We start from the raw sequence: 72,089 nt of genomic DNA, 5'->3' as shown, positions 1-72,089 counted from the left end.
CTCTTCTTAATGCAAAATTTTGCATTAATTGAAAATCAGCAAAGCACTGATGAAAACATATTAAGCTTGAAACCATAGTCCACAAAATTATGTAAAGTGATCTCTGGCTTCCAGATTAAAACGAGAAATGTGTTTCATAGTTCATAGAGATGCCGTATACATACAGCATATGCTCTTAAAGAGATTTCAACAGACAAAAACAAGGTACAGAAGGAAAATAAATTGCCTTCAGGACTAGCAAAGTTAGAAGAGTTAGTCTTTGAGCTGAATTCTAGTAATGAGTGTTGAATAAGTAGAAATGGTGAATTTGGGTATTTTTAGAAATGAGGAACTATAGACAAGTCTACAAAAAGTGAAAAAGTGAATAGCAACTGGTGTAATCTAGTTTAATTCGAGAATCTAGGAATTCTTAGTAGATAACAAAAAGAAAAATGGAGGCTTGATCTTTAATTTGCGTTTTAATTAAAGGTTTTGAGCTTTATTTCAGAGGAAATGAGAAGTTATTGAATGCTTTTAAAATGGAAATGTTTTAACCAGATTTGTGTTTTAAAGAGGTGATCAAAAGAACTGTGCTGTAAAGGAAAACAGGCTCATTCCCACATAATTTCATTGGTCTTAATATACTCTATCATTGAAAAGTAGTTGACATTGGTGAAATGGCCAAATAATAGTTAATTAAAAAAAAAAAAGAAACAACTGCACAACCAAGTTAATATGGTATACTCTCCCACTTAATATGGTACACTTCTTAAAGCAAAGGTTTCTTCATGCTGACATCTATGTCGTTTACAGAATGTATAGAAATGAAGGAAAGGAGATGGGAGTGGCCCATCAATCTATTAAAACTATCAATTGACTAGAGGAAATTTTCTTTTGCCCCTATAATCTTGATGGGTTGGGAGGTCCTAATGCCCGAAGGATGAATGCTTCTCTGAGAGAAAGAAGTCACATTTCTGATAAAATGGAAGCTGAGACTGTCTTCTAAAGACTTTGGGGTCCTCATCCACTGAGCCTACAGGCAAGGAGAAGGTTGTATATTAACTGTTCTCAGAAAATTTGGGTCATTATTTCACAATAGGGACAAAGCAGTTTTTATTTTTTATTTTTATTTTTTCCTACCTAGTGTGAGTTACTGTGGTGCTTTTTCATTCCTCCTGCCCAATAGTCCCAATAGAATACAACTCCATAAAGGTAAAGTCCCCAAGGACTCAGATGACACAGGAGTGAGGGTTGTTCCACTAGGCAAAGACCTTGTCCGTATGAAGCAAAAGGAAACATAGGGGAGGAAGAAGGTGATGACAATGTCAGGCTTTATAATTAAATATAAAAGAGAAGACTATAGTATATTCTTTATGCTAATAAATTATTTCATTTTATCATCCCCCTCCCACTATCTTATATGAAGAACACTGGTAAGCTAATATTTTTGGTTTTAGGTAGGCGTAGGATCAAATTAACATCACCTATGATTGTACAGTAGAGGATGAGAAACTGCACTGTGTATACAACATTTCACCTAAACAAAGTAGTTGAAGCTGAGGGTAAAGAGGGTTGAGGATGGAGGATATCATTCACTCTCCTGTTCCAATCCACTGCCCATCCTTCTATACATATTGCTCAGTGATCCAAGGTTTGAGACTGTTTAGTGTATTTAATTTGGCTTCGATTGGTTTAGGCCAACATGTAACACTGGAAGTCAAGCAGGAGATAAAAGTGTGGGAAGCGTGGGAGGTTGTTAGTATTTTCTCTAGTTTCCTTTCTTTGGGTTCACTTGTACCAGCAGGACCTCTCAATCAAAGGCCATAGCTACTGTCAGATGACCTTCACCAGCTTTCTCTTTCTTGATTTCATCCCTTTGCCCCTTTGGACTTTGTCATGTTAACAGCTCTTCTCCCTTTCTGCATCTCTCCTCACTTTTACTGTCCTGTGGGATTTCCTATACTTGTCTGTAAATTTTGTGTGCTCTGTGAGTTTGTGCAAGGCACTAATCTGGCTGGATTTTGTTTTGTTTCTTTATAAAATGATAAAAGTGATCATTGTGATCTCTAAGTTGAGGGTCAAAGTTAGTGTCACTAGATATTATTCAGTCTATTTTTGTGTTGCCAGCAATTAATTAAAGGACACACAATAAATAGGACCTCAATATATATGATATGAATAATTTTTAGAAAGTTATACAATTCTGATGCAGCCTTCTTTAAAATTTCAAAGTATGACAAATGCATCTGTGAGTTTTATCCTATAATTCACTGAGTACCAGAAAAATGTAGTTTATTTACATATATAAGTTATTTTTATATTTATTGTAATGCTCTGAATTTAAGCTGACAGTTTTGTAATACATTGTTCACAGACTTCATGATTTGTCAGTATTTCATTGTATCTGAGTTTTCAATTTACTTTCAACCTTACGTTATACTAATGTCCCAGAACTTACTGCATGTGTTACTTTATCAAAGACAATTAAAGACAATTCTTAAGAGAGATTAATACAAAATAGAAGAAAATATAATAATTTGTGCGATCAACAAAATTTTTTAAAACAAAACCCGTTTAATATCAGAATTTTTAAATTGTAAATAGTATTTATATTTGAGTTGCCTCAATCTACTAAGTATTTATTTGTTGTGTTGGGTGAATTAAGTATATTTCTAAAGAGAAACAGAGAAATAAAAAGATGCTGATACATGCTGAACGTATATTTCAAATATTTTAAAGTATAGTATAAAGATATTTTAAAGTATAGATTTGTTTTGCCTTTAGTTGCAGCAGAGCTGTTTTGTTGAAAAGTAAGTTCTCCGATCACAAATTCTCTCATTTCATCTTAAATTTATTTTAACATTATTCTTTGGAAGTTAATATTTTATTTAAAACAATTAATTATTAGTGTGTACTCATTATACCATTTTATATGTACTCATAAGTATTCTAAATTCAATATATGTAAATTATGCAATCTTAACACAATAGCTATAATTTCTCATAAATGAGTGTTACCATTTATATTCATATATACATATTCTGGCATTTTCATTAATTTTTTTTATCTGTGCCAAGTTTCATGATATCCTTCAGTATCTATGACTGAATATATTTTATAGGCTAAAAATGCATAAATTGTCCAAAAATTTACCTGTTCCTTCTGAGAAGTATATGGGGAAACCAGTTTGTCGAGGCACTATTAACTAGAATGATCACAAATGTATAAATAATAATTTTTCACTTTTATCTATTATTTCCCCAGTGGGTAGTGTATGAAATAGACTGATCTCAGTTGAGAAATAGGAAAATCTGGAATGATACAATAAAGACATCTACTGAAAATATAAATTATTTTATTATTAGGTAGGGATATAAAATATACATAAAGCATTTTATTATCTGATTTGAAAATAACTTTTTATTGGTGTATATTGTGTATTTCTTTATCATCTCAAAGGCATTTACTTAAAAATAAATTCCAAGAATGTCATTCTAACACCTGCAACTCTGAAAACTAATTTCCAGAACAACAGTCTAGCAAAATCAAAATCCCCTTCAGAAATATCTCTGAATAAAAGCAAATTGATGGCTAAACACTTTCCATGCCATTCAAAATCAAATGAATTTGTCACAGAGAATTGAAGGAACTTGGCTGCAGTCATTTTTTTCTGTTTATATTATTCTACATCAATAATTTTCTTTTTTTCTTTTTTTCCTCTTTCCTGTCAGTTTCTTAGCAAATTGTAGAATAGGTGCTCTTGTTTTTCCATTATGCACATTATGTGAAAGTGAAGTTACGCAACCTTTTTTGTCTGTCATTCATTTTTATTTTCAACCATTTCATTCAACTTTTAGTTTATACCAAATGGGCTATATTTCTTATTTTTACCTGTGTGCTTATTGGCTTAGCAATGCACCCTTTCAATTTCAACAGTGTCTGTTACACAGTAAACCATCAATACATTTAATGCATGAAGAAATGATATAGTTATACATAAAGCTAATTGTCAAATTGCTTATATTACAAACTGACTTTTCTCTCTATCAAAAATCTTGAAGTCCTAGTTTCAACACTCTGATAGTCTAAAAACATATGTTCAAGCACTCATAAAATTTATATTATATATCAGAAGATCATTTTTAATAATTTAGTTTCTCTGGTGTAGTTACTTTGAATTCCTTAAAAATTTTTCTTGCATATGTGGGAGATACTAAAAAAAAAAAAAAAAAGTCATGTTTTATGTATAAATCAATCTGCAACTTATATGCTTTGAGATTTAACTTTATTTTAAAATAATGCTAGCAACATATTATCAAATCAAGAAATCTCTTAAATGTGATTGTTATAATATTTTTTTTGCAAATGAGGAATGCAACACTAAGTTATTCATTTCAAACCACGTTTTCTAAGTGTCCCATATGACTCATCCAAATTTGAACCTAATTTTAAATCAATAGAAAATATATATGGATTGAATTTAGAGGCATAAACAAAAACATAGGTGCATAGCAAATGTGACCTTTTATTCTTCAAGGTTAAAATATAAGAACAAAGATGACAGACAAAGTGATGATTTTTTTTTCTTTTTTCTAAACTTCAAAGTTATCTAAGTTCATAGACATAGAAATAGAAATCTCCTCAAGACAAAAAGACTAAAAGACTAAATTCTGAACAAAACATGCAAAATTGTGTAGCATTTTTGTCTTTAAAAGAATGTTGTGCATTATCAGAAAAACAGTGAAGACCTAAAACAGGTCTTTAAAACGTGTACAAATGAACAAAACAGTATATCAGTTTTTATGCTAACCGTAAAGCACAGAAAGATTAGTACTGAGTCTGAAGAGCTGAGTTAGGAAGTTTCCATTTCTTAAACGTTTTTTTCTTTTTTTCAATTGCTTGTTAGAAAAACAATCCTTACCCTGTCACAAGTCCAGCTTTATAACCACAAGTCTGCTTTGGCCACTTTTCTGGTGTCCGAGACTACCATCTGGAAGGTGGTTGTGTATAGTAAATGAGTTTTAACAGAACCAATTGTGTTGGTTTCCCCCTGAAGGAAGAACTCCTAACTGCAAAGATTCTGAGTACAGCATTGCCTTTCGCAGAGGAGAGTCTGCCCTACCTATGTGCTGTATACACACTTGCCACCAGCTGTTTTATGTACTCTTGGCTCCCCAGCTGAGACAATTAAGGGAACAGGATTTGGCATTCTGTATAAATATGAGATAAGGCTCTAGAGCTGTTTCCAGGATGGCAGAGCATGGGGTAAAAAACAAGGCTTTGCTCCAGAATAAAGGCTGTTTAATCTTATAGGCAATGATCAAGGAATGTAAAAAGCAGATGCTTAGAGGAAAATGGGGGAAATACAGAATCCTTGCTATCAGCAAAATATTGCAAATTAAATTAAGTACAGAAGAGTAGCTGCATCCTGCAAAACAGGCAAGGAAAGAAAATTCTAGGGTGTAGGGTGACCAGATTGAGATATTTTGCTCTGTATTATGCTTTTCCTATGCACTGCATCTAGGTGAGCATTATCCATTGTAGCCTCATTTTACTTCTGCTTCAGTCATCTACTGGGCAGCCTATAGTCCTGTAAAGAAAATAGCATAGGGGACATAGATTTTGGAAATGAATGAGGTAAGGATGTGCTCTAACAGAACTACTGTTTTGAGTTAAGGAAAAAATAACCTCCTAATTAAGCAAAATTTGTTTGATGATATTTTAGCTGCAATGATGCTTTACAGTGAACATTGTCACTGTATAATGAACATTATAATTTCTACCTAGAAATCTAAAAATAAATACACTAAAATACTCATTGTTATGTTCACAAGCATTGAAACAATAGCTTTTTTCTTACTTTGCTTTCAAAGTTCCTAGATCAATGTACTATTTTTAAATGTAAATATATATATATATATATATTTTTTTTTTCATATCATATAAAACCAGTGGTTAAAACTACTTCAACTAGGATTGCATGTTTGTGTCTCAGGGGAAAAAAAATTCCATGTATGCGCAGATGATTCCAAAAGCTGTATTTCCTATCCGAACTTCCAGTTCAAACTCATGATTTGTATCAGTAATTATTTACTACATATCTCAACAAGACAAACTTCTCAAAACTGACCAAAACATCAATTATTCTGCTATCACTTAAATGGCATGTCCACCAGTCTACATATTGTAAAAGGCAATATTAGCATCCAAGTTTTCAAGGAAACACTAAATGTCATCCTTTTGCTCATCCAGTTGGAAAAAAAAAAGTCACTATCATATCACTTACTTTAATTTGCTATACAGCTATTAGTACTGTTTCACCTATGTCACCCACACACACGGACATACAGTTTGTATCTCCCTGTTAGTGTAGCAGCTCTTTTAGATCAAAGGCCTTAATTGTATTGAGCACCACTGAATTCTGGTCATTTAACCAGTTTTCAAGACTAAAATAATTGTGTTCCCCTTGATACTTCTTTTTTCCCCCAACCTGTCTCTGAAATTTATTTCATCAGAAAATCCCACTTATGTTACTTCCGAGAGTATAAGGACTCTGTACATGTCCTTACTTAGTGTCTTAGTACCATCCTAATAAAAGACATTGTCAGCTCTCACTGGAATTTCTGAAAGAAAGAAGGATGAAAAGAAGGAAGGAAGGAAGGAAGGAAGGAAGGAAGGAAGGAAGGAAGGAAGGAAGGAAGGAAGGAAGGAAGGAAGGAAGGAAGGAAGGAAGAGATTGAAACCCCCTCCCCTAGCTTATGTACTCTGGCCCCAGACATATAACTCATCAGTCTTCATCTTACCTTCTATGTTAAACCCACAATTCACTTTTAGTTTTTCAAATATGATAAGCTCTTAGTCACATAAAAGTCTTCGAAATAGGCATTCTGATTTCTAGGATTATTCTTCCTTCTCTTCTTTCAATGGTTGATTCTTAACCTTCATATTTCTTCTTAAATGTCATCCTTTTGCTCATCTAGTTAAGAAAATAAGTCCGTATCACATCACTTACTTTAATTTGCCATACAACTCTCAGTACTATTTCACATATGTCACCCACACACAGGGACATACAGTTTGTTATCTCTCTATTAGTGTAGAAGCTCTTTTCGATCAAAGACCATAATTGCATTGAGCACCACTGAATCCTGGTTATTTAACCAGTGACTAGCAAATAACATTAATTTGATAAATATTTGTTGGTTAAATGACTAAGATTGGAAATAATTATTCTAATACCTAAAAAATTTATATTGTTTTGATAACCAGACTAATCTCGTATTTATTCTAAGTTTCAACTCAAGACAATCATATCTGGAATAAGTATTTTTCATGGCAGAATTGGAAAAATGTATTCATTTTAACAAAATATACAACTTTTATATTTTTATATTGATGGGTTATTCTTTAAAATAGCTTATTACAATTATATAAAGTAAGGTAACCATATCATATGCTCATTAATATAGTAGATAAAAATACCTTAATATTTGCTTGAATATTCTTATTATTAGCATCTTAAAACCATAGTGAATTTCAAAATACCTATTGCTTTAATAGTTTTCTTAGCTAACATTCATCAAACGTTTTTATACATTATATTACACTAGTGCATAGCTTGCATTTATCAGAGTTTGACACTTTCTCCTAAAAAGATTTGCTCAGCTAGAAACAGGCATACAATAGATGGTAACAACAAGCTATTGTAAAATAAAATGAAAAGTGGCAATCTCAAGCAGAATCAATACATTTAAATAGTGACACAAATGCAAATTACTAGGAAATATCAAAATAACCTAGTGTATTAAACTAAGGTATTGATCAAAATATTTTCTTTTAGAAGAAATTTGGTAAACAATAGGTGTTATTTTCATATGATTAACTGTGCTTATCATTAGTCCGTTCTACAGATTATCAGCAACTGAAGTGCAATTAAATGGAATGTTCCCACTATTTTAAATAAAGCCTTTCTGGCAATTAGCACAAAGAAATGATTTGTTAAGACATGATGACAGTACTACAAGACCAGTCCCTAATGCCGTGAGAAAACAACAGTGTGCATATAGTAATTTAAAAAAAACTGACATTAATACTTTTAGTCATTTTGACCTATCTTCATAGATCTTCCTAGCTATACTATCCAAAATTGTTATCGTCCAATTGTTATACAAGATAAATTTTACTGCTGTGAATTGCTCAAAAAGTAAGCTAGATGGTGCTAAAGAACATAACTCTATGTATTATGTGATCATATTTACAGCATAATTTCTGTTGGTAAGAATGAATGAACATGTTGCAACATATTATGTTGACCTGCAATTTAATATTGTGCTTTGAATTAAACACAGAAGTTTACAAAGAAGTCAGACTCAGAAATAGCATGAGATTAAGGGGCAGTGCTTTATCCTGTAAGCTTGTATTGAAGTATAACACACACTACAATCATAAAATTTTAATTGTCATTATATAGCAAACAAATGTATGCCAGATTTCTAATGCAGACATGTTGCTGTTCTCATAAATCTGGGGTAAATGGATATTTTTGGGATATCCACTTTTGGGATAATTTTTTTCTTTTCTTGCACATAATTGAAATCAGAGAAGTGGGCTTAAATTGATAAACTACAATAGAGGTATGCCAAATGTGTATGTGGATATTACCTATAGCTCATCCTAATATTGTTGACAACCCGTCTATACTTATGTCTGAAGGAAAAATGCTGTTCAAATTAAAAATAACATTTCTCCTCAAGTTAAAGGATTCCCTTTGGATTCCATTAGCCTGAGGCTGCCTCAGAGATACTACTTGTTGGTCTGAATGACTCTGATCCAGTCTCAGAAGGGTTCTGATGGACAGCTGGCTTCATGGGCTTTGACTTTAGCTTTCTGGGGTCAGAATCTTTAAGCCCCCAAAATAATTGTGTGATAACACACTTTTTTTTTTTAGTTATTTGGTAGGTATATAGTGAAATCTCATTGTGGTTTTAACTTTCATTTCCGTAATGGCTGATGGTGCTAAATACATTTCCATTGAACATTTTTTTTACCTAAGATGCTTGCACAGTGTCTTACCCATTGTACATGTTTCACACCTATTTATTATAATGAGTGATAAATCTTCCAATCTATGAATAAGATATAGTGTCTTATACTCACAAGATCATCCATGGTTATGTTATATACACATTTGAAGCTGACCTTGCTTCAGAGAAATGTGAAATATTTTTAATGCGTGCCATAAAAGTAACAGTTGATCGTCTCCTTCAAGACTTATAAGTCTATGTGCCGTTTTTCAAGTTAGTGATAAGTTTTTATGTGCTTTTTGTAAGGATATAGGTTGTGATAATGGAGAAAATGAAATGGAATAAAGATTGCTAAGGGAGTCACTTAACATAGAGTCAGGAGGCTATTAAGGAAGTGGGCCCATGCAGGCTCTGCACATCTTGTGTCTGGGTTCCCAGAGCTGCAGTTAAGTTGCTAAACCTGTTGCTAAACTCAGCTCAAAACATCCTGGAGCCATAAACAACCTGGAACAACTGCTACGTGGACACATGGACTTCACTTCCTTCTCTGTAGTTTTGCCTTCCCCTTGAGCGTACTGGAACTAAACAATCCCCATTAACATAGCCAGCAGTCCTTTATTTGCATGAAATAATTACATTTTGTGGTTTTTGCCTTTACAAACCCTGCCTTTCTTTGTTTTCTCCAGAGCACAGTTTGGGTTGCTACCTGAATCTGGTTCTCTCAAATTGCAATCCTTTGTGCAAATGATTTTTTAAAATTCTTTATTAAAGTAAGTTAGCCTTTTAAAATTCCTTTTCTTTTTTTCTTTTTTGGTGGTTAAGAGTTGAATAGAGTATGCCATATTCTCAAACCCCCAACTGGGTTTGGAAGGGAGGGGCTGATACAGGGAATTGAGGAAATAAAATATTTCTTTAAGAATAGCCCAAGTTTTAGCATCAGAAATGTGGACCCTATTCTCTCATGATTTTTGCAGGGAAAGATATTAGAAATTAAATGAAAACTCTGGTTACATAGGATTATTCTTGCTTAAAAATCGCATAGAACATTTTGGCAACAGGAACAAAACAATAGTGTACCATACTTGAAAAACTAGATAAAGAATACATTCAAGGGCAAGCAGATGTTTGATCTACATGGAAATTTTAACCTACTATAAAACAAACTCTAATGTAACATGTGCATGGTCATTAAATTCCCCACCCCCAAACACCACACTCAAAGCTGTTTTTATGCTTATTTCATTCAATATAATTGTAGGAAGTTTTCAGAAATAGAAATTTGTTGTTACTTTCTCCAGTCTCTTTTTCAATCCTGTATGTGAAGGAACAGATGAATAAACTGACAGCACTTCTTATTGTATTTGAAAGGTAACCAAAGCATTTTGCAGAAGCCAAACTGTGAATGAAACACACACACACACAGACACACACACACACACACACACACACACACACATACAAGTGAATTGTAAAGGGCAAGAAATTGAGAGCAGATGGATCAGTTCTGCTAGTCAAACCATAACAAAATCATCTTCTCAGAGTTGAGGCAGTTGTTTGTTCATTCAAAGCATGCATCCTCGACCATCCCAGAAGTTTAAAATCAAATATACAGATTAAGCTGGGTGAAATGTTAATCATGTAAAGCTAAACTGAAGGATTTAAGTTTCGCACGGCAGTATGCACCACATGCATGTTAAATATTAAAATACAAAATTCCATCTAGCTAATTGAAAAATAGATGCCGAATATATTTAACATTAAGGAGCATATAGAGTGATGTACCCCAAATGCTTGATTTACTTAATGAGAAGCTGTTTAGCAAGATGGACTCTTACAAAGGAGTGAATATGATTAGAGGTCAGTTCCATATTATAATTTTCTTTTTGTATCTTCCACCTATCAAGACATCTTTAAGAAAACTAACAACAATGGCAGACTTGATCTCCATTATTCCTTCTAAAAATTTTAAGGACGTTGTTCTTGATTCTGGCAAACACCTACATTTGTCATATAAATTGTTTAAATGATATAAGTCCTTCTAAGATGCTGAATGCTATAATGAGAAACATAACCATGTTCTAAAGAGCCATCTACCAGATTGAAGTATACTTAAGCAATGAAAACCTAATTTGGTAATGGCAATAATAAATCAGAAAACTATAGAGCGCATCCGTTACTTGTTATTTAGTTTAGGACCAAGTAGTGAAAAGCAAAAATTGATAGAGCTCCTTACATATTGTTTAGACAGGCTGAGACTAGTAGGTGTGCTTCATGAACCAGAAAAGTTAATTCAGGACTCCTCTTCCACCTTTAAGTCATTTTCTTACGTGATAATAAAAGATAATTTGGTAATATTATAAATACAAACTCATCTAATTGTATGTAATTCCAACTGCAAATGGAACTAAATTGCATTTAATTTGAACTCATGTGCAATCTTTAAAAAATCCTTAGCAATTTGTTAATAGATTGCATCATGTGAGAAAGAAGGGTTGTATTTCATTTTGTTTCCCCTTCTTAAACCTGCAATTTATTTACCTGTGGGAGGGACTCTGTATCATTTTCAAATGAAAAATATTAAAGGTTTAATTGATCACTGGATTCCAGAAACACACAGTATGTTGTTTATAAAATGAACACTTTGGTTTGCACACTTACCTTCCTGAAACAATTAAATTAAACATACTGTTTTTGAAATGTCTTTTAAACTCACATAGTAGGTAGAATTTTAAACTGACCCCAAGATTTCTGCACCCCCCATGAACATGCCCTCCACGATTCCCTCCTGTTGAGTGTAGGTGGGACCTGTTATTGATTAGCAGACATTTGGTCCTGTCTGAAATGTCTGCATTGATATTTAGTCCACACCAACCCGTCTGCTAAACCCCATGTGCCATTACCAGCTAGGCTACTGAGGTGAAAAGGGTTATTATTGGCAGTACAGCCACACCATAATAACTGGACCAATAAATCATGACAGTATTTTTATATATTAATTCTGAAGTATGAATAAAATATGGACTATCCGAACCCAGGGAAATTTTGAAAGTGTGGAAAATTTGGACAGGACCAAATTTCAAGGACTTTTTAGTGTGAACTAAATGTCTCCATGAATGTTTTCGACAGGATCAAATATCCTGCAAGGCCTATGAATATAATGGCATATCACTCCGTTGTTAAATTACCTCACATGGCAAAGGTAAATGGATTTTGCAGATGTAACTAAGATGTCTGGTCAACTGACTCTGAGTTAACCAACAGAAAGACTGTTCCTGGCTTTAGTTGTGATATAATCAGGTGAGCCTTGTAAAAAAGACACAGGAAGTAAACGGCAGGGAGCAGAAATACACAATCCTCTTGACCTTGTAGCAGAAAACTGCCATGTTGTGCAGAGAGCCATGTAGTGGAGAAAAATTGGTGATCTCCAAAAGCTGGGGGGCCTTCGTCATATAACTTCAAGGGGTTTACAATAATCAGTAAACTTAGAAGAGTACCCTGAGCCGTAGAGGAGCTGGCAGCCCTGGCTGCCCTCTTGACTGAAGCCTTGTGGACACCCTGATTGGAGGATCCAGCCAAGCAATATCCAGTCTTCTGCCTTACAGAATCTGGATCTTGTTTAAAGCCACATAATTTGAGGTATTTTATTTAATGGCAAAAATAACTAATACAATGCTTGCATTAAAAATAAGATATTAGTAGACCAAATGATTCATAACTGAGGCACTTTAATGGGACATTCTAGAAATAAATCAAAATGAAATATAAAGCCTCTGGGGCATTTCGAGAACACTGAATAAAATAGAAATAGATATCTACAAGTAGTGTTTTTTTTGTTTGTTTGTTTTTTCTGGAATTCAAACTTCATATGCATTTGTACTCTTACAAAGAATAAGGGTCAAAAATCTGGAACACAAGTCAACATGATTTTTCAGTTTGGTGGTCTATGTAGGTTTACTTTAAATTTCTTCTGGAGTATGTGAAAATCCTTAAATATATACCGAAAATATATCTTTTGAGTAGGTACACAAAGCATGAAATACACAGAAGCAAATTCTACTCTCAGAATCAGAAAAAGAGAAAGCATTCAGCCAGTCATGCGTTTATAAATCACCTTTAACTAAATACTTATATGTTTCACTGAATAAGGGTAAAAAGGGATTTCAAAAACCAATGGAAAGGAACTTGCAATATAAAAACAGTGAACTGCTGCTTGGCAAAGTAGTGCTTTTCTAATCAGTTAAATAGTTATTCTTATTTTAGTTTTATGTTCCACTTCCTATCCTCTACTTACCTCAGAAATGAATGCATTCAGACACATTGATGAAACATTGCCAGGTGATATTTGATTTTATGTGATTAAAATAGCATGAGTATTTCTAATTTATTATTAAAACATTATTTTTACTGTTTATTACATATTCTCAGATCTGAATTTGAGCATGATTATTTACAGGGACTAGAAGAGAAAGCCAAAAGGAAGAGACACAAGTATATATATGTAATATATGTGTATATATATATATATATATATATATATATATATATATATATATATATATAATGCTCCTTTATCGCATTTATTCTGCTTACAGTAAAAAATGATAAATTCTGAGGGGGGAAAAATTCAAAATAAACAGAAGGTACAGGGCAGAAGCAGGCAGAAATTGGGAGACACCCCACCTTTAAATGAAAAGAATACTATTAGGTTGGTGCAAAAATTATTGTGTGTTTTTACAATTATTTTTAACCTTTAAACTGCAATTACTTTTGCACCAACCTCATAGAGAACAGGATGCCCAGGATGGCCCTATGACTAGAGCACCAGCAGAAGGGGCAAGCCTTACTTGGCTGAGGAATCAGTTCAACACAACTGCATTAGAATGGAGTACGAAGTATTCCCCTCCCCACTAGACCATGAAGAATTCCTTGGGTCTGTTTCATGGTTAATGCAAACTTAGAGTCACCTGAGAAGTAAAAATGCTTCCTAAACTACACTGCCAGAGAGTAAACACACTAATGCCTAGTAGTTTGAATGACTTATGTAAAAATCTCAAATTATCATAATCACATTGTGATAAATGTCTAAAAAGAATCTATTATTTTGATCATTGAATATTCATAATGAAGTATACTTTTTAAACATAAGCATTTTTTAACATCAGAATAGGTTAGAAAATGTTAAGAAATGCCAAGTTTATGAGCATTCTTAATTTTTTTTTAACATGAGCTAGAAATTTCAAATATCAAAAATTCCTAACCAAGATCTTCAAAGGGAAAAAAAAAACACATTCTATTTAGTTTATTGCATGGCCTCCACCTATGTAAACAAACAAACACACAAACAAATAAAAACAGCAGTTCAAAATATTTTTATTTATCGAAAGAAGTCTTAACCTGATAGTCACAATTAACAGATGCTGGTGATGAGAACATATGGTTTATTCATAGTACCTAAAACTAAACTTCAAAATGCTACCACTGTTTCAATTTTTTTTCTATGAAAATCCATTTCTAGCTTTTATACTTCAATGTTACATTTTTCTGTTTCATTGTCCACATAGAGAAAAGATATTTTCAATGTCTTCATCTCTCTTACCTGGAAAAATCACAGAGAAAAATGGTAGACTTAAAGTTAATAGTCAACAAATAGAAATTATCCTTTTTAATCCTGGCTGCTTATTTAATTTTAATGTCATTACATTACATTAATGTACTAAAAATCAATCATTCTATATTATGGCTGTGTTATAGAATATGATAGAAACTTAAGAAAATCAATTTAGCTTTTGTGCCATTTGATATGTTACTTGTTGTTTGTGACAGCTAAGCAAATAAAGGTCTTTGGTGACCTGTGTTATAATCTCATCTTTTGTTGTTTGAAAAGAAAACCCCTTGGTATTATTTAAATCACTTAATTTAACATGCTAAAGATGCATTTTTTAAAACTATAGTTGAATAATCATTCAAGAATATTGTTTTAATTTTTATTTAAAACAAATATATTGGTTTTATTGGTAATTAAGTACCTAGAGAAAGATAAAATAATTGGAAATTCTGATAATCGCCTGGCTTTTAATTTAGTTTGTCGAGTGATATTTCAATGGAATCATAAATTAGGAAGTGATTTAAAGAATTTATTGTGTCTATTATCTTCTCTTCAGATGGAAAAATAGCTAAATATGTTTTCAGCATAACTATGATTCTGAATCATAGTTATGAATAATAACTATAATGTTTTAACTAAGTGCTTTACATGTAATGTTAGCAATTCTAAATATGCAAGTAGCATAAACTTTGTTACATATATTTATAAATAATATTTTATATTTACATATAATACATTTAACAAAGTATATTCTCAATTCTTTATATTTTCCTCTTGGAATATACACATAAAGATTTGTGTTAGAATATACAGGTAATTTCTCAGAAACATCATGGTTTAGTAGTTCAAAAGAAAGGAAGAATGAAAGAAAGAGATGGAGAAGGAGGTAGGGAAGGAAAGAAAGAAGGAAGAAAGGGAGGGAGGGAGGGAAGCAGGAAATCAGGGAGACAGAGAGAGAGAGAAACAGAGAGAAGGAAAGCATGGAAAAATATGCTTTTAGTTTTAAAACTTTTAAAATCAATACTGCTAAGTAATAATTTACTGCTGCATTTGCTTAATTTAACATTTATATTAATTTCAATACAGTCACTACTGCTCTTCTGAGAAACATGTTTTCTATCCATTAATATATCTATTTTAGTTTTTTTTCAATTTTCATTATTAAAAGAATGCCTTCTAAATTCTTAATCCAAAACTTTCTTTGACCTCTTCCTATTAAATTCTTTGTCTTAATCTATAGTAAACATCATTTCAAATTAGCAATAATGTTAATTTAACACATCATCCTCTGCTAATGTTATTTGCTATTGAGCTTTATCTCCCAGTCATTAATTAACTACTAAAGGGTTTAGATGTAACACAGGCAAAGGTTTCACAGGTTACTAAAGGCATTATTTTCTATGACAGAGTGTGGCATCCATATGTGTCATTCTCATCACAAAGCATCATAAAACATTAAATCAGTAACTGAAATAAGTATTAATTGACTATATCATATGCTGATCTGAAAGCTAGCCATCATAGGTAAAGGAGTTACAAAACATAGATAATGAAAGAAAAATAGGGAATAGAAAAAAATCATATGAAGGAGCATACACACAAAAACAATCACCTACACAAATGAGGCTATGGAGAGATGAACTAGAGCAAACCATTTATTTTTTTCACTGTACTCTTTTTTTGTTTTGTTTTTTTTAATTGTTTTTAGAGCAGTTTTAGGTTCATAGAGAAGTCGTGCAAAAGCTACAGAGATGTCCCATATATATCCTCTGCCCCCACACATGCATAGCCTCCCCCATTACCAACAATTCTTATGAGAGCAGTTCATTGTTTTCTTATAATTGATAAACATATGGACACATAATTATCACTCCGAGTCCATAGTTTACAGTACGGTTCACTCTTGTGGTCTGTGGTTTTGGATGAGTGTATAATGACACATCTTCACAATCAGAGGATCATATAGAGTAGTCTCACTACCAAAAAATACTCTGTGTTCCACTGATTCATTCTTTCCTCTTCCCTAACCCCTGGCAACCACTAACCTTTGAACCGACTCCATAGTTTTGGCTTTTCCAAAGCATCATATAGTTGGAATCATATCGGATATGGATTTTTCAGATTGGTTTATTTTACTTAGTAATGTGCTTTTATGTTTATCCACGTCTTGTCATGGCTTGATAGCTCATTTTGTTTTAGTGCTGAATAATATTCTATTGTCTGTCTATTTATCCACTATTTATTTATCCATTTACCTATGAAGAACATCTTGGTTGCTTCCAAGTTTGGGCAATTATGAATAAAGCTGTTATGAAGAGCCATCTGAAAGTATTTGTGTAGAAGTAGTTTTCAACTCCTTTGTGTAAAATCAGTAGAGCGATTGCCGGATTGTATGGCGAGAAAATGTTTAGTTTTGTAGGAAACAGTTAGACTGTTTTCCTAAGTGGTTATTTTGCATCCCCACTAACAATGAATAAAAGCTCCTGGTTCTTTGTGTCCTTGCCAGTATTCGGTTTTGCCAGTGACCTGAATATTGGCCATTCCAATATATATATATTGTGGGGGCTATCATTGTTGGTTTAATTTTCATTCCCATGGTAACATGATATGGAGGATCTTTTCATATGTTTAATTACAATGATTGGTGTGCAGCAAAAGCACATTTCCTCACACAATAGTTTAAATTAAAAATACTCAAAGTTTAATATTTAAGTAAATTAATAAGAAATGTGTATTCAACATAGAGATTTTAAAATATTTGTTTCTGCTTCAAAAACATTCTTAAATTATGTATATTATACACACACAACACACACACATATATATGTACACACATGCATATATATGTGCATATATGTATGTGTATATATATACATATGTGTACATATATATATATACATATATATATATGTGTGTATATATACATATATATATATATATATTAAGCCACCACAAAGATACTCACTATTGCTTTTGCATATCCAATAAAAATATCAACACAATTAAAAAGGCAAGTGATTCTTAGTATCATTATTTTAATAGGTTTGACTTATAACCACCTAGTAGAGAGTCTCAGGGTCCCTGAAGTATATATTTTGAGATCTATAATAAAAGTATAGCTTTGCAATTGTATTCAACTTTAAAGAATTTACTTGCATTTCTTCTGGACAAAAAATTGTTTATAACATATTTATATTTTATATATTAACATAAACTATAGATTTGTTTTCCTAAGCATTAGTAAATTTTAAGTCTAGAAAATGCATATCCATACACAAAAGATAATCAGAGACTATTTTGAACAACGTATGTGATTACATTAATAAATGTATGTAGAATCAACAAATTCATAAGAAAATACAAATAATCAAATCTTAAGTAAAAAATGAAACATAGAAACATTCCTATAAACATTAAAAATTAAATCACTAATTAAAATTGCATTCTTAAAGACGATGCCAATCACTATTATAATGAAGAGTTATTTTAAATAGTGAAAAACTCAATTGTAATATTACATAAACTCTGACAGAAAAAGGAAGAGACAAAAATATTTAAATAAAAATTATGTATTGAATATTAATAGTTAATCAATAGACAATTATAAACATCAATTATTAAAACTTACCTTTCGACTTCCTGAGTAGATTATGTGTAAAATGGACTTACTAAAGAGTACTTTTGTTGAAAAAATCTTTGACACATACTCACCACACACACACACACACACACACACACACACACACGCGCGCGCGCGCACTCTGCAATTCCTTGTGTAGTGAAGAAAAAGAAGTCATCCAGAACCCCCTTCAAGGAAGAGCTTCTTGTGGTGATTGCTGAGAAAACTGTCAGCGGGCTTTTTTAACCATCAGCTCCTTCAGGAATTGCCTCCATAGGAGAGCCATTGTGCCTGCCAACATTGCGTCTCTTTAGGGTTTCCCCCTGCCCAATGAGAGAGGGGCCGTTTTACCTCCCAAGTTTATGTGAGGTCAGCTGAGTTGTTGTGCCTGCACTGCAGCTCTGTGTCTCTTTCTGTCCAATTTGCTGCCTCTTCTCCCTTCCACAGGCGTTGATCTTAGTTAATACTTGGACATTAAACTTTTATCACACAATGGGCTTCCTGAGAATCTAAACCTCAACACTATACTTGACTAAATGGACATAGACATACATAAATATATTCCTATATGACAATGACGGTGAGATTATGAATAGGTTTTTGTAATTCCCCTCACTTCAGAATTACAAAAAAGCCCCTACGAAAAGTTATATATTTGAGACAGATATCAAATGCAAAGTACTTTCTGTTATAAATTAAAGCTTTGATAGAGGAATGTTCTCGTTAGAAGCTGTATTAGAGAGATGAGGTTAGCATGAGGAAAGACTCCTCAATTTGAAGATATGTTACCTATAAGATTTCCTCTGGGGGGGGGGAAAACACTCATTATCTTACAGTATAGAAGGAGTAACATTTTAAGTACTGAGAATATTTTCAAAGACCTTCCCTTTGGTTATATTCAAGAAGTCCCCAACTAGTAGTAGGAAGAGGGAAACTCTAGAAATATTTTTTTTTAAGTTGCACTATTCAGATTAAATGTACAGCCATTTTACAAATTTATTCCACACTATTATTTCCAATACAATCTCTGATCATAAAAATATATTGAACATATTACCTATATTTTACTAATATACATGTTATAAATGGAAGTTATACTTTAAATTATATTTTGTGTTTTGAAATATGTAATATGCCTCTTACAAAAAGAAATACAGGTTCATGCAGAGGCCAGGAATTTTATTCAAAAATTATGACTTATGTAAAAGTAAGTAGCTATTTTAATGTTTGAAATTATATTTCCTTTCTCCAAATATAATACTCTTGACTTTGTCCTATGGCTGAATGAATAGGAAGGTGCTGGAGATCAGTATGGTGAAAAATTGAGAAATCTGGGATTCCCTATCAAATATTGACATATAAATGCTTAAAATAAAATGAAGGCATTGCCCATGAAGATTGTCACTTTTATAGAAGATTTCCATTTTTCTTGTCGATAATGTCAGGATCTAGTGTATTCCCACAAAACCTCTAAATTGTTTTGGCCTATCTACTGAAATTTAAAATTTCCATGGTTAATTTAATAAATTATATGATCAACTTATGTGTTCTCAGATATTTCTAGAAACCGACAATATGCAAATGCAATAAATGTCAGCTGCATGCATATATGTATAGCACCCACTTAATCCGTTACGTTACATCACCCATTTTACATGTGCACCATTGCATGGAGTTTGCCTATTCAATTTTACTTAACTGATTTTTCTGAGTTGCCACAGTTGACAGTAAGTCATGACTCTTTCTTATTCTTTGTGGTGTCAAGAAAATAGTGCAGCTATTTATATCACTAGTAAATATGCAGCTATGTAATTAGAAAGTGATTCTAATTAGCATCTTGCTTGCTAATAACAATAAGCATCGTCATTTGGTGACAATGTATCCCAACACAGTTCTTTTAATAATTGTTAATAGTATACAGATGCAATTAATCATTAGAAACCTGACTTTACGGGTAAAGTCATTGATACACAAATACGTTTTGCCAGAGATGGTGTTTTGTAAAATAAAAATGTGAAATAAATACGACATTTGGGGTTACAGATGTAGAAAATTCACATCCTGGTGATTATTATTTTAATTGGCAAAGTACCATTTTTAGTTATAATATTTACTATTATGAGAAAAATAAGGCGCAGATGCAATTTAGCATACATGAAATTTCTTCACTTGAAAACAGATGTGTACTTCAACTCTAACATCTGTTTGATCTTTTTATCTTTGGTGCTTATTCATGTGTGTGAGTATAAAATTTATATTAATTTATAAAGAGATGCTAAATATTTTAAAGTAAGTGAGACTTTAGAGAAATTGTGTGACAATTTAAATGCATTCTGTATAGTGGAAAAGATTACCTCAGAGAAGTTATCAAGATGTTTATATGTCTTTGAGATTCTAAGAATGTATTGAATATTTGTACAGTCCATTCATGCCTGGAAAGTATTACTAACATTTGTGTCATGATTTGAGTCATGATTTCAGTTTGACAAGAAATTTCAATGCTTTTCGGTACTTACTTCCTGTGAAATCTTTCTAAAAGAGATGTCACAATAAATTTGTAGTCCATTTGAGTTCTAAATAATAAAGTGAATTTTTAATATATTTTTGTTAAAATGGAGATAAATTATTTTAAAAACCTCTCTTACGCCATATCCTGTGGTTAATGAAATATTCTGTAAATTCAACATCAGTCAATAAAAGATAATACTTCAAGCGATATTTTTTTTTAATTTCATTATTTGGAAATGTCTAAAAATAATTATTAAACTCATCGATTGTTAATCTTATTACAATTAGACATTATTGAAGTTTCCTCATTTATTGTCTGTGACCTCAGTAACTTCCCTCCCACACCCACAACAGATACCTTCAACATATGAATTCCTTTATGGTTCCAAGGTATAAGTTACCAATAAGCAAGTTTTGATTCATTTGGAATTTATTTCAGGTCCAGTCATCATTTATTAAGTATTCCAAAACTTCTAGCTTATTACCCTGGTAATTTAGTGAATAAGTCATTGGGTTCATGTAAAAGTAATTGCGGTTTAAAAGGTTAAAAATAATAGCAAAAACTGCAACTACATTTGCACCAACCTAATATTATTTTCTTAAGTGGTAATTGCCCTTATCTAGTTCTCGACTCCTTCATGAACACACAGGACAATTACTCTTGCATTTACGTGGAACCCATGACTTAGGTGTGAATATCTTTCCCATTTTTGAGGGTCTCCTAAAGAGTCACTTCAGCGGTGGCAATTTGCCCTACAATAAATATTTCACTTGCCCATCTCCCCATCACTCCTCACAAACTCAGCCATCCCTGGTTCGTTTATAAATGTTTGAAAGAAACAGCTGGCATGACCCCGTTTGGGGGCCATTGCATTGTTAGTGTCCAGCTGGAGGAAAAAAAACTTCATCTGAGTTCCTGGAGTACTTTATTTCCCTGGCCTTCCTACGCCCCTAGAGTATTTTGCCTCATCGATGTTCTCACTGAACTTATTTTCTGCTAAATTCCTGTTTACTGAAGGAAATAATGAGCTCTGGGTGATTATGATAATTTTGCCTTCATTCTCCAGTTATCCTCCCAGTAGACACACATGCAGGAAAATGCTTAGGAAACTGGTTTCCAGTGCCTTTTGGAGAAAGACCAGCTTTATGAGTAGCTTCTGTTATTAGGATCTTTTATTTTTTTAATTTTTTTCAATTTTTTTTAATGTTATTTTTTGTATGACGATTTTTTGTTTTTAATTAGTTTCCAGTGTACAAAGCAACATAATAGTTGGACATTTACCCCCCCTCACAAAGTAATAACCCCCTCCCACAAGCTACTACCCCTCTGACATCATATGTAACTGTTACAATTAGGATCTTTTAGATTTGTGTATGTATACCTGGAATTTCTGCCTATCTTACCCACCTGCTTCATTCCAAATTAGGAGTAGAAGAAACGTAAGGATGTCTGTCTGATTACTTGCTTTCCCTCATATCTCATTTTCACAGAACCTTTTGTGTGGTCTGAGTAGGCAGGGTTAAGAGCTAAGACATTTCACTTTGCCTTGCCTTGCTTATCAAATCCATTTGAAAAAGTAGGCAATGGTGCATTTTTGTCTGTCTGCTGCTTGGATAATTGTGATATGTATAAATAAATATGGATGAAGATAGAAAACTATAGATGGAGATAGATAAAGAGATACGGATGTAAATCAGGTCCAACTTTATTTTCCTTTCCCCTCCCCCCCAATTTTTAGCAGTGATGAGCAGGGCTTATTTTCTGTGGCTTCACTCTGTCAACATAAGCTATAATTTGGCAGAAAATTTGGATTCACAGAACTTTTAATTAATGGGATTCAAACTTCTTCTTTATTTATAGTATGTCAATTGTTCTTTTAATTGTATGCATCAATACTCAGGGACTCAATTAAGTGTGGATGAGAATCATGATGTAATGGTGAAACATTAGTGAAAACAGCTAAACAAGAGTTTTGACACGAGTGTTTCAACAGTCTTCGGGAGTAGACAGTGTTTTGATGCTATCTTTTGAAGATGAAAAGGTTTAATGTGTATCTGGAGGGTTCTTTCAGAACAATGGATGTATTTGCAACATGTATCTTCCTTGTGGAGAGTCCTCTGAAGTAGCCTAGTATCATATGGATGAAGATAGATAGTGCAATAATAAATTCATGTTAATAGATACTTGAGAACTCTGTTGCTGTAGATGTTTTTGATTGTCATATGCATTGACTTAAAAAAAAAACACATTATGCTTAATCCTCATATTTTCAGTAACTAAATTAATGTATATCCCTAGGATATCCTGTTTAATTGATCTCTTAATGAAAATAATAGAATCATAAAATAAAACTTACAATTCAAAAGGAACTTAATAGTCTTCCTTCCAATGCAAAGAAATGCTCTGACAAACTCAGGACTGTCCAATGTTGGTAAAATAGAAAAATGCTGACAACTAGAAAGCCCCTTCATACAAGTACAGAAGAGAGATGGAAAACAATTTACCATAAAATAAATATTGGACGTGTATGTATGTAAGTTGGCATAAAAGTGACTACAAGTCTATATGGTGTATAACACAAATTTATACAGTACAGTAGGAGAAAGAAAAGTTAACGCCCCCCCTTATATATTTGAAAAATAAATAGATGCACCAGGTGATTGTCTCTTGTACACATTATGAGAAGGTTAATTTCATAGTTATGTATACGTGGTCCTAAGAATCAGAAAATCTGCAACATTGCATTGTAAAATCTAACATTTGGTTCTCTCATTTGGCCTATTCTGCTTTCAAGGAGACATGTTACAGGAGCATGAGTAGGGCTGCAGCTGCTGGCTCAGCCTCAACAAAAACTTTATCACTTTACCCTTATACAATCTTTTGTTTCGATGTTTCATTCCTTTCTTCATTCGTTCGGATTTGACATAATCTTGGCTATTTCCTATAAGATTCTGCACATACAACTATTTACCATTTTTAATCTTGCTTTGTGATTTATGCATGTTTGCCTGCCTCCTTTACCTGGACTCTGAATTCATAAAAGAGGAGCTATATTTACTCTTGGCTCACTACCTAACCTTTAATGTTCCCCATAACAGGTACTTGAAAGATATTTGAGTTATTTATTTTTGATACATGTAAAATTTTATCAACATTTCTATTAACCTGTGGTGTTCAGAACAGAAAGGGGTGCCCCAGTGCAAAGTAGAGACCTTACTTTCTGTAGTGCACACACTTTGCTAAAATTTCCAAGCCTTTGGAAACATTGATTTTCTACTGCTGGAGCATCATGAGTGATTATGCTCTGTTGCAGCCGACCGTGCTTAACCTCGATCTTTTAAACTTCTACTGGGTTGCATTAGCATGGACTAATACATTTTTCATTAGACACTGCATCTAATGATCATTTCCTACTTATTTTTGCTCTATTAATGGTTTTTATGTCTTGAGACCCCAGCAATCTAAGGATCTAGTAATTGTATAAATGGAGGATCGTCAGTGTGATGCACAAATCACTTTTGATCCAATGTTATAAATGTTTAATTTCCACAACTTCTGAAGTGATCTCTCCACTAACACAGCTTAATTGCACTTGGAAGGGCAGTACCATATATCAGCTGGAGCGGAATACAACTGCGTTGTAAATGAGAATGTGCCTCCACATAAGAAAGATGTAGAAGCTGCAAATACCTTCAAATCTTTTTTTAGTTTGGAACTTTGGAGCCTTTTGACTTAGGTTTGATTGAAATGAGTATTTATAGCCTGGTGTGTTCAGCTATTCTGCTGGGTTTCTACAACAGAAAAAGACTAAAATGCATGGAGACACGGCTTTCAATTGGAGCAACTGAAAATTGCAAAATCAAGTGGAAAGAAAATGGAACACAGAGCCAAAACAAGCTAAAAAAGTCTTAATGGTTTAGAGAAGACACATCACTGATAAAATTTACATTTAGAAACAAACCATGATGCTATTCATTTTTCTCATATTCACTTCTGCATTTTTTAAGCATTGAAATGCCACAGAAGTATGAACTATTAATAAAAGTTAATAGATTCTCTAATGCCTTCAACTAAAATTTGAATAAAATATATAGAGGTTACCTGCTGAAAATGAAAATGCCATTATATTAAACAAAATTGTACAACATATCAAAATGGAAAAGTCCAAACACTAAAAAACATGCTAATATACGAAATGCAGAAAACATAAGGATTAAATTTTTTATCCTATTTCTTTTTTTCTGGAAACTATCAAAAAATGATTGCTATTTAAAATATGTAAAGCAGATTAACTTTCATTAAAGCATATTATAAAACTGGACCACCTTCTTACTCCATATATAAAAATAAAGTCAAAATCGATTGAAGTCTTAAATGTAAGGCCCCAAACCATAAAAATCTTAGAAGAAAATGTAGGACGTAAACTCTCAGACATTACCCTTAGTAATATTTTTACTGATACATTTCCTTGGGCACAGCAAAGAAAAGACATAATTAACAAATGGGACCACAAAAACTAAAAAGTTTTTTCACAGCAAAGGAAATCATCAAGAAAACAAAAAGATATCCTAATGAATGGGAGAAGATATATGCCAATGATACATCTGATAAGTAGTTAATATCCAAAATTTATAAAAAAAATTCATACAGCTCAACACCAAAAAACTCCCAAACAATATAATTAAATAATGGGCAGAGGACATGAATAGACATTTCTCCAATGAGGACATACTGATGGCCAATCGGCATATGAAAAAATGCTCAACATCATCAATCATTAGAGGAATGCAAATAAAAACCACAATGAGATACCACCTCACTCTTGCCAGAATGGCTATCATCAATAAATTAATAAACAATAAGTGCTGGCAAGGATATGGAGAAAAGGGAACCCTCATTCACTGTTGGTGGGATTACAAATAGGTGAAGCCACTATGGAAGACAGTATGGACATTCCTCAAAAAATTAAAAATATAACTACCTTATGACCCAGCAGTTTCACTCCTGGGTATTTATCCAGAGAAATCCAAAACACCAATTCAAAAAAATATATGCACCACTGTGTTTAGTGCATCGCCATTCATAATAGCCAAGATATGGACACATCTGAAGTGGTCATCAATAGACAACTGGATAAAGAAATTGTCATATATATATATATATATATATATATATATATATATATATATGACAATTTCATATGAACCAAAGGAATATATATTCCCTTATTACTCAGAGAGAAATCCTGCTCTTTCAAGAAGTGAGAAGACCTTATAGCAATGCTTTGCTGGGTTTTTGGCTGGAAACTGCCAGCAAAGTGCATGGTGTCAGCTCGAAATCTAAGGTAAATGATATATATACATGTATATGTGTATATATACACATATATATGTATATATGTATTCCTATGTGTATATATGAATATATATGAATATATGTATTCATATTTATATATGAATATATATATTCCTTAATATTCCTTTATATGTATATATAAATGTATATATGTATATAAAGATTATATAGATATTATATTATATATATAAAGAGATTATATAAAGGAATATATATTCATATATATAAAGGAATATTACTCTGCTATAAAAAAGAATGGAATCTTACCATTTGCATGAATGGACCTAGAAGATAGGATACAATGCTAAGTGAAATAAGTCAGACAAATACTAAATGCTAAGTGAAATAAGTCAGACAAAATTTGTCTGAGAAAGACAAATACCATAAGATCGCACTTATTCGTGGAATCTAAAGAACAGACTAAAAGAGCAAACAAAACAGAAGCAGACACATAGATACAGAGAAAAACATGATGATCGCTAGATGGGAGGAGGTTAGGGGATGAGTGAAAAAGTGAAAGGATTCGAAGGTACAAATTCATAGTCACAAAAATGTCATAGGGATGTGAAATACCCTATGGGGAATATAATCAATAATGTTGTAAAGACTATGTAGGGTGTCAGATGGGTACTGAACATTTTGGGGTATACTGCATAGATTATATCAGTGCACTGCATTAGATCTACTGCATAGATCTAATCACTGCACTGTACATCTGAAACTGATATAAATTAATATTGAATGCCAACTATAATTAAACATATTTAAGTATAATATTTAACATAAAATATGATGTATTAATATTGAATGTAATATGAGTATATATTTCATTGTAATTACATTTGTGTATATATAGCCACAGGATGTAAAGTACCACATAGAGATTACATTCAGTGGTGCTGTAATAGCTATACCGTGTCAGAGGGCTAGGAGACTTGGGGTGATTATGACTTTGGGAGGAGTATAAATGTCTAATCATTATGTGGTTTTGTACACCTGAAACTAATAATAAAACTAATAATAAAAAAAGGAAAAAAATAAAATGGAGTAAATTTTAAAGAATTTTTTTTCTTCCAAATAAGATTTTAAAGAGAGGTGCATTTTGATCCCTTTGTGTTATTAAAATTTCAGCCATACATTTTACAGAAAGTCAACAATTAATCTGACTGACTAATTTTCAATTTTCAAACGATTACCTATGGCTGCTTCAAATGTATGGATTAATTAAAATAGCCTTTTTCATATTCTGCTTTATCACGATGTGTATACTAATACTATTCTTTGTTATTTTTCATTGTTAAGTAAATTAAATTCAGCACATTTTATTTATGTTGTAAGTGTTTTGTCTCATTCTTTGTTCAACCAATTCAAAATTATTGAGACTAGCAGTGTATAGTGTTTTAGTGGAAACTATAAAGAAAGCTTGAAAATAATTTTGATAAGTGGACAATGAAATTATACAAAGTTATTTTATTCATGAACACATAAACAATAGAGATAATGTCTTATCAATTTCTACTTTTGTTTAGCAACACATTAAATAAGGAAGACATATTCACCAGGAAATTGTAATGTGGAAATGTATGCATATTTAGATTCTATAACAAGTTGATGCAATATCCATGGCAATTCTATTTGCCTAGAGTAAACGTGGTATAGCTAAATTTAGTAAATTTAGAATCAAATATTAAGTGGATATCTTTGGCTTTAAAAAACAGAAATTTGGACAAGAAGGAAAAGTCATTGGAATTGAATTACCTGGGAATATTTTTTTAGCTTCATGATTTGGAACTCAAAGGAAGAGTGAAATATGGTTATACGAGGATAGCATTTCAGATTTACAGTTTGGCATAATCAAAGACACAGATGCTATATTTTATCCAAATGAAATTTTTTTAGATCATTAAATACATATACACTATTATCTTCACTATATGTTTCAAATATACATATGTATTCATGTATGAATACAATCCTTTGCTCATACCTTCTTGCCCCACCATCCTTCTGCCTATACAAACCTTTCATATTGTACAACCCCTCATAGTATCTATTTACTAAATGGTATGCTACCCAATTCAATTCATGAATCACTTAATAAATCCAATTATATCTTTACATTTACTTGATGGAATTTTTTTCTTACAAAATGTAAAGGAACTAAAATAGTAGGATACTGTATTTTGAAGAATGAATATTAAAAAAAGACCAAAAAAGAAAAGAAAAAAAACATACATAGAAAAATGAAAAGAATGTCACCATTGAAATTAAACAAACAAACAGAAACTTACAACTACTGTGTTGATTGGTTTTTCTGGGATGCAGATGTCAGGAGGAGGTTTGATGTATGAAATTTGTTGAGGATAACACATGTAAAAATCAAGGGTAGAGTAAGTGAGTAAAATCCTTGAGGTTTAATGCAGGTCTGTGAAAGGAGAGGGAGAGATATGGAAGGTTTAGAAGAATAACCTCAAACTGCAGAAGAGCCCTTAGACCTCTTAGTTTAATGAGGAGTTCCAGCGCAAATGTTACCCAGAGAGAAATCCTGCTCTTACAAGAAGTGGGAAGCCCTTATAGCAATGCTTTGCTTGGCTTTTGGCTGGACACTGCCAGCAAAGTGCACGGTGTCACCTCAAAATCTAAGGCAAATAATGTGGACAATTCCTGGTGTCTATCAGTTTACTACACTTCTTGTGTCAGTTTCTCTCTTAAAAGATGTAGGAGAGACACAATTCCAAGTCAGCTACAACCATAAACCCATCACAATGCTTACAACTAAACTTAGAAAACCACAAAAACTACTAAAGCTAACTATATTCCTATCTTTTATTCTTGGTTATATATTCCTAAGCATCATTTCCCAAAATAATTGAGAACATTTGCCAGCAAAAAAGATTTGTGCAAAATATTTATAGTAGCTTCAGTCATAAACACCCCAAACGATAAACAATCAGATATTCTTGAGCGATACATAAATCTTTACGTATTCATATGATGGACTATTGCACAGCAAGAACAAAAAATACATGTTTTGCCCAATAATATACATGAATCTTACAATAGATACGTTGAGTGAAAATGTCAGGTGCCAAAGGGTGCATAATGTGTGATTCTATTTGTATGAAATCAAAAACAGGCAAGCAGTCGAGCTTTTGGTGCTCATGTCTCAGTCACTGTGCTGTACCTCCCTCCCTGGAATAATGCACGTTTTTCTGTAATAGCACCCTTTTGTCTATGGTTTTTATGTTTTCTGATCACGTCCTGTATTTCAGATGTGATCGAGCTTTGTCTAGAAGAAATTCCTGAGTTTAACCTTTCTACCACTTTTTGCTTGGTTAAGTTATTCTAATACTTAAAAAAACAAACCCAAAATCATCTTGATTTTAAAATTTGTTTGGCAAAATTTATAAACCCTAAGAAGGATAGTAAGCTCCTTCTATGTGCCCACCTAGCAAAATGTTGTGCTATTCTGTTCTAAGCACTTTACATATAATATCTCAATTAGTCATTGCATGCACATAAACAACTATCAGATACTTATTATTACCAGGTTACATAATAGAAATACCAAAGCATAATAATAACTTATAAAACAACACATTTTTTTAAAATAGTGAATCCTTTGTGTTATTATTCCTTTTGACATTTCCCTGTAACTCTCTGTCTCGCTGTCTCCCTCTGTCTCTCTGTCTCTCTCTCTGTCTCTCTCCCTCTCTCTCTCTCATTCACTGTCACATTCACTCTCTTCTTTTAGCTCTATGATTATACTATAAGATATAAGGTATTAGAGGTTATTTTTTTCATGTTTCATCATAATGAAACTTGCTATCTTCAAGTGCCACACATATATTAGGTCTGCATTATCTATTTAAATGAATCTATTCAATGAATAAAAGCCATTTCTTTATCTTAATATATAGTAATAGATGAAATTATTTAACTACCTCCAATAATTCAAACTAAATACATGAATATCTGTTTTGTATGTCATTATTATGACCTTATTTAAGATTAATCAAGTTAGTTTCTTTTGTCTTTTTTTTAGTAATAGATTACCAACATATTTCTGTCAGAGATGCTTGGTAAAAAAAAGAAAACACTTATGAAATAATATCCAGGCACAAAAGATACAATGGTTAATGTGAAAGATAATTCTAATTACATTCCATTATAGCATTGCTTAGAGAGCTTCTGTGGATTAAAAGTATCATCATTCACTGCGGCTTGTCATTATGGAAATATATTATATGACTTTCTAGCAAGATATGTTACTATAGCAATTTTAAGCAAAAGTTCAAATTGTCTGGTAACTAAAATTACATATATCTAAGGAAATTATTAATTTTTTATATACACATATGCATATACATTTATTCAATCTTTTGTTTTGCATATGCATTTATTTTTTTTAAAGGCACAAGTTGTGCATACCCATTTAAATGTTGTATTCAAAAATATTAGCTAAGGTCTAATTAATCATATCTTAAGTTAGGTTTTTTTAATTATTAATTTTCTAGATATAGTTTTGACTAATTTACTGAAGAACTTTTCTTTACAGATTTGGTGTTATAATTCCAAATCAAAGTAAGCTCAAGGACATCCTGTTTATAGGGAACTCAATATTTACCAATATTTTGTTTAAAGTAAAGAACTAGTATCATTTTCTCTCCAAAGTACTGCTGTGATTTACCATTAAAGCCTCACTTGCCACCCAAATACAAAGATAATGTTGTTTTTTTTAACTCAGATGCGTGGTGAAAATTTTTAAGATAAATTTAATTTTGTAATTTTAGAAAAATTTTCATTAATATTAAAACACTGAAGTTGGCAGATGTAAAAATCTATTAAGTATTAAACTGATATCTCTGGGTGTTCATGTATGCATGTTTCATTAATAAATGACATATCAAGCATTCCAGAAAACAATAACATCCTTAATTAAATGACTTTGCAGATGGATGCTGAGAGCCTAAGCCATTGAAACATAAACTGTTACTTCAAATCTTTTAAGCATTCCATAAACAGACAGGCATTACTGAATCAAGGCTCATTTTGTCAAATTTATCCTATTACTTAACAATTTTATCAGATTGTTGTGAGTAATGAAATTTATCTTTGTAAAGAACATTAGTTTAACACTTGAATAATCCGTGTTTTTCTCTGGAAGTACTATATCAGCATGTTTGGGGAATTATTTCTCCCATATAAATTAATTCAAAGTTTATTATTTTAATAAATATAGATTGTTTATCTTTGGGAGGATTGAATGCACCTAATTCTAGGTATATCTAATACTCATTTTGTGTGGTGAGTGAGAATATGATTAAACTAAAAAAAAAAAAAAAAAAAAAATGAAGCCAGCCACTTCAATTAATTATATTCATGCTTACCAGCAATTGTGAGAGCCAAATTTATATTGTAAGATTCCCATTATTATAGGTTTGGGACTAATATTTAAGTTATCTTATTCCACTTTTGCAAAGTGGTTAATATGTTGCCGATACAAAATTGTTAAGTATATGGGTGGTTCACTTTGAATATACCAAAAAATGAATTAAGACTGTTATAATGGGGCCTTGTCCTTTTCATGACAATAGGTTTATCCACCAAACTTAATAAAATCTAATTACTAGGTCAACATTACTGCTGTGCAACATATGCATTGACTCAATTCAATTGAACTGAATTGATACATCTTAGGAACCTATGTGTAATTATATTATAAAACATATGAAAATACAGAAACAGTCACGCATGCCTTGTATTATTCAACTCCTGTGTTGGTATCAATAATGAATTTAATGATGAAAATGAATTGGGTGTCTTTGATGTAACTGTGTACTGGGCAGAATTATTATATTTTAATGAGTCACTGAGAACACAAGATCCCAGAATGCCTTTTGAACAAAAGACAATGTATCAAATGTTCCCATTCTCAATTACAAAATAAAGATACAGTCATCATCTATCAAGTAACTCTCTCGGAAGGGTAAAGACATCTCAAAGAATCCACACTTCTTTACCAAGGACTTCCTCATCCATAGGTAAATGTGGGCAAATCTTTCTATGGGAATATGTAAGGAAGAAGCTAGAAATCAGCTTCTTTGGAATAACAAAGCTCCTTCAAAAGTGAATTGTTTCTGGGTTTCTAATAAAGATTGACAAAGAAATTGACCTATCATTTCCTGACTTAAAGTATTTTGAACAAGGTAAATGTTTATACATCTTTGATATAAAAAATCCGGTTCAGGAGAAAAATTTTCCAGGTAGCACATGTTAAATACACTAAGAACATCTCTTAAGTGTCTGAAAAATAGCAGGTAACCTGACTTGATTCACTCTTGGTAAAGGCCCAAAACCTGTTTAGAACCTAGTATTTGGCATCACATTGACTTTTGTTTGTTTGTTTTGCATAGAAATATCTAAGTCTTCTGAAATTTAATTTATTAATATAACTGCTTTAGAAAAGATGTTGCATTAAGCAGGACTCTGGAGTCATCCTAGGGCCAAACCACACAGATAGAAAAGGAGAAAGAGATAGACTGTATGTATCCTGAAAGAACAATAATGACAATAATAATAAATTGATGGTAAACCTCAACGAAAACAACAGTAACAACAATAAATTGATGATGAACCTTTGAGAGATAGAAAGTAAATAAGTCCATATTGGGCAAGTTGGGGGGCGAGGGCTTCAGCTAACAACAGGGGTAGCCAAGAAAATCAGTGTGGGGGACATTGATAAAGAAGAAAGATAATCTAAAGCTAAATTGAGAGAGTCATAATAAAAAACAACTGGCCAATGGCTATGACTCTGGAGCCAAAGACGAATGAAACAAGGAATAGAGAATAATTTTATTAACCTGATGAAAGTTACTTATAAAAACCCCACAATGCTATTTAATGTTTGGAACAGAATGAGGATGTTTGTCATCACTACTAGGTTCAGAAATGTATGCTATACATTCATAAATACGATAAATATACTGATCATATCACTAAAATAACAAAACAATGTAATTAGTATACTGTTTGGAAGGGAGAGGTCAAAATTTTATTTGGAAATACTATAATGCTTTAAATAGAAAACTCTAGAGAATAAATGGACCAAATAGTAGATCAACAGAAAGTCTGGCAACTGTGATTGTTTAAAGATCAATACTAAAAAGCCAACAGTGTTGTTACAAAAATAACCAATAAGAATATGTTAAAGAAATAGCATAATTTTTGCAACAGTAACAGCATTAAAATGAATATAAATTTTAAATATGGGTCCTTACAGAGAATATTTTAAAACTATAATGGAATTGATTATGGTGTCTTTGACATATATATATATATATATATATATATATATATATATATATATATATATATATATATATATCACTCCAACTCATGACTCAACAAACACTTCCCCAAGTTAAGCATCCGTTCTGCCTTTCAAATACAGTAACTGATTCAGTATTCATTCATGAACTTCCACATGTTAAAAGAACAATTTTTTCCAAATGTGAATCCGCATAGCATTTGATTCAGAACAACTGGCTTTTGTTACATATCCCAGGTCCTTCTCTCAGACCCATTGAATCACGGTCTCTAAAATGAGGCCCAAGAACCACTATAGTTTCAAAGCATCCTAGGTGACTGGGAAGCAGCCAAAGTTGGACAACAGGTATTTACAAATGTTTACATTAAATATTTCAAACTATGACAAAAAAGAAGGAACTGTTATTTCCATTATGAAAATGATATTTGTTTTAATTATTATCTTGATTTGTATTGAAAGTAAGTGTATCTTAATTAATATTACAAAAATTCGACAGTTGATACTTAAACGTGTATTTAATTTTACTCATATCTAGAATATATATTACATTCTAATTCAAATTATATAGCTATTTTGTATTATCTAAGAATGAAACATTCTTTTTTGAGGAGAGCTGTGTTTAAGGGAAAGAAACACTGGCAATTTTACTAACCGAAGTTGAAATTGCCTCAGGGGGAAGAAAGATTTCTCCTGAAGTTAGGTACGTTTGCTTTTTGTGTCAAATTTTCAAGAATGAATAATTACCCATCATTTTTCTTCTAGTCTTTAGACCAGCTTCATGCAAAACACACATACACACACACACACACACACACACACACACACACACACACCTGTTTCAGAGTAGAGGAGAGATCAAGGTCAAGTGATAATTTTGTCTCTTAGAAAATGCATACTCGTACATGTGTTTCAAAAACTGACCTAAAGTGGTTGCCAATGGGGAAAATTTGACTAGAAATGGAAAATTATGTAATAAAAATATGTCGTCTTAAGTCAAATTTTGAGAAAAGTGTTGCTTGAATAAGTGATTTAAATATACGTTTTAAACGGTATGTCCTTTTGCAATTATTTTGAATTTTTGATAATAGAGAAATTTGCTGAGAGGCATACAACTGTATTAAAAATACAAGGAGTAATTAACAAAGGAAGACAATATGATTAATGTGTATTTTGTAAGTAAATAAATATGAGATATAGATAATTCCAATAAATACAGAACTGTAGTTTAGTTGCCTAAATAATTCATGGAATTGGTTAAATATCTTAATATTACTATATTAGTAAAACAAATATGTGATTTCAGGTAGGCCTTCAGAAAAGTTTCCTTGGGAAAAAAGAATAGTAGAGACACTTTAATGTGGCTTGATAATTCATTCATTCTACCGATCTATACTGAGTATATATTAGGCTTTAATCAGTGTATGATATTTAGGAACTACAAAGACGGATAGGAATCCTGCAATCCAGAACCTCACAAACCAATGTGTAAGACACTGTTAAACAAGCCATACTCAATAATAATTTTATTAATTAATACTTATAATAAAAACACATTGTGCCATTACACTGTATGATTACAATGGGATTATTTATAGATATAATCTCAAATGATACATTACTCTGAGTGTGAAGGTTGCAGATGAGGTAAAGGAAGGATTTCTAGAAAAGGTAATATTTGATTGACATCATTAAAACTAAGTCGAGTTTTGTTACAAGACCAAAGAAGGAAGCATATTTCAGATAAGGAAAAGCATGCAGAAATGAAAAGAAGTGAGAAATGCCTTGGGAAATCTGAGGGAGTGCTTGAAGTTCATTGCAGATACATATATAAGCAACGTGTGCATTTCCATAAAGCGTATCTTGCTCTTCTATCTCCAACACTCAATAGCGTTGCCAAACATGATTGGTAATGGGAAAAACAGTTAAAACATACCCAGAAGACTATAGTACGCAGTTGAATTGAAACAGTAGAAACTACGAGGAAGCTTGGGCTAAAAGTTTGAAAAACTATAAAGGCATCCTACAAAGGTAATAGAAAATTAATAGGCACACCCCACCGCATCCCTGCAAAAAACAAAACAAACAAACAAAAACAATAAGATCCATCTAATGATAGCATGAGATACAATCCCAGGCATTGAGCTTGATTTGACCCCGACTAAGTTCTCTGCCCTAAGCCATAGCCCCACTCTCCCTTGAGCCCTATATGTGTTGTTTTTCTTTGTGTTTAATGTGTTTTTAATACTTGAACCTGTTTTTGAGATAACCTATGTAATTCAGTTTCTTACTGCCATAAAAGCTAATTAAAAAAGCAGATATGGTATAGAGAACAAGAGTGAAATCATTCAAACTAGACAAATGAATTCATATCTCCACTTTTACAAATACTAATTACTTGGCTTTGGCCACATAATCTTATGCACCCCTAGTTTTCTACTTTGTAGAATGGGGATAATATGTATTTCCTAAATATTTCATCATTAGTGATTATGTTTTATGCTTGATATCTGGCATAAAATATGCTAGTAATAAGTAGTATGCAGTACCATTAAATTAACAATAATTATTTATTGAATGAATAAATAAGCTGGGATAGAGAGGATATTTATTTTCAAGCCCCAGAGTAAAATCACTAATCCTATCTTTCTTATTCCAAGTATTTATCAGTGTCTTAAAGATTTGCCAAGCATGTAGAGCTAGTCACACCAGTTAATGCCGGGTAGTAAAGTAATTAAGTTTCCAGAATGATTTTAAAGCAACCTAACAATAAAAGATTAAAGTCAGATGCTTTGAATATTTTTAAATGTAAGAAATATTTCAATACCGATAAAAATGTTAAATGTGCTACTCTTTAAACCAGGTATTTTCTAGAAAGCTACCTTATAAAATTATAATACAAGTGTGCAAGAATATATGTACATAAATGTTTATTGCAGTATAATCTACAATTGTGAAAAACCAGAGAATACCTAAAAGTCCATCAACTAGGAAAGTCTTAAATTTATTCTTTTGTATCTTTGTTATCTAATGGCAGATAGCTATTAAAAGGATGAGGATAACCTTTTTGTAAAAAGAAAATATAATATGTAGTATAGTATTTAAAAGCAAGTTTTCTGGAGCCAGGTTATCTGGAAATTTCACCTAGGCATCATGAGTTAGCTACTTAAGCTCTCTTTTTTTGCTCATTTATAAAATGCTAATAACAGATCTATTTCATAAGATTATTGTGACATTTATATGCGCTTACATATTTAAAGCATAGTACTGAAATAGAGTAAGTGATGTAAGCCCACTCTCATTTAACAATAGTGTTGGTATGGAAAATGTTCACAATATACTAAGTGAAAAGTAAAAGTGCTGAACAATATCTATAATTTGACTCCCTTCCTGTTTAAAAAATAAAGTGGAATTGTGCATGTATATAGAAATAAGTAAATATAGAATTAGATATGGGTAGAGATGGAGAATTAAATGTAAATAAAATAAGGGTACAGATATGGAATACTGGGGTGGGGGAGAGAGGGGGGTGGGAGAGAGAGAGAGAGAAATGTCCAAGAGCCTTTTATAGGTTTAATGACAAGTTTTTTGTTTTGTTGTTTTTTGGGGATTTTTTTTCCAAAACCCCACAAAACTGCTTTCAAACTAGAGTAACACTGATGTCAAGGGTGACTCTTTATTTACATGTTTGGAAGGAAGATAAAGGTGAAAAGATTCGGTGACAATTAAGCAAACAGGTAAGTATAAGGAAGCAAGAAGCATTAAATGGGTGCTATAATTTTCACAACGAAACTAGTACGTAGATACAGAGATTATCATACTATTTTATTTATTTTTTTTTTACAAAAAGTATCTTTTAAAAAATTTTCTGCAAAGAACATAAGGTAGTTGGGAACATACAATGGCATTATTCTTAAATATAATTTTATTTATTTTTAAAGAACCCTGTACAGGAAATGTAGTGTTTCTTCTTGATTTTCCTTTTTCTTTGCTTCCTATTAACAGCATTTTCTAGAGTTGAAATACATGTGGCAAAGCATGTCAATATACACACAGAAACATTCGAGTTCTCTAATTATTTGATAATGAAGTGGAACATGGTTAATGTGTTCAGGTTCTTTCTATTAATATGTTGGTTTGTATAGGTGATCCTCGGATTCAATAGGAAAGGTGACTATGTCAGAACACTGAAGAAATCAGTTAAATGATTATTACAGGTCACTTAGAGGATAATTAGAGTTAATGCCACTCACAGATTAGAGACCTATGGAAGCTACCTATGCCTAATCAAAACTGATTTTTGTATCTTTGACACCATAGCAATAAAAATCTGCTGAAAATTTGGCCCACAGAAAAGAAACACATTTATCCTTGGTCAATATATATTACTGGACTCAGTGGGGCTTGAGAAATGGCAGAGACAGCCTCCATAATCAGCTATTTGTGTACTTACCCAGATGCTTATTGTGCAACTCATGGTATGCCTTTTGGCTTTTTGGTGAGACAAACTATTTATTCTCCTGGGTAAATCAGATAAGCCAAATGTAATATGGCACAAGGACGAACTGTGGCTCATGCTCTACTGCCATAGGAATTATTGAAAAGGAAAAGCCACTTTTTTTGTAAAAGATTTTTTTTCACTTTTTTTTTAAATTAAAGTTAGTTGGGATGAAATGGTTAGTAAAATTATATAGGTTTCAGCTATATAATTCTGTAATACATCATCTATATATCACATTGTGTGTTCACCACCCACAGTCAGTTCCTCTTCCATCACCAAATATTTGATCCCATTTACCCTCATCTACCACCCTTCACCCCGGAAACGACTAAACTATTCTCTGTGTCTATGAATTTTTGTTTCTTGATTTGCTTGTATTGTTTCTTTGTTGCTTTCAGTTTTATATCCCAAATATCAGTGAAATCATATGATTCTCGACTTTTTCTGTCTGATTTATTTTGCATAGCATAATAATCTCAAGATCCATCCATGCTGTCAAAAGTAAATTTGATTGTAGTATAGAACCTCAAAATAATGGTGTATATTAAGTTATTACGCTGCAACATAAATTAGGCAATAGGGGGGAAATAAAAGGATGCTCAATAAACTCACAGATGAAAACTTTCAGTTTGTAAACATTTAAAAATTGTCATGATTCTTAATTATAATTATGTCATTTTCCAGGTGAAATATGCTGACTTAATTGAAAAATGTAAATTCCACATTTGGTCTTCCATAACAATATAAGACATTGACAACATAAAGTGGTAAAATATTACAAATTGAAAATCAAAAATGTTCTGTGAAAAATAGCATGTTGAATTCAAAACAATAGAAATCACAGGTCACTGGAGAAATCATTTAATATTCTGAGACTTTGAAGGCCTTTAACTAGTTAATGAAAATAATTGCCCATACTCAATGTTGAAGAACACAGCTACATAAAATAGAGTGCCAAGTAGAGAAATTATTGTATATTGTATTTTCACCCCTTTTCAAAGTGTCAAAGGGTAGTATTTTTCATTTAGTTTTCCTGTCTTCCCTATGGATGCTCCCCATGTAAAAGTCATCTTTGAAAAATCTAAAAAACTTGCTCAATAAAGTGAAGTTCTCTCAATTCTTCAGCATAAATAAGTCCACTATAGTACTGCAGATAAGGTAAAGCTTTCTCCTAAATTTCTATTTCTTTTCTTGGAATATTAAAATTCCTGGTACTTCACAAGAAACAGTGACACTCACAGACTAAAAACTCATTAACACAACCAAGAAGACTTGCTGACCCTTTTTTTCTTTTTCCTGACTAGAAGACATGATTTAAATCATAAAAACCTCATTACTACAATTTCAGAGGAGTCAAATCCATATACTGACTTTTGTACCTGGAAACTTAGGTTTTTACAGTTGTATTTTTCATTTATAAGTTTCACAGAATCCATCATAGCTTCACGTAGAGCTAAAAACAACTTCTAAAAAACAACTAAAAAACAACAGCTAAAAAAACAACTTCTCAGTGCTGCAATGAAATGGACTCGAACTCATGCAGAGCTCTCAATTTATTTAGTTATTGCATTTATGTTTTTAAATATCATTCATTTATTTATTTATTTATTTATTTATTTATTTATTTTTATTTAGCAAACACTTAGAAATCTTTATTACAATCCAAACAATAGGTTTGGCTCGAGAGGTCTCTGGTTTCCAGCAATGTGCTGCTTAGATCCACGGTCCCTAAGCATAGAAAATGGACATTCAACCTAAACATTTTCATTCATTGATTTATTCATTCAACTATGTGTTATTTTTCATATTTGTAAAATAAATAATTATCCTTATTAATTTATGCATTGCTTACCATGTGGCAGGTCCTGTGCTAAGCGTGTCATAAACATACAATCTTTAAAATTTGCAATTATATGATGCTTCACAAGGACACATTTTTTATCCTAACTACATATGAAAATCATGAGCTTCAAAAATTTTAGGTAATCCAATCAAGATTACATAATTAATGGATAACAAGGAATGGTTGTACACCTTTTACTTTTAAAATCCTATAGAATGAACAGTACAAAATAATTTTCCAAATCTGGTCATAAGAAACCTAGCTCCGGATTCCTGAATTTGTTGCATAGAGGAAAAATTCAAAGAATTTATGTAAATACACATATTCCCTCTTCATACACTATTTAAGTTAGGCTACTTAAAGTCTGAAAATATTGCACTGAAAACACCTACTCAACTTTTTTTTCAAATTCACCATAAAACCCATTTTTAAGCAAATATTAATATTCCCTGCCACTTGTGATACACAGAAAACACAAGTAAACATTGATCTACAGGAAGAGTTAAGATTGTGAACTCTCATATCAGTGAAATGTAAGGGGGTAGGGAGGTGGTAGATGAAGGTAAAAGGGATAAAATACTAGGTTGGTGCAAAAGTAATTACGGTTTTGCAATTGTTTTTAACCTTTTAAACCGCACTTACTTTTGCACCAACCTAATATATAGCGATGGAAGAGCTGATTCTGGTTGGTGAACACACAATGTGGTATATAGGTGGTGTATTACAGAATTGTACACCTGAAATGTAAGTAACTTTACTAACAATTGTCACCCCAATAAACTTTAGTCAAAAGAGAAAATTATTGTGAACGCTCATGGAGAATGTGAACAGAACAAAGAAAACCGTGTTTATTCTCTGTAAGTCTAAAAATAAGAAACTCATAAATTCAACTGGCAAACAATGAGTATTTATCCTGATCCTTCCAGTTTAAAATGTCTTAGGAAATTTTGTGACAGGTTAAAAAAAAAAAAAAGAAGAAGAAGAAGCACATAAATACTTTGATCATTAGTATTTACTGTGATCCATTTAACTTTTCTGTTACATAATGTTACACTCCCCTCCAATAGATGCCAAAGATGTTGGCTTGTTTAAGGTGAGCTTTTAATTACTAGAAGTAATAGAGAAAAGCATACCACTGGCTAATTAACAATCTATCACCACTACCAAAAACAAAATGAAATTACTTGTTCCTCTATTAGAGACCAGTAGATCTGTCATCTTTTTGCAAAGGAGAAAGGACCTCTTTATGCAATTTTACTTTCGGCATTGTAGCCAAGATTATTGATCTGGTAACGGTGCTCAGTAAATTCTATATGATCATCTTTTACTCTAACGTGTACTATGTAGTAAGCAAGAATAGAGCATAGGGTGACACTGAAGTCTTGTGAAATAATGCCAAAGTGAACTCATTATCATCATTTCAAAAGGTAAAGATGTAATTTACATTTATCAAGTGCAAAATGATAATGCATTGCTAAAAAATCCATTTTAAGTAACTCACCATCTTTTTGCTCAATCACTGCCAGAGTTTAGTAGTATTACATAGTAGTATCATTCTTTATTTCTTGAAGGGTGAATTTTCTAAGTTTATTTTCCATTACTCCTTTTCTAAAGAGGCCTAATAGCAGACTTTCCCCCCCTAAATTTGTGTAGATTGCCATGTGTCTCTCTCTCTTTTTTTCCCCTCCGAGGCTAAAATGTATGGTTTTGCAATTTCCTGCTCCTGTGCAATCATTTGCTTCTCTTTAATCTACACTAAAACAAATGTGAAGCAATGCCTAAGAAATTATTCTGCAGTGTCTCAAACATCCTTGCTTTAAAATTTAAGAGAACACTATAATGAGCTTCCCACTGTCATGCAAGATAGGTGGATCTGTAATTTCATGACACATTCAAGAATTATTTTCCATTTCAGTGGACTAAAAGAATGTTTCTCATTCCTGGAAACCAAGGGACTATTTTCTGGCTTCTTACAAAATGTGTTATGAGTAAATTTAGCTCAATGAGCTGAAGGAAAAAGGTGGAAGTAAGTCATGCTGATAGACAAAATGGAAAAGAGTCCTTTTTTGTAGTGCATTAAAAAGTACTCTTCTTTTTACTCATTACCTATATTTTCTCTCACTATGTTCAGAAAAATCTCAGTATTGAATATGTTAGAGGCTTTTGGTAAAGAACCGATTTTTGAAAGGTGAAATGAACTCAGAAGGAAAAGTGATGCCCCTTTGTATCAGTTTGAAGAATAAGGGAAGTTGTACTAACCAAAGTAACCAGATTTATTAACCCTCCTACATTATTTGGAAATTTAATATATTACAAAAATTCTATTGCATGTCTGCCTTAGTCTGTTTGGGTTGCTATGCCAAACTACCACAGACTGAGTGACTTAAAAACAATATAAATATATTTCTAACAGTTCTGGAGGCTGGCAGCCTAACATCAAGGTGCCAGAGTGGCAGGGTTCCGATGAGAACCCTCTTCTGGGTTGCAGAGTAACAACTTTGTGTGATGTCCTCAAATGTTGAAAGCGAAAAGGGAGCTCTCTGGGGCCTCCTTTATAAGGGCACTAATTCTGTTTAGAGCTTTGTCCTTATCACCACCCAATGGACCCACCTCCAAATACAGTCCCTTTCGGGATTAAGTTTCAACATATGAATTAGGGGGTTGGGGGTGGACACAAACATTTAGTCTATAGCAAATAGGTTTCCTGAGATAAACTTTTCCTGAAAATAAATGATAACTGTATCAAAATACTGCTTTCCCATATCGACAATTAGCCTTGTTCTTTATTTACATCATGGAAAACTTTTTAATATCTAAAGTCATTTGTTAATTATATCAGCATACTATCAACATTTTTTTATGCTTAATGATAAAAACATCTAGGTAGGGTTTCTTCAAGCCATTAACTTGCAATATTTAAAAAATAGAATATTATCAATTACAAATACATACAACATAGAGTTAGGAGAAAGAGCTAAAATGTGGCCACTAAATCAAAGAATTATAATGTACACCTAATTTATAAGATGAAAAAGTTCTGAGTATTTTAAATATTATTAATCTCTACAGTAGGTCTGAAACAAAAGCAAAGGATTTTCATGAAACATACAGAATAAAATATAAAGGTATATTTTCTCTATTTCAAAGCAGCTTCTTTCCTATAGATGTGTGGTATTTAATATTTATGGAAAACACCAAAATATGTTCAACCTTTCTAAATTTCACAACCTATATGTTTCTTTTTCCCAGTTAGCCATAGTTAACATTTCCTGTATATACTAAGTGAAAATCTGGAGAGCAGACACACTGTGTGTCACAAAACAACCATATTTGATTTCATAATAACATTCAGTGTAGTATGTATTCTATTCATGAATCTATTACTGAATTGTACAATTGTCTTTCCACTTCCCTTTTCTCTCTGACTTCTAAAATACCAAAATCAGAGTCTACATATCCACAAAATGTTGCTGGACCTGAAAATGACGTCTTTGATTTCTAGCATCAGAAATAATTAAAATCAGGTAAAATCCTCAAGGACTTAAAGCCAACATATATTTTGATCTAAAACATTTTTGTTGTTGTTGCATAGGGAGATGTGTCTAAGAGATTAATGTTTTACTGTTGTAAAAGGTCATTTTACTCCACTTCCATTGCCAACAAAGGCTAAACAGCAAAATAATTGTTTGTATTGTCTTTAAGATTGGAAGCTCCTAAAGGGAAAATATTTCCTTCACAAATTATTTTGGGCATTAAAGAAACAGTATTTGTACAAATGGCTTAACAATGCTTAATTACAGATAGTACATGATTTTGATATCAATAGTTTAATGTTGTTTCCTACAAAAAAAAACAGTCATGCTTCAACCATGCACTTTATTTCATTCAGTTTTATTCTAAATTTTATAAACCACAATAGCATGCCATATACTAACTCAAATTTTCTGTGACCTTGGAAAAATAAATGGGGATTCTGTTCTTTAAGATTCTTCATTTGTAATAGGGTGATTTTAACTTAATTACTAATAATTTCCTCCATTTCTCATACATGATGAGTATATGGGGTCATATGAATATGGATTAATTTAAATTAATATCAGTGTGGCTGAGGAATTGAATAATAGATGTGGTGAAATAAAATAAAATTTTGGATATTTATATTCCCCTCCAAACTTTAAATTAAGCTACTAGATATTGTATTTTTCATTTCTTCTGCCAGCTGGCATTACTTTAGTTAAGAAAGACTATCAGGAGTTAGAAACCCACAATTCAGGTATTCAAAATAAATACATTTTTCTTTTGTGTCCACTTTTAGGATCTCTTTTATGGATATTTTTGAGGGCTGTAATTGAAGATATTAAAAAATGGTCAACACCCTAAAGCCTCAAAGGTGTGTGTGAATCTAATCAAATAAATCTAGCAAGTGCTAAAATTTGGGCTTCTGAAGTTTGAACCAAATTCAGAGAATATTCCCAACTCATATTTAAGGTCACTGGAACTGGACTACTTTTTTCTCACTATTTTTTCCTTGACTTCCTTCTTAGAATTATCTGTGAATAGACATGGAACATAGGGACACAATAAACAAACTTATTTTGCAAAGAACTTGAGGAGAAAAATGTTTAGTATTCATATTGTGTTAAACAGAGTCCAAGCAAGAGAATTACTCAAGAGTTATTAAAATATCACGAGGCACATTGTATGTTCCAAAAGATATCTCTGTAATCTTATTATGATAAATGAAAAAAATAGGGATCCTTGGACTATAATAAAAATAATTCTTTCTGTTTAGAGCCTCCTGAGGTGGTAAGCCATTTAATGATTTTAAAAAGTAAACTGAATACAAAAATTAGGACTGCGTGTGTGGTGACACTATAAGCAATAATCTGTACATAAAACGTGACACAAAACGTATGAGAATGTGTAAGATTCTTGAATTTACAAAGGCAGAACAAGAATACAAAGATGTCAAGGAGAAAGTTACATTAATAATTTTTCTTTAATGGTTATCTTTCTCATGAAGAATTATTTATCTCTTTTGTTTTGGTTTTCTGTGTTAGCATAAAGCAGAACCAATTTTTGAGGTTGTTTACCTTTTCAATTTCATTTAAAAACAGAAGGACAAAAGAATGAAGCAGGGAGAAAAAAAAATCCCTTCAGGCAAATCTTGAACTGACCTTGTTATGTTATTAATGCATTAACCTCAAAGGAATAGTTAGTCCTTTGAGGTTAACACATTAACAAATCTAATCTCTTTTTTCATTTGTAGCTGTTATAGAAATATTAGATATGTGAATTATGGTTTTAGGATTTTAATTCTCATGTATTTTCATAGTAATTTAAAGTTTATAAAATACTTTAATAGCCATCATTTAATTTTTATTTCTATCTGTACAAACACTGAGAAGAAAATAGGCAGGACAGACATTATTATCAGATTTTACAGAAAGAAGGGTGAAAATGATTGATTGGGAATATCTTGTTCAAGTGTATGAATCAAGTAAGTGAACTTGGGTTCCAAGGATCTAAGCCCACCGTATCTCATAGCTTTTTTGAATACTCCATTGATTGTAGGCACTTTTTAAACTTAGTATAGCCTCAAAGTCCATTTTCCATATGTTTTTTTCCATGAAAAGCTTTTGTAAAAGAAATGTGAGTGTTTCACTGTTTGAAAGATTAGAAACAAAAGATATTGGATGTCTTGCTAAAAAACGTGTTTTCCAATACATGTTAATAGCAATTTAAAAACTTCTCCTAAGTATTTATATAGGTCATCCCTCTCACTTTTTATCACTTTCACAGGAAATTCTTGCATCCTTCTGAAACACACAACCATCTGTTGCAATTTCATAACAAACACTATGTATAGACCAGGGGAGGTAAACCATTTTCAGTAATCATTCCCTGTTAATTTCAAAATGCTTTCCCTTGGCTTAATTGATATATTAACTCATAGTTTAATATAAAGACTAAGACAGGGATAATGAAAACTCAGAATAGTGATGTGCATATTTTTAATATTAAATAAAATTAAATATCAGGCACCATGCTGCAATGGTCTGAAAGTGGTTCTCTATAGTGGTGTAAGGTTGAGAAGGTAACTGCATAAAACATACTTACAAAATTTCACAAAGACTAAGAATTCTGGATGGACAGAAAATAATTTCTCTGTTTATATGCATGTATACATATGTGTACTCATGCATAAATTTCTCAAAATTAGACTCTCAAATCCAAATTTAATATTGACTCAGTGAAAAACATTCTCCTTGACCTGGATTAAACAACATCTCATAGTTTATTGTAGCATAATTTTTAAAATGAGATATTTCATAAAATATATTCACATTAATATGTATATACATATTTATTTCCCTGTTAATGTATACACTCATATACACATTTCAGTTGGTATATAGTTTTTTAATAAAATAAAATTATAATATGCAACTTGATACTATGATAAAAATAATTATTGGATAAAATTGCTGAAAGAAAATATTTGGCATATCATCTAGAAATTTGAGCATTTATGTCATTCGGCTTTTTATGTTCTTAAATTTTGCTATAATCAATAACTAGAATTTTAATAACGTTACTTCTCATTATATTTTAATTTTTCTGATGTTTAATACAAATTATTCTTTAAATAAAATACAAAATAATTTTTAAATAAATTTTTAAACTTTTATCATCATTCAAATCATCAGTCTCCTAAGATTAACTGCATACTGTGTATATGAGTTTTTGTAAGTTTGTAAGATATTATGACATAACAGATCATAAAACCCAAAGGCAAATGTTCCTTTTTATTTTTTTTTCAGCAATGAAAGCTTACCTAAAGCAAGCAAGCTGGAACACAAAGTAGTTGAGTAAATAGATAATGCATGATCAATAAAGCTTAGAAAATTAATATAAAACAAAAACAAGCAACAAACAAAACAACCTTATTATGGTATGGCTTCAAATTCACAGTTTGTTTAATAGACAAGTGGACTATATTGCTATTAGCATAAACAATCAACCAAGACGTAATTATTAATTGCCTACTGTATGTCAGACAATATATTCTGAAAATTTGCTTCAGTGAATGAAGAAAATAGAAATTTCTGCATTCATAGAGTTTATATTCTAGTAGAAGGTATACAATAAACAAAATATATATAAAAATGGTAATGAGTGCTTTGAAGAAAATTAAGCAAAAGTCCTAGGAAATTCTGGGTGTTTGTGTGCTTGTGGATGGAGCGTGTTTTGAGATTTTATGTAGAATAATCACAAAAGCCAAAGAGCAAATATCATCCAATAAGAAACCTGAGGAAGATGACAGCAAGCCAAAGAAGTATATGAAAAGAGGATTCAATACAAAGGAAACAGAAAGTGCTGAATTTTGAGGCTGGGGTTTGTCTGCTATATTCAAAAATGAATAAAGAGGTGTAAGTAGGAAGTGAGTAGCAGGAATCAGATCCTATAGCACCTCCTAGGACATTGTACATCCTTGGCGTTTACTCTTTGAGTGACATTGAAAGATTTGAGCAGAGGGTTGAGCTGTTGAAACATGGCAGTAATGTGAACACATTTTGATTTTGAATCCATTTGGTTAACCATAAAGCAAACAATGCATTTTTAACCCATGTTATTGCTTCCAAAGCCATCTGCATGGTGTGAAAACATGCAGTAGCACTATGTTGTATTAAGTTTGTTCCACTGCTACGTATGCAAGAGACTATTCATTTTATAAGCTATGATTTATATTGTATCACAAGGATATTATGCATAATTAAATTGTCATGATGAGTTAAATAAACTTAGCGATTTTTTACTTTTAAGTGCTGTTTTTTGCAGATTTTTTGTACTAATCATTGATAACAGACAAGTGAAAGTCCAGACGCTAATCCTATTCAACATAAATACACAATATTTACACATATTAAAATATAAGCTATTCAATAAGTTGTTTATACATATTTTTCTAAATATGTTAAGGATATCATAAAGTTAAATTAAAATGGAAAGACATTGATTCAGAATTCCCTTTTATATTGCCACTTTGATATTGAAAGTTCTCCACTGAATTGTCCTTAGGTATTCTAAAGTCTGTATATTGTACCAAACAGCAGGCCTCAGGAGAGTGTTTATGAGCTTTGATTAGGAGCCAGTATATGGTCGTTTTCATCTAATGCATCCCTATAGCAGAAAACCTAAAATGAGCACACACTGTTATCTGCTCTGAAAACAACATACCATAATAACCAGAGGTCATCTTCAGACAAGTCTATCAGCAGGAACGTTGGGGTCCAATGAGAATCCGACAGAGAGGCAGTCATGGCAGGCAAGCTACACGCTGAGAACTTCTTCAGTTAAGTGTACTACAGTAGATTTGACCTTGCCTCTAGGTACCAAAAAAATTCTTACTTTACATGAGCTATTTTATGTTAACTATAGATTCAGTGATAGTCACTGTTTAGTTTGGAGTTCTTAATGCTTTTCTGCAGCATATTTTCTTTAAAAGATATGATTATACAATAGTAGAAATCATTTAGAATATACACAAGAATGCATACCTCAGATATAGTTTCTTTTCACAGTGATAGTTCCTCTTAACTTTCAAATTTCATGTGAATTTAAGCTACCCTTTTGTTCTACTGCTGTGCCATTGTAATACAATGATGAATTTTTCATCAGTTTCTTTTTTATCATAGCATAGGTAATGTGTCACTAAAGTAGAAATCAAAATTTATAATTACTTATTTTGGTTCTGTGAATTACTACCCATGTAACCTTGGGAAATCTCTTTGACCTACAATTTCTTAGTTTATAAAAAGGGGATCATAATATGTCTTATTTATCTCACAGAGATATGGTAAATATTTTAAGTGTTAAATACTGCCATGTGCAAGTTGTTGCAAGTACAGTTTTTTGTTGTTGTTTGGTTTTCAGTATCTATGTCATGTGTATATGAGTAGGTAAAGATAGTCCTGGACTAAGTAATAAAATATGACTGTTTTTACACATAAAATGTATTTCACTCGTTTTAGATATTATCCAGTATAGCCTAGATAAATGTCTTTCATAGACATCAGCCCTCAGATTCTGGCCTTGACTAAACATTAGAGATATAATATTATTACTAATTACTCTAGAACTGTTTCAAAATTATTTTTTGAATAAATTAATGCATTATGAATTAAGAAATTAGTTGTTTATTTCTGCAGTATCTATATTTTTACCTATCTCTACAAAAATTGCAGATAAACACTATTGAATTCATATCTTGATAGAGCAATTTCAAAATACCTATTTCTGTAAAAATGTTTGAAGTCTACCCATTGTTTTTTTAAAACTAGGATCTCAATTGATTCCTTATATTGTCCATATATTCCATTATTTTCTGGTTTATGTAACAGTGCATGTTCATGAAACTATTGATCAATTGATGACTAAGTGAAATTTGCTGATTAAAAGATGCCATTGTTAATGTATAAATCTCAACAAGAAGTATGGAAAAAGTGTACTAATACACTATCCTGCAGAATTTATGTAAATGTGTGTTAAAATAGAGCATAGACAATATTTGTCAGAGATGAAATTTGTTTGATACAGAACAGAATTTTAGCCTAGAACCATCTGTCCTGATTGAATATGTAATTCAATTTTAAATATACATATAATGTAATGTTTAAGTGTAATATTGAAATCACCTCATATTTTATAATGCTTTAGAGTGTTTCCAACTTTTTCCCCCTTAAATAAGTAAATTCATTTCTAAGTTTAATTAAATATCAATAATAACCACTAGCAAAGTTGTGAGAAAATATGTTTCAATATCTAATTGAGACCAATAGATTTCTGGCAAAATATGTGTAATTTCCATATTTATTTAGGCCTTAATGAGACCATCCAGAAACTTTCACATAGAGAATTGTGTATATGTTTATACATGTGTGTGTTTATGTGTATACATACATACACACATACACATGGTTTTTCTAGAAATATCTGCTTGCTCCCCTGAGTGTAATTGTTACACATGCCACATGTCACCTTCAGAGACTGTGTCCCAAAGCATTGAACATTAAGATAATTGTAAGATGTCCATATGTTTACTGAAAGAGAGGAAGAGAGATTTGAGCAGTAATAAATAATTTGTCTAATGTTATCCAGTTATAAAGACAGCTGTTAAGAAACTAAGAAGATCTCTGAATTTGTTTTGGTGTGCTTAGATAAATGAGCTTAAAAATACTAGAAATAGCTACCAAATTAATATCATTTAAGTTCCTTTATAACATATTTGATCCTCTCTACTATTTGCTCCACTCTACAGGTATTAATACCAATACCTGAAAAAAAAAATCTTTATGATTTTCTATATTTTATCATTGATCTAGCCCTCTATATATGTACACTTCTTCAGGTTTTAACTACCTATTTTTGATTGTGCTCTGAATTTCTATTTGTACTTTCCTTTTATTGCTATTTTTCAATTCCAAAAAGCATAGGGTATTCAGTTTATTTATTGATTACTTTATATAGTAAGCTCTCAATAAACAATCATTACTCTGGATGTAAAAGTTAAATAACTTCTAAAATTATCAAAAAGTATTAAAGTTATTTTTAATTATCCTTAACAATTAATTATACTTATTTTTATAGTCAAAGCTAAAAGTTGCAAGCAAATATATTTTAAGTAAAATTAAAGTTTGTCTGATGAATATGAAATAAGAAGGAGATGCAGTAAAAATGTGTATGAATATAAAATGTGTATGAATTTTACAATCTTCAGCAATACAATAACAACATACTTTACAAATTCTATACACTTATAAGCATTTGGGTGCTGAAAAAGACAATATAATTGTTTTCTTAAAAAAGAACAATGCAGATACTTGTATATTAAATATACATGCATATGAATACTATCATGAAATGTTTATTATGAAAATATGAGCATTTCAGTCGTGTGTGCGTGTGTGTGTGGTTCTGTTTAAGTAATGACGGCCCTGAAGATCCATAGGAGTCCAGACCAACACTATATTTCTGCTATATCTGAAAGGGCTGAGCTGCAATTTAAGTTCAAAGGCCAATGAGATTTGTGATACTACGGATGGATCTTGAGAATATCATGCTAAGTGAAATAAGTTAGACAGAAAAATTTGAGAACACTATGACTTCACTCATATGTGGGATAAAAAACTGAAAGCAACAAAGGAATGAGACAAACAAATAAAGGAACAAAACTCATAGACAAAGACAATAGTTTAGTGGTTTCCAGAGAGTAAAGGAAAAGGGGTAGTAGATAAGGGTAAAGGGGATCAAATATATGGTGATGGAAGGAGAATTGACTCTGGGTGAACACATAACTCAATATCTAAATGTTATATTATAGAATTATACACTAGAAAGCTGTGTAGTTTTTTTTCTTAAGTTTATTGGAGTAACACTGGTTAGTAAAGTTACATTGTAAAGTTCCCTTATATTGCTTAGCATAATAATCTCAAGATCCATCCATGTTCTTGCAAATAGCACTATTTCATCTTTTCTTATGGCAGAGTAGTATTCCATTGTGAATATATGATACATCTTCTTTATCTAATCATCTATTGAAGGACTCTGGTCGTTTCCATGTCTTGACCACGGTAAATAAAGCTGAAAAACATCAGAGCACTTATGGCCAATAGACATATAAAAAGATGCTCAACATCACTAATCATTGGAGAAATGCAAATGAAACCCATGATGAGATGTCACTTCACAGCTATTAGAATGGTATCATCAACAAAACAAATAATAACAAGTGTTGAGAGGCTGTGGAGAACAAGGAACCCTCATTCACTATTAGTGGGAATCCAGACTGGTGCAGCTGCTATGGAAGGCAGCGTGGAGGTTCCTCAAAAAATTAAGAATAGAATTACCATATGACTCAGCAATCCCTCTCCTGGGTATTTACTCAAAAAATCTGAAAATGTGTATCCATCCGTACAGAAAACTATGTAGATTTGTTGACCATTGTCACCCCAATAAGTTTTAATAAAAACAAACAAAGAGCAAAACAAACAAACACATAAAACAAACAAAAAAACAAAAAACTCAGGCTATAGATTGAGTGCTAGTGGTATAATTTTGAGAGAGCTGTAAATCATAGTTCCTAAGAATTTGAAATCCTTGCTACCATTACTTTCCTGTGATGGTTAATTTTATGTGTTAACATGACTGGGCTACTGGACGCTCATATACATGGTTAAACATTATTACTGATTGTGTCTGTGAGGGTGTTTCCAGAAGAGATTGGCCTTTGAATAGTTTAACTGAGTAAAACAGATACCTTCATAATGTGGGAAAGCTTCATCTAGTCCCTTTAAGGCCTGAACAGAACACAGATATGGAGAAAGTGGAATTCACTTTCTGCCGGACTCCTTGAGCTGCGACATCAATCTTTTCCTGACCTAGGCACTCCTGGTTCTCAGGCCTTCAGACTTGGACTAGCATCTATACCAATAGCAACCTGGTTCACAGGCTTTCAAACTGCAACACTAGCTTTCCTGGGTCTCCAATTTGCAGTTGGCAGATTGTGGGACTCCTCAGCCTCCATAATCTCATGAACCAATGTCTTATAATAAACTTAGAGATAGAACGAGAGAGAGAAAGAGATCTTACTGGCTCCATTTCTCGGTAGAACCCTAATACACTCCCAAAAATATCAAAGCCTAGGTGTTGCTATAAGTTCCGATTATCTGTAAATTATAGTGAGTATTTATACATATTTCTCATATTATCATACTTATCACACACACATGCATGCAATGCTTTTTCTAAAACAAGGAATATGAATGCACATATAAAGTGTAGGTTTTTGTGGGGATGCGTAGATAATATATAAATAAATTTTTAAGGTGTTATAATAAGTTTACTATCATTACTAAACTTCAAATATTTAGTACCTATATACAAGAAATATTGGATTCTATTTTGAACTTATGACTACTCTTATGTTCTCTGTTCAATATTTAAGAATACTTAATCTTCCCGTACTTAATTAACATCCCCCAAGTTAAGTAGCTATTTGATAGAGGTCGGGAAGTTGTGTTCTGAAGTCTGAATTGTTGATACCATGCTGCTTCAAAAAATAACCATTATTAAGTCCTTAGCAATGTAACAACCAATCCAACACATGAAAACTTTTATATATTTTTGAGAAATGCGTACAATATAAACCCATCATAAAATAATGAGAGTGGAAAGTTATTTGTGAAATAAACAATGTTTTCAAATATATATATATAAAATCTCCAGGCTTCTAAAAAATTTGATTCTGGATATAACTGTTAACCTCTGCTACTATAATAGGTAAGTTCTAGCTATGTTGACCCTGTCTATGACCATAGCCCTTCCCTAGCTATGTTGACAAAAATGTTTGGTGGAAGAAAAAGGCACTTTCTTTTTATATGATGTAGTTTCAAAAGCTAGTATGATACAGAGCATAACAACTTCCTCTTTATAAATTGTCTTATATTGATAATCCTTTAGCATAATATTTGAAAAAAGTTTTCAAAGCTTCGTTTATTATTGTTATGTGATCAGAGGAGTTGAAGTTCTCTTTATCTTGGTATGATGATAAAATTGATTTGAAAATTATTTGGGGCTATTATGTTAAAAATGAATGGAAATAATTATGTAGAAAGTAATTTTTTGTTTTTTTTTTAGTTTTTTTTAGCTTGTTTGATGGGCAAAACTAATACCTCAGTGGCACCATACGTATGCTTTTAATTACATGTAATTAAACATAGACCTCAACTAACTTGTTTTCCTTAAAACACACACACATACACACACACATTTCTCACTTATTTTGCAATAGTTCAAAATTATTTTCAATGGTATATAAATCTCTCAAAATGACTCGTAAACTGAATACAATATTAAGTTAAAAATAATTTGTGTAAAAATATGCCTTGAGAAAAAAATGTATCTATCCAATTTCAAAAAAATTGCATTATTTTTATTAAGAATACCGTGTTGCACGATGGTCATTTTGCATTTTGAGTTTGTAGTGTGAAGCTTGGAAACTTATTTTCCTTCATAGATACTTTCTAGAAATGTCGTTAATTGTTAGTGCACAATTTTTGCATACGATTCATTCAAGAATGAATGCTTTTTAAACAATGATGAAACCTTGGGTAAAAGGACTGAGTTTTATAGTAAAACAACTTTTGATACATTTAAGATACATTTTTGTCACCTTAACTTTTTCTTGCAGTTTGATTTAATATGCTCTTAATCCTTAATGATATATTTCTTATAATATTACAGAAAAAAAACTCTCTTAGTGTCAAAAATTTGAGTATTGGCACATATCTCTGGAATGTCATGTTTTTTTAAACTACTTCATGGGGACAATCTATCTCAGTAGACATTCCTGGGAATGCCATTATTGATATGTTACAAAAGTAATTGCCAGAGATTTTGACTCAAAAGTGCGCCCTGGAGAAAATTGTTTTAAATGGTACTAGCTCTAACTGTAATTAGATATGATTCAATTATTCTGATTTTCATATATCTTAAATGTAAAATGAAAATAATTTTTCTTATCTCACATATATAATTCTTCAACAGCACCTGATCTATAATTGCATATAGTTTTCCTTTATTGTCCTCTTATTTATTTCCTAAGTACATATAATAAAACTCAGACTAATAATGCTGAGTTTACTCAGGTGATATGTATCTCAAATATTATGGCTCAGAAAGTGAAAGCATAAACAAAACACAGATAGAAAACAACTGATTTTGAGCCATGAGAACTGTGGTAATAAAAATATGCGGCAAGGAGGTAAATTTTTACACTACAAAGTGAAAAGCATTAAGAAGTACCTTCACTTTGGGAAATGTTTTTTTTAAATAATTTTTTAATTAAACTTTGTTGGGATGACAATGGTCAACAAAACTACATAGGTTTCAAGTGTACAGTTCTATAATACGTCATCTATATGTTGCATTATGTGTTTATTGCCCAGAGTCAGTTCTCCTTCCATCAACATATAGTTGACCCCTTTTACCCTCTTCTACCATCCCTCCTCCCCCTTTACCCTCTGGTAACCACAAACTGTTGTCTATGTTTATGAGGTGTTTTTTTTTTTTTCTTTATTTGTTTGTCTTGTTCCATTGTTGGCTTCAGTTTTCTATCCCGCATGTGAGTATGAGTGAAGTCATATGGTTCTCGACTTTTTCCATCTAATTTATTTCACTTAGCATAATAATCTCAAGGTCCACCCATGTTAGCACAAATGGCATTATTTCATCTTTCCTTATGGCAGAGTAGTATTCCATTGTGTGTATATGTACCACATCTTCTTTATCCAATGTTAATTTAATGGTAGTGCTGAGCACTTGGGTATAATGCTAGCTGATGAGAAAATGTCCATGCTGGATATTCAGCTAAAACAAATTAGTGTAGTAAGGAAAAAACTATTTTAATAAACTTGTAAAAAATAGAGTAAATTTAAATTTCCCTAAATGTTGTGAAAATATTAGATCCCCATATACACCACACCCAATTTGTCATATTATTAACATCCACAGTATAGATCATTCTTCACTATTAACAAACCAATATTGATGCATTATTATTAACTGAAGCCCATACTTTGGATGTCCTTAAGGTTTTGTTTCTGGTCCTTTTGAGTACCAAGATTTCATTCACTGTACCACATTTGATTTTGTTGAGTTTACTCCTAGAATATTTTTGGCCGTGACAGTTTCTCAGACTCTCCTGGGTTTTGATGACTTTGACAATTATAAGGAATACTAATCTGTTATGTTTTTGAATATATCTCAGTTGGGATTATAGGATGTTTTTTCTCAGGATTAAACTTGAAGACTACAAAAATAGCCATTTTAATCAAATTATCCTGAAGATATATACTATTGACATGACTTCTCACTGTTGATACTAAGTTTGATCACCTGACTGTGGTAGTGTTTGTAAGATTTGTGCACTGTAAAGTTAGTTTTTCCCCTGCTTACCATACTATACTATTTGGAGGTACGTTGCTAGTGTGGCCCACACTTGGCTAGTGAGGAGTGATGTATCAACATAAATTATGTGAAATACTTTTGCATTGAAGATTTGTTCCTCAGCATAGTCTCATGAATATTTATTTAAAAATCATTATGTTTAATCTTATCATATGATTTTGCTTCTGTAGACTGTGATGTAATGGATTAAACTAATTGATTTTCTAACATTCAATCAGCTTGCATACCTGGAATAAATCCCACTTGGTCATAGTGCATAAGTTTTTATACAATGTTGGCTTCACCTTGATAACTTGTTGAGGATTTGGATCTTATGCTCATGATGTAGATATATTGGTCTGTAGTTTTCTTTTTTTGTATGTGTTTGTCTGATTTTTAAATTAGGGTGATACTGGACTGATAGAATAAGTTGGGAAGAATTATCTTTTCTCCTGTCCTCTGGAAGTTAATTGGTATAGCTTCTTCCTTCAAATATTGGTAAAATTCACAAGTGAACACAGCTGTGCCTGGTTCTTTAGGTATTGGAAAATTATTAACTATTGATTCAATTTCTTTCATTGATATAGACCTACGCAAATAATTTCTTCTTGTGTGATGTTAGGCAAATTGTGTCTTTCTAGGAATTGTCCATCTCATTTCAATAATCAAATTTGTGGACACAAAGTAGTTTATAATATTATTTTATGATACTTTTAATACCATGGGATTTGTAGTGATGTCCTGTTTTTTATTTTTGATATTAGTAATTTGTGTCTTTTCCGTTTTTTTTTCCTTATCCAGCCTTGCTAGAGGCTTATCAATTTTATTGATCTTTCCAACTTTTAGTTTTGCTGATTTTCTCTATTGATTTCCCATGAATTTCAATAATTTATGTTCTAATTTTTATTACCTTTCTCCCTCTGTTTACTTTGGATTGAATTTTTTCCTAGTTTTCAAATATGGGAACTTAGATTGTTGATTTTAGGTTTTTCTTTTTATTTTTTTCTAATATATGCATTCAATACTATAGATTTTCCTCTAAACATTGCTTTTATTAAATCCTACAAATTTTGGTAAATTGTATTTATCTGCATTTGGTTCAAATTTATTTTTAATTTATTTGGAGATTTCTCCTTTGGCCCATGATTTATTTACAAGTGTGTTTTACATCTCCAAATATTTTGGATTTTTTTTGCTCTTTTTCTTTTATTGATTTCTTGTTTAATGTCGTTGCTACCTCAGAGCAAACAGTGTATTATTTTATTCTTATTTTAATTAGTTAACATGTGTTTTATGGCCAAAAATGTGGCCTACTTAGTGAATATTTCATGTGAGCCTGAGAAGAATGTGTAATTTTCTTTTGTTAAAATAAGTAGTCAATAAATTTCAATTATATCCAGTTAATTGATAGTATTGTTAATTTCAACTATATTCTTACTGATTTTCTGCCTGCTGGATCTGTCCATTTCTGCTAGAGACATGAAAGTCTCCATCTCTTATAATAAATTCCATAGTTTTTCTTTGCAGTCCTAACAGTTTTTGCTTTAAGCATCTTAGTATATGTGCTGCCGAAGCAAGCACGGCTTTAAGCATCTTTATGTTCTGTTGTTCGGTACATACACAATATGGTTTTTGTCTTGATAACTTTCATTGTTCTGAAGTCTATTCTGTTGGAAATTAAATATGCCTAATCCCTTTTTGTTTTGATTAGTGTTAGAATGGTATCTTTCTTCATCCCCTTACTTTTAATCAATATGTATCTTTATATTTCAAATGTTTTTTTTTTGTTGTTGACAATATGTAATTTAATCTTGTTTTTTGATCAACTCTGACAACCCGTTTCTTTTATTTAGTGCATTTAGATCCTCAATGTTTAAACTTATAATATAGTTGGGTTAATATTGACCACACATACTACTATTAGTTTTTATTTGTTTTCTCTTTGTTTTTCTTTTCCTTGTTCTTATTTTTGTCTCCAACTGTTGATACAAATTCATAATGAATATCCCTCTGATATCAAAAATGATTAGAAAAATTGTTTTGACTCTTGATTTGGACTGACAGAAGATTTTTGGTCATGGAGAATTGGCTGATTTCCATCGTGTACTTTGAAGTTTTCTTTCAGGGTCATATTAGCAGACCCATGTTTCATCACCAATGATAACATGACCCAAAATATTGTCTTACCTCTCCAAAAGGTCTTGGCAAACTTCGACTCCCCTTTTCTTCTGTTCATTAGTGAGCTCCTTTGGGACAATTTTTGCACACACCTTTCTCATGCCAAGATTTTAATTAAAATTTTCCTGTTTCTCTATTAATGTTTACTTGGTCTGCTCTGCTTCTCACAGTCAGCCGATGATTTTAGCACACATTTCAATGAATTTCGGCAATGTTTTCATCAGTTCTGCTCATTACTGTCCACCCTGTCCTCTCTTCATTAGTGACATAGTCTCTCCCCTCAGAAAAATGTTTAATCCATTTGTACACTGCCATTTTCTTCATGGCATTATACCCATAAATTTGGACTAACATGTCCCTGATTTCCAAGTTTAACAACAAATTTGCCAAGTTTAACAATAAATTTTGCCAACAATAAATTTAATGTTTGTTCATTGTTCTAATTCAAGCTCAGACATTCTTGTGATGGCACACAAAAATATGCAACAATAATGAACTCTCCTCAGCAATACACAACCACATGTCAATAGGAACACAGCTGTGAGACACTGATATATCAAGGTTATGAAACCTTACCGGGCTGTTTGTACAGTGCTACCAATGTTAGTGTACAGTTGCAAGTCATGAACGTAATTGTCACACTTCATGTATGCATGTGTGTGTGTGTGTGTGTGTACATTCAAATACATCATTTTGAACAAATACTTATCTGTTAGATTGTAAGAGTAAGAAATATAAAGGCTGTTTTTATTAATCTTCACCTACTCATTTTTGGATACTTTTCCTTTCTTAATGTAGATACTTGTTTCTAACCTATCTCATTTTATTTTTTAGAGAAGAACTTATTACATTTATTGCATGGCGATTCTACTGGCAATAAATTGTCTCATTTTTGTTTTGTCTGAGAGTATTTAATTTCCCTTCATTTTTGAAGGATAATTTCACAGTGTCCAGAAATATAGGTTAGTAGTTTTTATTTTTTTTTCTTGCAACACTTTATAATTTTAATCCACTCTCAGTTTGCTTGCAAGGTGAAGAGAAGTTGGTTGTAATTTATATATTTATTCCTCTATGAATAAATTTTTACTTTTGTTTCTTCCAATTTTTCTGTATAAGTGTGTCTGTTTGATTTTCCATAGTTTAAATATGATATTCTAGGAGTGTGCGCGTGGGTATGAGTATGTGTTCTCTGAGTTTTTGGTGGCTGATATTAGTATGAGAAAAATTCTCAGTTGTTTTTGCTCCAAACATTTTCTTTTTCTGCTTTTCCTTTTTTTCTCTTTTTAATACACCTATGTTACTCCTTTAGTAGTTGTTCTACAGTTCTTTGTAATTCTGTTTCTTTTCTTTTTATATTTTCCTTTGCTTTTCAGGTTTAGAAGTTTATATTGTCACATACTCACTCCAGAGATCCTTTTCTCAGCTATGTTCAGTATACTGATGATACAATTAAAGGAACTTCTGTTATAGTGTTTAATACAAAGCTACAATAATATAAAAAGTGTTATTAGTTAAAGAATAGACAAATAAATTAATAAAACATAATAAATTGCCCCAAAACGTTCCCACATAAACATAGGCAAGTGATCTTTGAAACAGGATTGAAGGCAGTAAAAAGGACCAAAGAAAGTCTCTTCAACAAATGGTGCTAGAACAACTGGACATCCAGTTGGTTATAAATATATACATGTATATAGACACAGACTTTCCTCCTTACACAAAAATTAACTTAAGTGGGCTTTAATGGACATAAATCTAAATGGAAAATGTAAAATCATGTATCTCCCAGAAGATAACATGAAGAAACCTAGACGATCTTGGGTATGGTGATAATTTTATAGCTACAAAAGCCAATGTACACTCCATGAAGGGAATAACTGACAAGCTGGACTTCATAAAAACAAACAAACAAAAAACCTTTGGCTCTGTAAAAGGTATTGCCAAAAAAATGAAAACACAAGCCACAGATGAGAAAACTGTTTACAAAAGACACTTTCGATAAAAGATTGTTCTCCAAAACATACAAAATGTCTTAAGCTCAACCATTAGAAAGCAAACAACCCTATCAAGTACATAAAACACCTTAATAGAAACCTCACCAAAGAATATACACAGATGTTAAGTATGCTTATTAAGAGATGCTCAACATCATACCCCATCAGGGAATTGCAAATTTAAACAGCTCTACACACCATTATAACAGTAAAAATACCAAACACCGATAATACCAAATGCTGGTGAGGATGTAGCATAAGAATTCATTACTGCTGATGGTAATGTAAAATAGTACAGTCACTATGGAAAACAGTTTGGTGGCTTCTTGCAAAACTAAATATACTCTTACCGTATGACACATCGATCAAACTCCTTGGCATTTATATAAATGATTTGAAAATTATGTCCGCCCAAACCTGCTCACTGATTTATATAGCAGCTTTGTTTATAATTGCCCAAAATTGGAAGCCACCAAGATGCCCTTCAGTAGGTCAATGGACAAATCAACTGTGGTACATTCCAGCAATGGAATATTTATTTGTCAGTTGTATGTAAAATAACGTATCAATCCATGAAAAGACATGGAATAACTTCTAGTGCATGTTGTTAAGTGAAAGAAGCCAATCTGAACAATCTACATACAGTATGATTCCACGTGTATAACTTTCTGGAAAAGATAAAATATAGAAACAATAAAAAGGTTAGTGATTGCCAGGGTTGTTTGGGGGATGGACATTCAGAGATGAGTAGGCACAGTACAAAGGATTTTTAGGGAAGTGAAACTACTCTGACACTATAATGACAGATACATGTCATTATACATTTGTTGAAACAATGCCAAGAATGAATCTTATTGTAAATTATGGGTGATAATTTACAATCTTTGGGGGATACGATATGTCAATGTATGAGGTCTGACAATCAAGTTCATAAACTTGTTGCAATGATGTTGCTAACTTTTTTTGATATCAGAGGGATCATTCATTATGAATTTGTACCAATTGGACAAACAGTTAACTAAGTTTACTATTTGGAAGTGCTGAAAAGGCTGCATGATAAACTTAGATGACCTGAACTTTTCGCCAACAATTCATGGCTCTTACATCACGACAATGCACCAGCTCACACAACACTGTCTGTGAGGAGGATTTTAGCCAGTAAACAAATAACTGTATTGGAACACCCTCCCTACTCACCTGATCTGGCCCCAATGACTTCTTTCTTTACCTGAAGATAAAGAAAATATTGAAAGGAAGACATTTTGATGACATTCAGGACATCAAGGGTAATATGATGACAGCTCTGATGGACATTCCATAAAAAGAGTTTCAAAGTTACTTTTAAGGGTGGTCTAGGCACTGGCATTGGTGCATAGCTTCCCAAGGAGAGTACTTTGAAGGTGACCTTAGTGATATTCAGCAATATGATATGTAGCAGTTTTTCAAGGATAAGTTCGCAAACTTAATTGTCCTACCTCATAGGTTCATCTATTTTAACATATGTTGGAGATGTCTACAATGGGTGGAGTTGAATGTGTGAGGGTACAGGGGTTTTATGGAATCTCTTTGTGGTTTCTGCTCAGTTTTGTTGAGAACCTAAAATTGTTCTTAAAATGAAGTTTTTTTTAATAAAATAATACAATATTACTTTATTTTGTGGCTCAGACAGTTCAAGGGTGACTGAATCACCCTTAATATAAAGGGCAATATGATATATAAAGAAGTAGAGCTGACATATGCACCTGGCCTTCATGCGTATTCCCGTTGCATTATACCATTTGTTCTCGAAACTGTGGCACCCAAATAGCACCATGAAAATTATCTGGCAACTTGTTAGACGTGCACATTTTGGACTTTTTCCCAGACATACTGAATCAGAATCTTTGGGAGAAAGGCCCAGCAATCTGTTTATTAGAAAAGACTTCCAGGGCTTTTGGGTAGGCTGAAGTTTGAGAACTGATTGACTGTACCATATTAGAGAATGATTCTCACTGTTGTATCTCCTTAGAAGGTTAACATACTGCATACTGGAGAATGTCCCTACCCTACCTCCTATTTATATAACCACAGTGGAAGCAGGCTTGATTCTGACCCGGGTCAGAGCTACATGGTCAATTAATAAGAGAGGGTTACTCTGTTAGAAAGACACTTGACTGGAGACTGACCAAAAGCCCCGTATTTGAAAATTTGGCTTTAAGATTCATGCCTGGATGATGGCCATTTTCAAATATATTCTGGAAACTATGAAATTTAGTCTGCCAGTGAGGAAGGAAAATTAAGCTGAAATGCAGAGATATTTCAATGAGCAATTAAGGCAGATGCCTTCCTGGTTTTCCCACTGTTCTGTCCTAGTGGTTCTGGTCTATTCCTGGGGTAAAGCTAAACTCCCAACTTTGGGTTCTCTGTGAAACTTATGCATATTTTTAATTAGATAGCAGCTTAAGCTAGCTTGATTGGTTTTCTTATTTAAAAAAGTGATAACCATCACAGCAGGTAGAAGATTGTCTCCTCATCAGTAGGAAACATCTCTTTTACATGTAATACTGCCTAATATTTTTTAACAAAAGAAAAAATATTTTATATCTGGTTTGCAATGAAGACCTCCAATGAAAACTTAAGAAGAAGAGATTGTATATTACTATCTATGTGTTCCAATGAAAGGGCATATTGTAGAAAAGCCTGCATCTTTGTATATAGCTTACCAAGTCAATGCTAATTTACAGGGTCAATGCTATTTGGTAAAGTATCGGACGCATCAGCGTGGCATCATGTGCACACTTATACATAAACCTTTCTGGATTGCAATAGCATCTGTGGACCTACACACACACACACACACACACACAATCACTCAATTTTCTGCTACTTTCTTAATCACCTGGGCACATAACACAACAGACCTGCAAGTCCTGCGATATCTGCCTTTATCTCAGATGTCCCCTGTCTTTCAATCCAGACATAAATGAAAAGTTATACAAAATATATATTTGACATGTGACTATATTATACATATATATAAAATTTAGTACAATATTGAAAGTTTTAATTGTTTATATAGTTTCCAAGTAATACCTAAAGTCTTGGAAATAGTGATGCCAAATCAAAATAAAATGAAACTTTAATACTTTAATACACCAGGGAGTTTCAAGAATGATCTTGCCATATACAAGTGAGCCAAGAGAAGTCATTCGTTTATTTTTGTATTTTTCTGTATTTCTTTTCAGAAAGGCATTCCCAATAAATCCCAAGACAAGGAAGGCATTATCATGTGATATTTATTGCTGCTTATTGAAATACACAACAGTCTCTCAAGTGTCTTTCATAGGACGGCCATTATAAATGCTCATTTGATGATCGCCTTGAAGCAGAATATCTGAATGCCAAACTACAAGCAAAATAATGATGCTTTGGTGGCATTCTCTTTAATTCATAGCCTAGCTACTAGTTAAAACATCGAAGGAGCTTTTGAAAAATGTAATTTTTTTTACTGTAGTAAAAAACATAACATTCCTAAGTATTTTTAAGTGTACGGTTCAATAATGTTGAGTTTTTTCACATTTTTGTACAATAAATCTCTAAACATTTTTATCTTGCAAAACTGAACGCCTATACCTGTTAAATATAAACTCCTCTTTGTTCACCCCTTGAGCCTTTGGCAATTCGATTTTTACTCTGTTTCTGTTTCACCACATCAGATACTTTATATGAGTGGAATCCTAAGGCGTTTGTCCTGTTGTGACTAACTTAATCCACTTAGCGTAATGTCCTTGAGGTTCATCCATGTAGCATGTGAAAGAATTCCCATTTTTTGAAAGGCTGCATAATATACCATTGTATTTATGTATCACATTTTATTTGTCCATTTATCCATTCATGGACATTTGGGTTATTTCCTCTGGGTGTTTAGTATCTCCTAGAATTTACAATCCAAGTTTATCCTACATTGCCTATACCATTCATAGGTATAGTTCCTCACAGTAACACTGGAAGTAACATAACTACAATATCTTTGGGGAATCGAGGCCATCTCTACCCAAGAAAATTAGGAGATCTAGATTATCAGAAAACATGTTCCATATTTTTCATGTCCTAAAACATGACTCCAGTCATCCTTATAGCTTTCTGAAAATAATAATATCTGTATTTACTTTCTAATTGTATTTAGTCATTCTGTCTGGGATGGGACTAGCCTATTGTTTTTTATATAAAAAGAAAAGTCAGAAGTTAATTTTGATGAACAGAGTTGAGCAAACTGATTTAGGAATTCCATGTAGAGAATAATTCTTGCTCCCATTCAGAGTTCCTCACAGTAACACTGGAAGTAACATAACTACAATATCTTTGGGGAATCGAATTATAAGCAAGGACACTGCCGGACTATGTCAGGGGGAAAAAATCTCCCAAACCGTCTCTCTATCTCTTTTTTTTTTAAATTTAGTGATTATTACATTTTAAAATGCCTAGGAATCACCTGGGAATCTTGTGAAAATGCAGATTCTGATCCAGTATGTCTGGGTTAGTAAAACGTAATTCTGCATTTCTAACTAGGTGCCAGGGGAGCTGCTGCTAGACACCAGACCATATTTTGAGCTCTTTAAGGAGAAATCATTGAAACTCCAGTACATTTTATAATGTCACTTTAAAAGTATTCAGCAAAAATAAAAAGAATTTGAAAATCCGTTTTAAATAAGAGGTGCATTATTCTTATGTACATTAAACATTTAATTCATACAACTGAATACTCATTAACACACTGATTTAAGATGTCAAAAATATATCCTTACTGAAGTTATCGGTACAATCTATTAATTAGGTGTGGTATACATTATTTTCTATTTTTTGAGTTTAGGTATCTTTTGTGTGATATATTATGTTACAATGCATTTTGCATGATGCTAGAATGGTAACAATGGTGAATTAATCATTTGCTAGCAATATTTCCAAATATTTTCAGTCATTGTGTCATCAAAATAAATCTTCCTTAGGAAAATAAGATTGTTTCACATTATAAAATTTATTTCGAGCTTCAAACCAATGCGATTCAATGCAAACCAATACAAACCACGATTTGTACTACATAACTAAAGACTTTATTTTATTTATTTATATGTAAATTAAACTGAATTAGATAAAACCTTTGGAACATTAAGGTGGTTATCAGTGCAATATTAACATGTGACATGTTCTTGAAATTCATTATTTTTAAAACATTATTTATTTCTTTAAAGGATGCATAAGGGGAAAAGATAACATCTTAGGTATGTACAAGAGAAACTTTAAGCTTAATATTTTTTATTCTTCTCTATTATCTACATTTTAAACCATTGACAAGCACAGTAAGATGATCTTTTAAATCACTCATTATACATGATATTTTATTATCTTACATCCATTATAACTTGTTAGAAACTTTTAATAATGCATGACTCCAGAAGGCAATTCTCCATAATAGATATGGATACTTAAATATTACTCCATCTATATTTTATTATTTTATGAAGCATATTGGCAACTGAGCTAGTAATTTTGTTAGAAATGGAGGGTTACTAAGCAGCTTCAAATTATTCAAAATATTAAATATGACAGCATAACACAGCAAATCTATTTCATTTTTTTAATTTAATTTTACTTTCCTAGTAAAGAGTTATTTGAAGCTTTCTTATGAACTTCAAAACTCAAAGAGGTAAGATAATAATTTAGATTTGCTAAATATCCAACACATCCAATATATACCTCAATCAGAAGGCTACAATTTAATGATTTTGTATTCAACACATTCATTTTTGCAGAATCTATTCTATTATCTTCTCTGATCAACATAAAGGATGAAAATTAATCAGACACTTGTTAAATTATAGCATATATTATATAAACAAAACATAAACTATTTTAATTAGTTTTCAGTTGGAAGAGAGGAAGAACTTCGCGATTGTTTTTATCGCTGATATGAAATTATTTTACTTTGGAGGTATTTGTAGGACCATCTTCCAAAAAGAAGTGGTATGGACTGTATAGAAGGAATAAAGTTCCAGTATATAATTAAACAGCTTTTATAGAACACATTAAAGTAAGCATTGCTAGCTATGAATAATGTAAAATTATTTTAGTCAAGCTAAGTCAAGAATTTACTTGTTACCTATAAAACGCTGATTTTTACATTATATGTTTAATAAAGAAGGGTTTCATGGAGTGGAAAAAGGTGCCCATGACAATTTTCAATGTTTATGATCTGACAAAACAATAAGTAGTTAAATAAGTATAACTGGCACATAAATACCTTTTCCAAAAGCAGAAACAAAGTGAATCATGTCCAGGTTAAGACTTTCTATATAGGGTAGAAAATGACTTATCTTCTGTGATAATCCATCCATGCATTAAATTTTCTAGTCAATAAATTTAGTGTACATTTTAAATATGGTTTGGTACTTTTTTGATTAGTCCTGCTAATAAATAATAATATAACTCAAACTTCCCTGTCATTACCATTTATATCTTCAGTTGAGATGAACACAGAGACAGTTTCTAACCATGAGATACCATACAACTGGAATTTTGAGAAACAAGATTTTTTTTCCACATTTCCAGCTAACACTTAAAATTGTTTTTATCAGACTAGAATTTTTGTTTTAACGGTAGGTTAAAAGGCTGCTGGAGGCCAATCCCCTAAATGTACATCGAATATACAAAAAAGTGCAAAGTACTTTGAGCTCCATCCATGATACTAACATTCTCTAATGCTAGCCAGGAAGGTGATTTATAGTAACTGTATGTTAGGTGTCTTTTAATATATGATGCTATTCTAACAAATAAACTGTTTTAAAATACAATTTTGCTGATTAGGCCATTTTATAACTCGTTTCTCCACTTTCTCCAAATTAATACAATCTATTATAAAGTGTTGCTACTCCTTCCAGCATACTATTTTGCTTGACCCCTTTGAATAGTTTTTTTTTTTTCTTTTTGAATTTTAAATTTTAAGGGGTATGTTATGTAGACTTCTTTCAGTTACTTTTTTACATGACATTCCAGATGGAAAAATTGAAGTTTAATTTAATGGTAACTTAAAGAAGTCTCACACCAAGAAAAATACATTGCTAAGTGAAAATATAGGTAGTAAAATCCACTTCGATACTGCTGTCTGGTTATAATGATAATACTTGAGTTATAGAGTTTGCATGTTTAGTGTAAAACAGATGCATGATGCCAACCCAGGAATTGTAATTCAATATGTAACATAACTGAATATGATGCCTGGTGAGGCAATTTATCATGAGGTTTTATTCTATGTTTACGTAAAATTCAAATTGTTATAATCTAATGTTTGTCTTTGGTACAGAATGTAATCATTGATCCTAGACAGTGATTAGTCTACAAATTTGAATTTTATTCTATATATGCACCGGAATAGTTTTATCATGTTTACTTTCCCAATATTTGGATTAAAATGCTTTAAAATTTCTCCCGTAAAAATGTAATACGTAGCTTCATAGAACAACAAAGCTGTCATTACAGCATTCTTCATACTTCTACATGGCTATATTTGTATTTTAATTAAATAATTAAATTGTCAAGAAAAGTATTAAGAGAAAAAGCATGCAATTCATTTAAATATTTACAGATCCCAAGCAATTACAAAATTTGTCGAATCTTAGAAACACATACTATGGGAGATTTAGTTCAATGTAGGTTTTCAGAACTGGTTCACTTTTTAATTAGAAAAAGAGAACTAATCCAACTCATAAATATTAATAAAATCATACACTAAAATTGAAGCTTAAAAAAGTCAGCCAGTGTTTTTCTGCAGTTCTTTAAAGCCCATAGCCTAAATATATGAGTATACAATTCTTGGCAATTTTTTTCTTTTTTCTGCCTTAGCCTGAGATTAAATTTGCAGATTTCCCACATCTAGGCACTACTAGAAAAATTTGTAATGTTCAATAAAATTGTATTACATTAGTGACTGTGAACAACATTCAATAAATGGTTTTAATAATAAGAGTGTTTAGCAAATATGCATAAAATTATATTAAAACTAAATTATTCACAGAGGAGTAGTTTTCAAAAATTGAATAAGATACATTAAGGCACAAATTTTGGCACCCACCTTCATTTTGTCTTTCCCTTGCCTTGCAATTGGCTAATTCAGCAGCAAGTAAAGAGACTGTGGTAATTACTTTATAAATCCAGGGAAAGTGAGGAATTAAAACTGCATTATAATATTAATTGAGAAACATTACAAATATATATGCATATATTAGGTATATTATGTATATATATCACAATATATATTAATGATAGATTGGTATAGTGTCATGATATAAATATCCTATTAATTAGCAATGAAATATTGTCTACCAAAATTGTTTTAAAAAGCTATTTTTCAATATTAAATTTATTTACTCTATAGGTTATTGAAATAATAATCAATAGGAACTCAAAGTGCTTGCTCTCTATCCAGCATGATGTTAAGCTATGCTTAGAAGATCAGATTTCTTATATCTAGTTTAATATTATCCAGCAAATGTAATAAAATTGTTTGCAAGAGTAGCTGTATACAAAAAAAATCTGTTGTATAATGTTCATAGGATTACAATTTAAATGATGTGAGTAAAATGTTGTATTACAGTGTGGACAGCAATGTGTGGGTGTCAGAGGAATTATTAACTGAACGTGTTCTTGTTCTCTTTAATCACATTTCACTGCCTGCAAAAAAGATGACTTTATTGAATTATGCTTAGTTGATATTCTATCAACCAATATTTACAAAAGTAGTTTAAAATTACACTCAAAATTACTCTGCATCGAGGAGAATTTATTATTCAAAGTTGTCCGGTAGAATTTTTCTTTCTTAGAAATAGTTACATTTCTTACAAATCATATTTAGGCTTTTCTATTGACTTCTAGAAAACCGTGTTAAATTTTTATCAGAATTGTTCTCTGATTTCCTCAGGTGATCAACTAATTTAATTACTTTCTTTCATTTCTTTTTCTCAGAAGTTATTAAAGTGTCATATTAGGATTAAAAAAATATAGATCAAGGTAATGTGATTAATAACAGGAAGGAAAAGAAAAAAATAAATAAAACACAGGTAGTAGTAGTGATATTAAACTAAGTTGAATATGTAGCCATGATGGCAAATGATTCTGAAAACATGGTATTAGCTTTCTAAGGTAGCCAAGCCCAAAATGTTACACAACTCACTTATATGCACAAATTTAAAATTAGATAGTTTTGTAGTCAAATCGCTATCATTTTTGGTCCATAAACAATTACAACTGTGCTTAAAAATGTTAAAAAAGAACAGTCTATAGCATAATCAAACTTATCGTTATAGAAAATATAACTACAGACTTTTTAAACTAATTTCTTGGAGGCTTCCTCAACATGGGTTGATGACATTTAATATAGTATGATTCAATCAAACGATATTTAATACAAGAATAATATGATACACCTCTCTGAAAGTCTGGGGAAACCTTGAGGTATATTTTATAGAAACCAAAGGAACACATGAATTTTTACATCCTTCAGGCAATCCTCTACAGATATTGTTTCTTTGAACTTAGCTTTTGATAAACATTGAATGGTTGCAAACTTGAAATTATCCCCATGGGCTAATGCTTGGAGTGCAGCTCTTCTCTACTGATGCTGGGTTGAGATCTAGCTCATGTTCTTGACCACGTGTCCTGGTTCTATAAAATGAAGCACACTTTTATGAACACTCTCAAAGCTAGTAAGCGTGTAGGGCAACGTAGCATGTAGAACAGGGGGTGCCAACAAACTGCATGCACATTTTAAGAGACGTTATCTATGTATTACTTTTCAAAGTTTCATTGAAGTACAGTAGCAATAGGTAGTGTGATGTTTGCTCAAAAGGTGGCATCAATCAAATGAATGCTAGCATCACCATGCAACAGGCAGGGCAGTCAAAGAAAATGGCGGAAGCATAGTTGTCCTTCGAGAGGAACCAGACCATTTTGAAGTGGTTTTTGAAATTCTAGAACGTTGACCAAATTGTCCAGTTATATCACTGTGCATGCCGTTTCAATTTCTTTTTGAAGTACCGCCAGTTTAGCCAGTTTTCTATGATATACCACATCCTTTAAGGTCCCCCATATGAGGAAGTCAAAGAGTGTTAAGTCAGGAGAATGTTTCTCAAGCAGTAGTTTGCCGCAATCAGAAGTGTCTAGACGCTGAAGGTAACCACATTGAACCTTTTGTAATTGAAGAAGTCAAACTAAACTTGTATTTATCTTTTGTTATCAGTATATGTTGAATATTACAATTTTAATACAGTTTTTCTTTCTTAAAATGTGTATACATTTTTTTGGCACCCTCTGTGTTATCTCTGTACTCTCTCCATTCTGAATTGTGTTAGGCAGTGTTTGAATATAAGTATAGAATTTTCTTTTAAACAAATTAATCCTTACCCATGAACACACTGAAAAGACTATTATGGTTCTATGTTGTTTAACGATCTATAATATGAAAAAAAAATTGTTTTGGTATAATTTTGTTTGAGGAAGTAGTAAAAATAGTCACAGTTCTCTATCAAAGTCAAATCTCAATAAAATATTAGCATAATTAGTTTGGAGGGAAAGCGTGATAATGGACAATTTAGTATAGAAATAGCAGTTATGAAAAGCAGAAGCAGGAAAGACGTGCAATTGGAAACGGATCGTGTGCAGTGTTTATATCCACACCGCCAATGTTCAATTCTAAACTTGTGTAGTTATGGAAAATGACTTAGTCTTATAAGACTCAGTTTCTTCCACCTTAAATATCAGATGGATAATTAATTTGAGGCTTAATTGATATAGTATCTGAAGAGTATTTAACATGGTCTCTGGAAGTAAGGTTTACAAACCTGAGTTTAGAGTCAAGAGTACAAAAGGTGGGCATGAGAAAACATGCAAATATAAAACATCTAAGGTTAGCATTTACTCCAAATCAAGTTAAAATAATGATCACTGAAATAAATTGAATGGATATCCTAGGGGTAGAGGAAATCTTAGAAAGTTGACTCCCTAAAGAAAAACCTTCCTGACTCTAAAATATGTAAATCCTCTTAGCTTATTTTATAGGAGAAGCCTTCTCTATCATTTTTAATTAGAAGCCCTTCAGGTAATCAACATGCTCCACGTAGATACAAGTCTCTGTAATTATTCTTTCTGTTGAAATGATGATTGGAGAAAAGATTCACATATGCAACAGAAATCAAATCTAACCTTCATGAAATATAAGAATGGACCACATAAAATTACTACGAATATTAAGAACATTTATGAGATAAAAAATAAATTAAAAATATTGAAGTAAATAGTAAAATGAATCCCAGTGGACAGACATAAAATATAATTCAGAAAATCAAGAGTACATTTATATATCAAATTGACAGGACCCAACAGAATAAGAAAGTGTTCTTGAGATTTTTAAAATAATTTTAGAAATAACAAAAATTCCGTTTCTGTGTCAGTGATTAAATTTGACACTATTTCATAGAACACAAAACAAAAACAGAGTTGAAAAATATGAAATAAGAGGGAAAATACAGCAACTATTCAAGATGTGTAACAGCCAATTAATATGTATGCAATAAATAAAGAGAAAAAATGGATGGGAAAATTATCAAGGCAAGGATAAACAACGTTTCCAAAAATGAGACAGATTCTGCATCTTAAGAATTAAAGTATTCATTGAAAATAAGACAGAATAAATAAAAAAGAGAACTAAAATTAGTCTTGAAAATTTGGTGTGGCAGTGACTGCTTAACAGTACAAAATGCAGAGTGCAAAATAAGTGAAAAAATTGCTTCAAATCTCTAGATATTATATGAAAAACAAACATCAAAGTCCTGACAGAAAATGCTGATATCTTTACAGACCAAATTAGCCACTAAATTAAAAACATGAATAAACATATTCTTAGACACTTATTAAAATACAAGTCAACAAACGTGGATATTTTTGTATTACAAAATTAAAATCCAAGTGCATGTGTGTGTCTGTGTATAAAACGTTTTTTTTTTTTTTCTGAAGAAATTATTTGAGAATGTAGTTTAGTAAAATGAGAGTAAAATAAATAGTTGGTCTGGCTCAAGGGTAAGTTAAAAGAAATTCAAGGGAATTATTGACTCCTAATTAAGA

The sequence above is a fragment of the Rhinolophus hipposideros genome (genome assembly GCF_964194185.1).
Source record: "Rhinolophus hipposideros genome assembly, chromosome: 4".
NCBI lineage: Eukaryota > Metazoa > Chordata > Mammalia > Chiroptera > Rhinolophidae > Rhinolophus > Rhinolophus hipposideros.
This window is presented reverse-complemented; position numbering follows the sequence as displayed.